The sequence below is a fragment of the Cupressus sempervirens genome, chromosome 2, assembly GCF_028749045.1.
Source record: "Cupressus sempervirens isolate cs-2001-9-10 chromosome 2, ASM2874904v1, whole genome shotgun sequence".
Lineage (NCBI taxonomy): Eukaryota > Viridiplantae > Streptophyta > Pinopsida > Cupressales > Cupressaceae > Cupressus > Cupressus sempervirens.
Window position 1 is genome coordinate 675,930,458 of NC_143119.1, and position 72,089 is coordinate 676,002,546.

General features: G+C 34.3%; 1 pseudogene; it reads right to left on the reverse strand.

The window, feature by feature from the left end:
* Positions 1–10,472: 10,472 nt before the first annotated feature.
* On the reverse strand, positions 10,473–54,736 carry LOC149575167 (uncharacterized; annotated as a pseudogene).
* Between the last annotated feature and the right edge of the window lie 17,353 nt (positions 54,737–72,089).

Consider the following 72,089-nt stretch of genomic DNA (forward strand, 5'->3'; position numbering starts at 1 on the left):
CCATCATCATCATCTTCATCACCATCATCATCATGACCATCATCGCCATGATCATGATCATCATCAACATCATCATCATCATTACCACCATTATCGTCAGCATGACCAAAATCATCACCATCTTCTTCATCTTCACCACTGGGTAACTGTTGTTCCTGATAATCATTTACTTCCTCTTCTGCTTCTTCAATTTCTTCTTCTTCGATCACATTATACTTTATTGGCCTTCCTCTTGGGTCATGTCTAACAACAAATGACCAACCTAGTTTCTGTGGAACACCAAAATAAAACACTTGCTTGCACTGGCTTGGAAGAACATAGGGCTCATCTTCGACTAGCTCAAATGACCTTGTATTAATCATAGTAAATCCACTATCATGTTCAATAACAGTCCTATCAGGATCATTTCGATTCAGTCGTAACCTAAACCATTTGACAACAAATAGAACTATTTTGAATGAATTAAAGTTTCACTCAAGTATATCATCCAAAATGCCATAGTATCAATTTTCAGATCATTGAGGATGTATGTCAGTTCTAGATGAAATATTGGTGACCGCAAAGACAACACTTATCTCGGAATCACATGTTTTCTTCATTTCATCTGACTTTTTTGTGCGGAATTTATAGCCATGGTAGTACATAGCTTTGTGGTGTTTGACCTACAATTATTCAAACACGTCAAGATTATTTGCATCGATCTATGAGTTGATATTAAACTTATGTGTGATGATTAGTAATCTTGTGCGTACCTTTGTATCTCTTAAGCCATATATTAGATCAAGTACCATTTGTGTAACATTGGGATCTCCATTACGATGAGCTTCTTTAACCAACGATACAACACCATCCCATGTTAATGAGTGACCATTTTCTTGAGATTTCTCAATCTATATCATCATCCAATCAAGATTGTTTGCAATATACAAGTGTAGTGCATCCCACTCACGACCAACTATAAAGAAGACAATTACACTAGTTAGAAACAACTTATATATATTGATGATGAATAATAATTATTAAACTACAAAAAAAAAAAATTACCTCTCACCCTCCTCAATCTACCTTTCCCCCTTAGGTACTCCCCTTCGAATTTGTCATTAGAGTTGGGATCCCAAATGCGATCTACATGGATATCTGCTGCAAACTTTGGGAGATATTTAGTAATGTACACCATGGTCTGGTATATCATATATCCCTCTATCATAGAACCCTCAGGATGTGCTCTTTGTCGAACCAAGCCCTTCATAAATTTCAAGTGCCTCTCAACCATCCACATTGATCTAGCTTGTACAGGTCCACACAATTCAATCTTCTCAACTTGATGTATGAGGTAGTGTTCTTGAGCATTGAAAAGGTTAGAGGTAAACACTTTTGCATTTCACACATAAGCTGTGGAATTTTTCTCTTCCAATATTTTATATCTTTTTTGTCAATTTCTTTAGATGATAACCACCTAAAAGAGATTCAACACAGAAAACCACATAAATGAGATTTCAAATAAAATTATACAATAGATTTAAGAGAAAGCTACAAATCTAAGAAAAAACACTTCTAACCTCGTGTATTTTCCAAGATCATATATAACTTGTTTAATACTATTGTCAAACTATTGTGGAAGGGATAGAGGTAGGATGAACTGAAATAATTAAAAATGATCATTTCAATATATTTTTAAATAATGCAATAGGTAGTACATTCAATCTTACAAATATACTATAAATGGATAACATGACTTACCTTGACGAAGGTATGCCAATCATGTGTTTTCAACCCAAGCCCAAAATCACCTTTCTTTGATAGAAGAGTGCTTATATTTATAGCAAGTCCTGTTGGAAATTTTGTTTTTTTTATGACTTTTTTTAATGCATCACTCTATTGCTCCGTTAATAACCAAGGAAGGGCGCTTGTATTTATGTTGTCTTGATTGCTATTTGATTCAATGAAAGCTTTTAGTGCATGATTGGATTCATCCATGTCGGTACAAATTTTGGCATTTTTTTCTCTATCACACCTTCCATCCAACATTTTCCATAGTTTCTCTGTTACATTCTTTCCAATATGCATAGCATCAAACAAATGCACAATTGGGAGATCCTTGTAGTACGGTAACCTACTAAATTGAGTAGGATAACTTTTCATTCCTCTAGGAAGTTGGTCATTGATGCCTTGAAAACCTTCACAAGCATCAATTACAACATTAGTAAATATAAGACAATATCAAAATAAAAAATTAAAACTTCGGATGAAAAATTGGATATTACCTTGACAATTTAGTCGATCATATTCCAACTTCCATAAATGAGGTGTCATTCTTTGTGGCCTTGATGATGTCTCTTCTTTCCCATTGAAAAGATGTTTTTTGGCAATTTGATACCTATGATTATTGTGGAGAAAGTGTCTAAACTCATCAAACACCTACTTTCTTAAAGTTCTCAAATGATGGGATTTCATCTTTGGACCACAAACTAGACATGCAAATTTTCCCTTTGTCTGAAGACCTACAAGATCATGTAGAAGTGGATCATGTACAATTATCATACGCAACTTAAACATTTGATAGTAATGTGTAAGAACTATAACAGACCAAAAATATGTGATATTAACAATATAACATACCACAAAAATGAGTTAACCCAGGGGCATCATGTATTGTCCATACAAGCATTGCATGGAATTGAAATTGTCGATGTCCTATCGGTCTAGAGATGTCATACATAGTGATTCCATTCCATAACTTCAACAACTCATCAATTAAGGGCTCAATATACATGTTCATATCTTTCACTTGGTATTTACCTAGCAATTAAATGAACATAAACATTACATTAATATTATGACCATTTTCATGCACTATTTATAAATTAATTTAGATAACTATAAAATGATACAAATACCTGGCACAATCATTGACAACATTATGTGCTCCCTCTTTATGGACATCCAAGGAGGAATGTTATTATTAATAACAAAAATAGGCCACACTAAGTAAATAGATCTCATATCTCCATATGGATTGACACTGTACGCTGCCAATGAAAGCTTCAAATTATGACATTCTTCTTTAAAGTGTGACCATGTTTCTTCTATCTCTTTAATGAAAAACCATCGATAGGCATTCACATAATGTCATCCTGACTTCTATTGCATGCATGGTAATCCATAAATTGTGCCAAGGTAGCACACCTGAATAATCGTTGAAGACGTGGAATAATGAGAATGTACCAAAGAACCTTATGAGGCACTTTTTTTGTTATTTGATCTGACTGATATCTACTACTATGACAATCAGGACATTTTGCTGCAAATTCATATTGTTTATGATATAGAATATGATCATTAGGACATGCATGTATTGTTTGATACTTCATTCCAATCTAATCCATAATGTTAGATAATTCTTAGTACGAACGAGGAAAAATGTTTGATGGTGGTGACAAAAACTCACTAATCAACCTACAACAACAAATATGCATTGTTAATATAATGAATAGTAATTGTATGCTAACATTAAAGATGACAAAAATGACATACCTTAGCATATGTAACATTACTACATTGGATATACCATTGATAACCTTTAAGTTCACCAACAACACTATAGACGAGAGTAGAGTTGTTTGGGAGCTTTCGTATAAGGGCTCGTGTGCCTTCTCAAGTAAAGGTATATCAAGACCATCTTCATCATCATTATCAGATTTGCTAGTACCATCATTGTGAGCCTCTTCATCACCTGCCCCAATACCATCTTCTTCAATCATGTCCTCTGGCACATTATCATCTTCTTCCATGAGAGTGTTATCCTCAGCTTGGATATTCACACCTCCATGTTCCTCCAGTAGGAAATTGACATTCAACAATGGACAAAAATTGTGTCCCCCTTCAACATGACCATGTTGCCTACAATGACTTTGGGCTGTTGTGATTAGAATTCTTCAAGTCTTTAAGCCTTTACACTTCTTGCAAGGACAATAAAATTTATTAGGTTTTCTTCGGAACTAAGCCAACAATGCAGCCATTATCTCATTTTGTTCAGCATTCATATTGTCAAGCGTGGTCTTTCTTCACAGGAAAATATATCTACAAATAAATTGGACATGTTGTGATTAATGTTTATATCTGCACATATGGTTTTTCTTGATTAATGTTTTCAAATGTAACTAAAATGATCCTATAATTTCTAGAAGGCTTAGATGTTTGAAAAATGTGCAGTACCACCCTTCTACCAAAAAAACACACCTAGTATACAATAATGGATAAGATCAAAAAAACAATAATACTGGTCCTTCTATTGATACGCCTTTTGAAGGTTGAATAAGGTCCTAATTTTGCTAACCCACTCTGTTTTATCTACTATACTTTCTACTTTCAGCATAATTGCACTATGTGCTAGAATAGAAAGCCATGAAACAAAGATCAGCAACCATTTGAGCATAGAAGGTGCCAATTTAATACACAAATATGTGCACTTGTAGTTTGAAACTTGAACCCCAAAAAGACACACACCTTTTAGTACTATTATGTATGAAACCTTGTTGTTGATTTTGAATGTAAGACTTATAGCTACAGCATCAGGACCATTTGCCTTTTTTAAGTTTTTAGAACTTGATTTAGCTAGAGTTGGAGAATTAGAAGTACCATCATTAATTCATTTATTCAAAGAAATTAATTCATTAAAATTTTTTTTGGTGCTTGCTAGATAATCAAGAAAACCAAATACTCCATATAAAATTACACAATGGATAAACAGACAGAAACAGTCAATCTCATTTTTTCGTTACTTGATTTAGAAGTTTAAAGGTTCCAATTAAAAAACAATTTTTGTATCCTTTTGGGAACTTTTGAAAAAGACCAAAAGCCTTTACAATCACAAGAGATCAACTTATAGTATACTTAAATGTTAGTAAAGATCTGCATTGTAAAGTTTCCTGGAAGTGACTGGCGCACATTACAATTACTATGCCACTTAGGCACCATGATATTGCCACATAGGCACTATGTTAAACTTAACCATTTCTATTGGTTGGAGAGGCTATGGTGAATTAAAGTATATTGTTGTGAAGGAAGAAGGTATGCTCATCAAAACCTTATTAGAGCAGCTAGAAATATAATAGTAAAGTTCACAATAAATCTTCATGTGAGAATCTTTTCCATGAAGAGTTAGGCTACTAATAACTTCATAGTCCACATGTTTAGTTGATGGTATAAATAGCTATGTGGTTCGTAATTCTAGCCATCTTAAGCTAGGCATTACTTTCTTATGTCAATCATATTGCCTGAATTGGGCATAGCAAGTCAGCAAGAACAAGGCACATCAAAATCCTTTAAGAGCACTCAAAAGTCTTGGCACTAATTGGTGGATACTCACTATAACAACTTGGTCATCCATAGGATCTTAGTCATCCATTATTATTTTAAGAAAGATATTGGCAAATATTGTAGTTTGATGTACACCAATATGAGGAATTAGAAGATAAGGAATCACATTAAGAAGTCAAATGATATGAAGGTATCATGTCGATACTAATGATAAATTATTTCAATCAAATAAAACATATTCATATGGAATTATTGACTAAGACCACTCTTAAAGAGGAGAGATCCACTTGTATAGTAGGCCTCCAGTGTTCATCATTTACCTTGACATCCTAGTAGGTGCTTCCAGGTCTACCAAGACACAAACAAATATATTTCCATGCATCCTCTTTTGAATAGGGCAGCCAAAACCATATGTCTATAAAGGGCTTTCACAAGCCCACATCTTTGATATATGGGATATTTAGGAATTCCATTTGACCTATAAGTTGGGCATGCTTAATACATAAAGAAGAATGCCTAATCACTTGAAGAAGAACAGATACATATATACTTGAAGGTGCTTTCCCATGATTAGCTTCTCTAAGAATGCTCCCACATGCATGGCTAGAAAATCTCCCCAAAGTGTTGGAAGCATTTAGTTGAATAGAGGCATGTTGTGTATTAACTGATTCAAAGGTCTTTAATTTCTTTTGATTTTCTCCATAAGCTGATATTCCTTGCAAGGATGGAATTGACTGCACAATATCTAAAAGGCAATGCTTTCGACTACTTATTTTTTGAGTTATGTCAGATGTGTTACCATGACAAGTTAAAGAATAATATGTTTGACCTATAAGATGTATACCTCATGCATTAGCTAGATGATATTCAGTTAAAAATAGAAGGCATACAATAGACACAATTGACATGCCCAACCCAACATGCTACCGTTTTCCATCTCAAAAGTATAGTGAATTAGAAATAGAAACTTGCATGCTGGGGGGATCATGTGAAAGCTAGTTGCAAAGCTTTTGAATACAGTTGATGTTTGACCACCAGTTGAAGTCTTAACAAGAGAAGACCTTAACTATTGAATGGAATTCCTATGCACTAATGATATTCTTGATGTATATGATGAACTAGTTTTCCAATGAGTAGAATGTGATGGGAACCCCTCCTTTGGAGAATCCATTACTTTTCTTAGATGAATATCCTCCATTGATGGATAACCTAAAGTGTCTCCCAGATGCAATGGAGACTTTGAAGAAGTGAGATCATAGTTAAAATAATACTTTGTAGCTGATGACAGTTTATTAAAAGATTGGATCCTTGCAGGGTTGAGTGTGGATGTATTGACTCCATAATTGTGTCCACTAGCTAAGGGGCTTGAGCCAGTCTGCCATACATTCTTATGATTTGGTTCAGACATCAACCTATTGTTAAAAGGTGAGCTTCCAATAGAATTTTTTCTAGTATTATTAATTAAGGACAACTAAGAGTTCCTATCCCATGTAGTTGATGGACCATACTTTCCTCCTTGTTGAATACCCTACACAACACTTAGATGATTTGATGGTGAAGATTCAACAATAAAATTATGTTTTGGTAAATATCAAGATAATGGCATTCCCTTGTCAAACTCAAATACGTCATCTACTAGAGATGAAAATCTGACTGCAAGCACCCTTGGCCCTGAAGATCAGAATCTATAAATGCATCAAGATTAGACACAGATTCTGACATTAAATTTGAAATTTTTGTTATCTCTTTCTCTAGAGATGATTTCCCATTATCTAAAAGGCTAATTTAGATATAAATAAGGGGGAAAGATTTCTTTTGAAGGCATGGAATACTGGATAATCATAAGATAACCATAGTAAATTTTGGCCTAAGATATAAGATAGTTATGATATGCATAAAGGGAGCATAGGAATTAAGGAAGGATTGATGGAAGAAGGGAGGGGAATATAGTAAGGAAGTACCTTCATTTGGTCAAAAATGATGAAGAGTTTGACCTTATTTGAAGGGTGGTAATTGTGAAAGGCTATGACCAATGCAAGGGGCACATGTGGTGAAGAGAAGTGACTCTTACATTGTAAGATATAAAGAAGAGGTTTCGTTTGAGGAGGGCATCCAAGGGAGATAAAGTTGGGGAATAACATATTAATTTAAAGTGGTGATTCAATTTTCATGACAAGTGTTGAACCTTCCATGAATAATATATAAAAGAAGAAATTTTTTTATGATCATTTACCATTCATCACTTCAAAATACATTAAATCAACACACAATCATCACTCCTCAATTTATGAATTACAATATTCATTTAGTCATCATTCACTAACTATCAAATTGTCAAATCAAAGGAAATCATTCTATCATTCATCAAACATTAGTTGGAAATCAAACAGACTTGCAATCAATTCTTCAATTAATTCAATCAATCTATATTAATCATTCAATTGTCTTGAGTGAATAAAGAAATATAAAAGACAAGAAGACCATATGATTTAGATTATTGGATATTATTATTTGGTCTTTAGCTATAAACTCATGTTTTGTTGAAATCTTAACTAGTGCTATGTTTATGCCTATTCTTGGCCTAATTTTGTTGATAAAATTTTAACTAGTGTATTGGAGAAAGAAGAGCTGATCAAATTTTAGAACTGTGAGAAACTTCCCCGGAGGGCTTGAAGGAGGTAGTTATATCTTTGAATGTATTTAAAAGTATTTTTTGACAAATGAATTTCTTTAGGAAGATCTTTGCTAAGTAATACGCTAATTTTGTTTTTCAGCTCCATGATTTGCAAATACAAAACATGTTCAAGAGTACGGCTCAGCAAGTCTTTGGTTGAAACAAAAAGAGTTGTTCCTTGTGTTAGGCCTTATTTTTTGTAATATATGACCTATTCTATGCCAAAAATTGGCATTCATTCTCAAAGTATGAGGAAAAGCTACTTTTTCCCTTAAAATGTAGACAGAGGATATAACTTCTAAAATTCAGGAAGTGTGAGATACTCATCCTCTAATCATCTGAGCAACATGAGTCGTGTATTTTTAGATACCTCTTGACGCTTCTTGGAAGCTCATTCCACATAATTTCCATGAGCTAGAGGGTTCTCTAAAGTCCAATTGAATATGAGAATTATTCTTAAAAGATACTATTTTTTCTTCAGACTTTGGAGCTTTAAGTGGTAGCTCAAAAATTGTCAAAAATTACTAATTCAGTTCCATGGACTAAGAAGGTGTTGAGTTCTAGATTGGGAAAGAAGACTAGGCACAAGGTCTACATGGAATACCTGATCAAATGGAAGGGAAAGCTAGATATTGAAGCTACATGGATACCAGTGACTGATTTCAAGAAGAAGGGAATAGATCTCAACTTGATTTCTCCCATAGTCCCATGAAGACTTCTTTTGTTGGAGAGAATGGTGTAGTAGCACTCTAGGACATGTCAAGGTCCTATTGAATTTTTTTTGTGTTTGGCTCTTTGATGGGCCATGGTATCTAATAATAGATAAATGAAATCTCAAAGTGATATCCAAGTGCATCTTGGCATGTTTTCTAAGTCAAAATTCAAAAGTTGTGGAAAAAGATGTAAAGTTGCATTCCCTAGGTAAAAAGTTGTCAATGGGTCCAATTGTCTCTAGGAGTATAGTATATGATCCAGGGCCTAGAATAGCTTGGAATAGAGTCTAGACTCATGTGAGATTAGGGAACCATTTGGTAAGGTTCTACACACCTAGGCTAAAAGGAACCAAACATTTCCAAAAGTTGTCAAGAAATTGAAAAGTTGTCAAGTTGCAAGTTTGACAACTTTATGTGAAACTTTTGTAACTTGGTTCAATATTTTACCAATTATTCACCCACTCCTAGAATTCAGTTTGGGGAAGGTTTAGGAAGGCTATTTAAACCCATCCAAACTAGTTTGTATGGTTGGATGTTGTGTTTTTCAACTAGAAGCAATTGAATGCTGACCAATTTTGATTATATAGCTATGCAATGGTGAACATCCACAATCATATTGATTGAAATTTGAGTTATTTTACATTTAGTAGTTATATTATGTGGTCTTGATATTTTGTACATAATTGTGTGTATTCTTGATTAGTTTTGTTGGGTTAATACTTATTATTTTGTACTCTGCTAGTCACTAGACAAACCCAAGCAGTTTCAAAAGAATGGAGTCTAGATTCATTTCTTGTGGTTAAAAATGCATGGAATTATGGGAAATGAAAGCAGACTCTATATACATTATGTCATTTTTTATTGGAATGGAGGAGTTGCAGTTTTCTATTGTTACCAGTCATCCCTAGGCGTGAGAATATGTTTTGTATTTCCAAACACCAACTTTAGTTATAGGCTCCATTCATTGCTTATCTTTTGGACAATTGATGATAAAATAGGGCTACACCACAAGGACATTGATGTAGTACATATCATATGCCAGATTGTATAGAGAAGCAAAATTCTATCCTCCATTACAATGGCATGCCACAAATCCTATTTATCTTAAGTGTGTCTCTATGGACTATTGATCAAACCTTCAGCGTGCTCATCTATTGATCAACTCTAGAAATAATTAACACATGCTCAAATATTTGATAATTGTAATTACTATGTTTATAAGCTATGCAACTATCAAGAAGAAAAAATATAATTAAAATTCTTAAATTTGATCAAAACACTGAGTTAAACATGCTGCAATGATCTCGTGGGAATACATAGGCATTCCAGTGCTATAAGGATAGATTAACATAATTCTGAAGCATGTTCTACTAAATGTGGTTTAATATTGGTTCACTTCAATTATAAAATTGTGGAGCTGAAATTAGAACTTTCTTAAAGGAAGACAAGGTTTTGTCTAGACTCTAAAATTTAACTTTTGACCAACAGACTGAGAGGACTTACCCATAATTTTGGCACTATGCTTCATCATCTGTTCAAGATTATATCTGTGTCTTCAATCTGTGAGCAAAGAGCAAGTTTGATCATTAATTTTAACTTTTTCATGGGGCTCTAATGTTTTCTATTTTACAGTTGACCAACTATTGAAGAATTCATCTACCTCTGATTTTGCTTTGCAAAAGAGACCACTTCTACAGCTTACCATTAGCCTGTTACAAGTCGAATCATCCCAGTCGTCACTCTTTAAAACATGTTGATGCCCCTTATCATCTGTCTTGTATAGCCTTAGAATAAATATTAGTTATGCTTATTACACTATCCAGATTCTCATTAAGACTTACAAATGGCATTTGAGTGCCTTCTTGCCTCTTTGATCTATTACTCATTGACTACATTACACAATGCAAAAGATATCCTTCTCTAGTGACATTTTTTGGATTATTGGTAGACCATTTCCCACCAAAGTGAACATTGTCCAATATCTCATATGTAACAGCATTGTGAATAAAAAATATTTTCATAAGTTTACCCAGCCACATCATAGCCTGATTTAGCATTCCAAGGCTACAAAAATGATTAAGCAATGTACTATAGGACACCGTATCTGGGACAAAACCCATTTTAAAAAGTTTTTCTAACAAAGTAACAACCAGACCAAGGGAATCCTTGTAGAGCCCATCCAAAATTGTATTGAAAGTGAATGTGTCTAGAGAAAATCCTATGGAAACAATGCTCTCAAGGAGATTAAAAGCTAGCTGAGTCATTTTTGTAATGCAAATACCATTTATCAAAGTATTGTAGGTAATAACATCAGGAGCACAACCACTACATGATATCATGTTCATGATCTCCAAAGCTTGCTTCATATCAGCTAGCTTACAGTGAGCATTAATTAAAATATTGTAGGTAAAAATATCAGGGGACAAGCCATTTCTTGGCATGAGGGTACAAAGCTGATTTGTTGTACTTATCATTTCTTGTTTACAAAATCCATTAATGAGAGTATTAAAAATAATGACATTAGACGCAAGTGCAATTTTTAATCATTTCCTTTTCTAGCCCAAAAGCTAAGAATAAGTTTCCTTCCTTGCAATGTCCATCAATCAATGAGCTATAAGTGAAATTGTCAGGAAAAATGTGTCGATTTACCATTTTCATAAGGAATCTATGTGCCTGCTTTATGTAGCTTATCTTGCAAATATCGTTCATAAAAGGAGTGTGAGCAATAACATTAGGTGCAATTTCTTTCTTGTCCATTTGTGCCCACAATTTAAAAGCTTGTTATACATTAACATTCTTGAGATGTTCATCAATCAATACACTGTGTATAGTTTTGTCACGAATCAAACCTTCTCCAAACATTTCCCTCAAAAGAAAATGTGCCTCCTGTATATTACCTTCCTTGCATAACCCCATTGTAAGAGTAGTATAAGTAATCACATGAGGCAAAAGACCACTCTTTACCATATTATCAAATATTTTGAATGCAACACTTGTACAGGCAACCCTGTAGTGTCCAGCAATAATGATATTATACATAAAGTTTTTTGGAGCCATACCTTTTAGAATTAGTTGGTTTAAGAGTTTGACTGCTTCTTCTAGCCTGCCAGCTCTACAATGACCTAAAATGAGCTGTAAATGCACATATCAGGAGGTATGTTCCTTTCAAGTATGTAATGTAATATTTGATTGCCTCAATTTTCTCGTCCAAACTTGAAATAACAAGCAATGAGTGTGTTGATCTCTAGAGCAACCTGGCTAGGTGGTCGATAGAGAAATGTGCTTGGACATTGTAGGAGTGGATTGAACTTCAAGAAATTAATTTGGATTGTGTTAGGGGAATGGATAAGAAGTATGCAATATCCTTGGTAGGAATTGATCAAACCATTTGAAGGGGTATTAAAAGCCTAATTCAAGACTGGTTTGTGTAGACCTAGAAACCCATAGAAACCATCACCTTTGGGTTTGATATATATGTTTCTTACCTTGTAGGATAGAAAGGTCTTCTAATAAGCCTATTCAACATAATTGCTTTCTATTGTGAGATTTTTAGGATTTTAATTAAATTGACATTTCACATTATTTTTCGGCATGCTATAATGTTGCACATTACACCTAGCAGAATGAAAACTTCTCTATTGTTTTCTTCATGTAAATAAAGCCAAGACAATTTGTGTATTGTTCATCAATATAGATTTTATCTTGTGAAACATCTGCATAACATCATGAATTTGATTTTTCTTTCTTGTAATTTCTTCCAAAGGCTACTAATAATAGAAACCATTAACCTTTTTTTCTCAATTGGCCCTTTGAGCATTTACAAGGTTGAAGACTCTATTATTGATGAAGTTTAATATTCTAATCACTTGTTCACCTTTTTTCATCCCTAAGAACCCTAACGTTGGCATGATACCCTTAAACTATCTAGCATAGTTGGCTCGATTACATGGTAATAGATTTGTAGGTTATTCTAGTAGCTGATTTTATTATTTTGAAGAAAACTTTTTCTAAGCTTCATCTAGATTGATCTAGTAAGATGCATACATGTGTATAGAATGAATGTTGTAAGTATGGATAAGTTTGTAATTATACATGGGGATAGTAGATGCAAATTAGATAGGGATACTCAACTTTGTTATAATAGATATTCTTTTTGAGAATTTTGGAATTTGAATTGTCCAGAGTTTAGAAATGATAGGGGTAATACCTTGGATTTCATCTAAGGGTTAGTATTGGAGGACCTTTTTGTGTCCATTGATTAGATCTTGATAGTTTTTTGTTCTATTTTTTGACTCATCAAATTTTTTTGCCTTGCTTTTGGATTACTGGTATTTATGAATATCTTAGGAGGTTGTTATAAGCACTAGTTTGAAAACTCAAGTTAGGGAACAAAGCAAATGAGAAATGTCTAGTCCAAAAAAAGGAAAACATTGTATAGGGTGCATATAAGTATATTCAAAACAAGGCAAGAAATGTCAATCTATAAAACAAAACTTCAACTCACCTTTGTAATGCTAGGAAGGAGACTCTTCAACATTTCCAACTATTATTTGATCCTTTCACGCTGCCTTCTTTCTAAAATCTCTTTCAATGGATCAACTTTGAAGCATTCACGAGCTCTCCTCTACTACAATCAACCACCAAAGAACCCAGGATGTCAAACCCTACTGGTGCTGACACTATTAAACCCTTTTTCCATGTACTCCTAGCCACAAATCACAGTGGTAGAAAATGGTTTAGTGCATGAGTCTTTTGGGTCGCATAACAATAAGATTAGGGCGACAAACATAACTTTTTTCAATTTTTGCTTAGTGTGAGCCCGTGTTGGTCAAAATTTTGACCAACACGGGCTCATCTTTAACAAAAGTCATCACAATTCAACCAAATTGACCCCAAATTATTAGATGGTTGAAAGTTTTGGTCAAAAATTTGAGTCAAATGTACTAGTGATTGATGTCAACATAGCAGTGATTTTGTTAAGACTAGAAGAATAATAGTCAATAATCTTAGTATGCATAGAAGTTGAGGAAATTTTAGATGATTTTTAGTAGAGGACATGTTCTTGAGGTTGTCTTGATGATGTGGTTAAGAGGACTAAGTTTGAGCCAATGGTGTACAGAAGTTATACTTGATTTACTGGAAGTAATGTAGAAACAAAGCATTGAAAAATAGAGTTCTAATGATCTATATATATCTTTCATCTGAGATGTAATGAAGAGATGCATAGTTAGATAGTGATAGAGGATAGTCATATGATGATGGCAATGTTTGTGCAAGATGTGGATTCACACGTGTGAAGTTTTCTATAGACTATGAGCCAATAGTGTTATTGTAATTTGAAATAATTAATTGTCTTATTTTAATTAATTAGGTAAGCCTCAAGGCAGACTCAAGGAATTATTATGAAGATACAGTACAAAGGAAACTTTTTTTCATTATTTTTAATGTATCTTGATTAGAGGATCAAGTGGAATGCAAAGTATTAGTGTGTAGTGCGAAAAGGAGTAGAATGCTTACTGAATGTTGTAAGCGATCCAAGGGATCATTGCATGCACAATATGAGATCTAGCTACAAGATCTAAAGGAGCATAATTTTGATTTATAGGATAGAGACAAAGGAAGGAAGTACATTTTAGTTCTATTATTCTACAAGGAGTAATATAGAGATCCTTGGGACAGTGGATTCTTTGATCTTAACCTTGAAGTTGTTTGGGTAGTGGGTCCAACTATCTTCCACAACTCCAAACAGGGTTGGCACAACTCCTAACAAGGTTGGAATCTCCTAATAGGGATTCAAAGTCTCCTAATAGGGACTCATATGTATTGAATGTTGTAATAGACTCCTAACAGGGTCTATCCTCTAACAAGGAATATGTATATTAGTACATCATCTTGTGGGTACCATCCCCATCAGGGTTTTCCCTCAGATCAAGGATTTCCCTAGTTAATATATCTATTTTTAATTATGTATGAGTATCTTGTTTTGTTTTTAGTTAATTTTACCCATTTGGTTAAGATAGTTTGAAGTTAGTGATTGGGATAATAGTTGGATAACTGATTCACACCCCCACCCCCAAGTTATATTAGTGGACTATATATTCTAACAAATAACAAGAGATGGACATTGGTACCAAGGCCAAAGGAAAAGAATGTGATGGGAATAAAAGAAACAAGGTGAATGAGAAAGGTGAAGTGACAAGGAACAAAGAAACATTAGTCTATAAGGGATATGCACAAGAGGAAGGAATTGACTATGGGGAGACATTAGCCAAGTTGCAAGGTTAGAAGGAGTAAGAACATTACTTGCATATGCTACTTATAAGGCTTCAAGATATATCAAATGGATGTAAAATTTACATTTATAAATGGAATCATAGAAGAAGAAGTCTACATTGAAGAACCTGGAGGATTTTTTGCCCCTAGCAAGAGGAACATGGTATATAAGTTGAGCAAAGCATTGTATGGTTTGAAATAAGCCCCTATAGAAAGGTATGAAATGTTGCATACTTATTTGGTGAAAATTAGTTCTACAAGAACTAATGACAATAACAATTTGTACTTGAAGAGTGAATTTGAGAGTAAGATATTGTTGGCTGAAATTTGTGTTGAAGATATCATATTTAAAGGACATGATGTGTTGTAAAAATAATTTTCTAATGAGATGAAGAAATAATTTGAGATGTCAATGTTTGGAGAGATTAAATTATTTTTTGGTTTACAAGTTTATTAGATGAAAGGAGGTATTTACATTACACAATCAAAGTATACCAAGGAGATATTGAATTTTTTTGGATTGGAAGATTCAAGACCAATTGAAACACCTATGGTTACTAGACATAAAATTTCAAAGAATGATGGTTCATTTGATGTAAATTAGGTGGCATTATATAGGTCAATTATTGGAAAACTAGAAAATTATTGATATAGGTTAATGATTGATAGTATGTTGTTCATAGTAGACCTGACATTGCATTAGTTGGTATTGTTGCAAGATTTTTTGCTAATCTTAAGGAGAATCACCTAATGGTTGTGAAAAGAATATTGAGATATCTGAAAGGAATAGAAGAATATGGCTTATGGTACAAAGAGAATGAAAAGTTTGAGTTGAGAGTGTACACAGATGTTGATTGAGATGGAAAAATTGATGACAAAAAGAGTAGAAGTGAAGGCATTTTCTATCTAGGCAAGAAGTTGATTTCAGAGACAAGTAAGAAGACAATTTGTATTTCTTAATCCACAATTGAGGTTGAGTATGTTGTTGCAGTAGTTAATTGTTCAAACATTGTATGCATCAAGTAATTGTTGAAAGGAATGAAGGAAGATATTATAGAACCCATGGTGATATATTTTAATAATTGATGAAGGGTTCTCCCCTTAATACCACAATGCACAACAGAAATAGAGAAACAAAAAAAATTTGAGCGAACAAAATATGCCCTTCTTATTATCACCGTAAATGCAACATTACAAAATTATAATATACAAACATGCATGGGTGTCTTCCTTACAACATTCTACAAGACAAAGTTGTGACTATCACCTAGAATTACCTTAGACAACCTTAGGCCTTCCTTATATAGGCACTTTTAACCACTCGATAAGTTTCTAGACACTAAGCCCTAACCCTTGAAGCTGACTAACCTTATATTATATCTTTTCATTAAACTTTATTACATAAGATCAACTCAAGACAATTTACAAAAGATATTTTTGGATGGGTCCACTTCTAGAGACCATAACTAGCAAATCGTTGACCCAATGGGGTATTATAAACCTGTTTTGAAATTGTTGGCTAGAAATAAACAATGGAATGATTGCACAAATGTTCATTAGTTGAGGTTTTTCCTTGTTTTAGAGCCATTTAGGCCTTCATCTATGGACCTAAAGTTTAGATAGCCAAAATCCATATCAAAAATCTGCAATGGTTGTACCAATACATATGATTTGACAATACAACTCAACTGGCAGGCTAGTATGTCTAATATGAACCTCCACATATGAGATTAGTACAATCTAAGAATATAATACCAACTTCCAAAAATTAGAAAGATTCCTCAAATAGAAACTTTGAATAGGAATAACCCTATTAAAAATGAAAAAGAAAAAACTAGAAAACTGAAAATAAAAATATTTTTGGCTGATGCAAGATTTCCCTTACACCCAGGATGCTCCTGCATCGAACACCCAAGGTAATTTAAGAAGTGACCCTATCACATCTTAGGTAGTCAGTGGAAAACCAAGATTTTTAACCTCATGTGCTATCCATGATGAATCATCTATTGTTCTCACTTTCCATTTGACCAAACACTCTTCATATGTTTTGTTTCTTGTGCTTCTTCCCTCATGATTGTCCAATATCTCCTCAATCTCTTGTGTAGTAAAGTAGATGTTAGAATACTCCATTGTGCTTCTACAACTTCATATACATCACCTCCCTCATTATATTTTATCAAATCTAAAATTTTAAACACTGGTGAAATGTTAAGTTCAACTAGAAACTCTACTTCATAAGCATTTCCAGAATCATTCCTTTTTACTATCTTGCATGGTCTAAACTTCTTCATTTTTAGCTTATTATATGTACCCACTACAAATCTCTCCTTTCTCAATTGAACCATGACATCATCTCCAATATGAAATTTCTTATACCTCCTTTTCACATCAGCTTTAACCTTATACTATGTATTCATCTTTGTAATGTGCTTCCTCACCTCCTCATGGATGTTCTTCAAATGTTCAGAAAAATATTCTAATTTAGCATTAATTATTTTCCATTTATCCAATAGCCTCAATTCATAAGAATTTCTAGGATTGCTTGCAAATTTTGACAAAATTATTGACAAAATTATTGGATGAAAATTTTGACTATGGTAAGATAAGATCCCAACCTTTTGGTTTATCTCCAACCAAGCATCAATTTTTTTTTCCCAAACTCTAGTTCACAACTTCTATTTGTCCATCAATTTGTGGATGATGGGATGAACTAAACTTTAAACCTATTTTCAATTTCTTCAAAAGTGTATGTCATAAATACATAACAAACTTGGTATCATGATTAGAAACTATTATCATTGGCAAATGATGTAGTCTCACCACTTCTCTCAAAAAAAACTTTGTCACATAAACAACATCACTAGTCTTCTTGCAGGGAATAAAATGTGTCATTTCAAAAAAATTGTCAACCACCACAAATATTGAATCGCACCCTTGTTGTGTCCTTCATAAGCCAATAACAAAATCCATACTGACATCTTCTTGTGGCTTCTTAGGTATAGGTAATGGTTGATATAACCCTATATTTTTCTTTACTCCTTTTTCCATCTAACATTCTATGTAACTTTGTAAAAACTTCTTCACATCTTGTTACAACTATGGCCAATAATAATTCTAAACAACCAAGGCAATGGTTTTACCCCTACAAAAGTGTCTAACCAATCCTCGACTATATTTCTCCTTGATGATATTCTCTCACATGGAACTTCTGGGAATGCACAACTGACTTCTCTTGAACAACATATCATCTTATATTATGAAATCCAACCACTTTGTCTTGTCAAGTATAACATGTATTGTACAAGCTTTCCAAGCTTCACCAAAATTAGGATCCTTTGGCTATAAATTCTTGAGTTCCTTGAACCCAACCACCTCAATCTACATTTATGTCAGTAAAAATTGTCTTCTACTAAGAGCATATGTGATTCTATTAGACTTCTCACTCTTATGTTTCAAAAAAAAGTATAACTCTACAAAAACTCAACCCACTTCAAATGCCTTTGATTCAAATTTTCTAGACTATTAAAATATTGCAAATATTGATGATCATTATACAAAACAAACTCCTTATGAAGAAGATCATGTCTTCACTTCTTCCATGCTTGAACTATACCATAAAATTCTTGATCATAAACATAATACTTTATCTTGGCATCGTTCAATTTTTTATTGAAATAAAAAACAAGTCTACCTTCTTGGCTCAAAATAGCTCCTATTAGAGTACCACTAGAATTACAATCTATGAAGTCATTGAACAAGTCCACAAGTATCATCGAGCACATATCTATTGAGTAGGATGGAAAAGATACCCAAGATTACTCCTGCATCAGCCTCATCAGGGGAACACTATGTCCCTAATTATCTTGTTAGGGGTGGATAATGACCTTGATTAGTTAGAGGCACACTATGCACCTAATGATTGGGTGCACAAACCCTTGGAGCTATCTTGGGGCTCCAAAATAGGTCGTAGGATCAAGAAATTGTGTCCAAATTACAAGAAAATCATGTTTCAATGCAAGGAGTAGATTCCAAGTGGATAGATGGATGAAAGGAAGTACCTAGGGGAAATAGATCCTACCTCAAGATTATGTGCAGGATCATGGTGTGCCAAACTATACCTATAAGTGGTAGTGTAAAATCACAAAATTAGGTTTATGTCAACTTGATTTGCAATTTTAAACTAGTTATGAAGTTTATATTAAAAGGTTATAAGAATGGAATCTATAGGAAATTGAATGTAGTCTATAAAATACTATGTCTTATCTAAAAATAATTTATTTTGATCAACCAAAAATCATATTTTAATGAAGTAGTACAAAAAATTAGGACAAAAATAAGAAGTAGGTGTATGTCTGACCACCTTAATCACAATCAAATAATAATATTTTGTTATAATATTCTAGATATAATAAGTATACTCATGTCTAGATTTGATGCATATTTTTGGGTATTTTTATTCCAAGAAAATAATTAATTATCAAATTTTATGCTATGACAATTTTTGAAAAATAAAAGGCTCATGTTTGACCACCTTAACTAATTCAAGACATTAGAAAACTTAAATTTTCTTGTTTTTAACTATAGTAGATGAAGCATAGAATGTGACACATCTTTCGAATTTCATAAATATTTTACAGTTTGAAAGTTATAGTCATTTTTCAACTAGTATGTCAATTAACACTTTATAACTAAATCCATTAGAAAATAAGTAAAAATTACTTACTAAACTCATAATTTGACAAATATTATATTGATGGAAAGCTGAAAACATTCTTTAGAAACCCTTTTTATTTCATCAAATTCAGGTGAAAAAAACTCGTCAACTGCATGCTTGAAGTTAGAAATAGGGTAAAAACACATTTTTGGGACCTTTTTTATGTTTACTATGAAGGTTTGGTATCCAAAGCACTATTAATCCTAAATTGGATACCTAATTTTTGTTATCATGAATGTTTATAATATTACATTAGGGGTGTATCCTAAGCATTGAAGAATATTGATATGTTGCATTCATGACTATATTTGTCATTGATGTCAACACAATAGTAATTCTACTAAGACTAGAAGGATAGTAGTCATTAAATCTTAGTATGCACAAGAGCTGAAGAAGTTTCAAATGATGTATAGTGGAAGAAATTTTCCTAAGGTTTTCCAAATGATGTCGTTCAAGGGACTAAATCTGATATGATGTTATATGAAAGTTACACCTATTTTACTAGAAGTAGTGCCAAAATAGAGCATTAAAAAATAGAGTTCTGATGATCTATCGCTAGCTTTCATCTAAGATGTAATGAAGGTGATGAATAGATAATAGTGATAGAGGAAAATCATATGGTGATGCCAACATGTGTGCAAGACATGGTTTCACACATGTAAAGTTTTGTATAGACTATAAGTCGATAGTGTTGTTGTAATTGTGAATTAATTAACTATATTATTTTAATTAATTGAGAAAGCCTCAAGTATAACTCAAGTAATTATTATGAAGATATGGTATAAATGAAAGTTGTTTTCCTTTTTTAAAAAGAGACTTGGATAGAGAGGATCAAGTGGAATCTGAATTATTAGTGCGTAGCTTGAGAAGGATTAGAATTCTTATTGAATGTGTGTAAGTGATCCAAGGGATCATTGGTGTGTAGTATTAGATCTGGTTACAAGATCTGAAGGAGAAGAAATCTAGTTGATAGGACCAAGATAGAGGAAGGAAATATATTTTAGTTTTATTATTCTATAAGGAATAATATAGAGATCATTTGGACAATGAATTCTTTGATCTTAACCTTGAAGTTTTTTGGGCAGTGGGTCCAGCTATCTTCCACAACTCCTAACAATGTTGGAATCTCCTAACAGGGATTCAAAGTCTCCTAACAAGGACTCATATGTATTGACTGTTGTAATAGAGTCCTAATAGAGTCTATCCTCTAACAAGGAATATTTTTATTACTACATTATCTTATGGGTACCATCCCCAATGGGGTTTTCCCTCTAATCAATGGTTTCCCTAGTTAACATATCTAGTGTTAATTGTGCATGAGTGTCTTGTTGTGGTTTTAGTTTATATCACTCACATGGTCAATTTTGTTTAAGGTTAGTTTTTGTGATGATAGTTGCATAACTAATTCACCCCCACCCCCCCCCCCCCCCCCCCACCCCGGCCCTGCCCCTTCTCAAATATATCACTGGACTATATATTCTAACAATTGGTATCAAAGCATCAGGTCCTTGAAGATAAAGCTTAACAACTTTGGGAGATCAATGGAAAATATGTTTAGGAAAGATAGTCTAAGATTCCACGGGGCCAACTATGATAGTTGGAAGGAAAAGATGAAGACTCATCTATTATGCATGGGTCAAGGATATTGGCTTTTGATGAAAGCTAACAAGGAAATTATTGAAGAATCAAAGCTAGAGGAATGCAGTGAGGGAGAAAGAGATCTATTCATGTGTAACATGAGAGCCAGAGAAGCCCTTCTATCAACTCTTCTAGAGAATGAATACAATCAAGTAAAGACATTTCAAACTTCTCATTAAATTTGGAAAGCATTAGAAGTTACTTTTGAAGGTGATGATCATGCAAAAGAATGAAATAACAAAGTTGGATTTGCACATTTGAAGATGCTAAGATGATGGAAGATGAGTCCATCAGAGATTATATAGGAAGAATATCAAAAATTGTTGTAGATATTTGATCTCTTGGTGGAACTAAACATGGTGATGATGTTATATGGAAGATCTTAAAAATTCTATCAGACAACTCAGATGATTCAGCTAGTAATGCACTACACCAAAGATTTCTTGGAAGATTAGAATCTGTAGAAGGAGAAATGGTATAGTCTAGGGAATTATCCAAAGTTGAGATAGGGTTTAGTGATATTCATATTCAACCTAATCTATCAAGAAGTATAAGTGCAAGAGGAGACTTTACCAGCATAGCAAATCTAAAGAAAATAAGAAGATTAAAGAAGGAATAGCCCTTCTAGTAAGAAGAGAAAAAGATGGTAAGAAAATATTTAAGTGTTGGACTTGTGATGAAAATGGTCATTTTTCATCTAAATGTCCTAAAAGAGAGGAAAAATTTAGAGGAAAATTTAAGACTAGAAGAGACAAGGATAGAAATTGCTTATATGCTAATGAGGATGAAGAATCTAATGAAAAGGATCAAAGTGAAAGTGATGATGAATCAAGATTTGTGGATATTAAAGAAGATAGCCTCGATAGAGAAATTAGAGAAGAAAAAGCTCTAGTTACCCAAGTTGGGAAGAAATCAGATTGGATAATTGATAGTGGATATTCACATCACATGACTGGTAATATGAACAAATTTGTTAAGTTCATAAATCATGATGAGGTATTGTTAGAGTTGGTAACAATGAATCTTGTCATATTACAGGGATTGGATCTATTACTCTTGATGGTAAAACTAACACTGACAATGTTTACTTTGTTGATGGTTTGAATCATAATTTGTTAAGTGTTGGATAGTTGGTAGACAAGGGATATTTGTTGCAGTTCATAGAGAAGAATTTCATTATCAAAGACAAAGATGGTAAGTTGGTTGGTATTGAAACTAGATCCTGAGGTAATGTATTTTTGTTGAATCCCACTAAAATAACATGTTTGGTTGCAAAGGTTGATAATAGTTGGTTATGGCATAGAAGGTTTTTTCATATAAACTTTGATAATATTGTGAAATTCAAGAGTAAATTTGTAGTGAGAGATTTGCCTAAGATTATTAAGCCTACTAATTTTGTCTACAAGGAATGTATTTTGGCCAAGCAAAGGAAAGTGTCTTTTCCTAACAAGAAACTCTCTAGTATAGAGAAAATGGAGATTGTTCAAATGGATCTAAGTGGTCCTGCAAGAACCAGAGGATTCTATGGTGAAAGGTACTTTATGATTTTTTTTGATGATTCCACTAGGATGATGTGGGTAGCATTTCTTAAAGAGAAGTTTGAAGCTTTTGAGAAATTTAAGATATTCAAGAATAGAGTTAAAAAAGAATATAATATTAAGATTAAGTGTTTAAGATTAGATAGAGGAGGAGAGTTCACTTCTAGAAAGTTCAACATGTTCAATAAAGAGAATAGAATCAAAAGATAGTTATCCTCACCTAGAACACCTAAATAGAATGGAATTGTTGAAAGAAGGAACAAGTTAGTAGCAAAAGTAGCAAAAGTGATGTTATTTGAGAATGATGTCTCAAACACATTTTGGTGAGAAGCAGTTAACATAGTAGTATATACTATAAATAGAGTACAAATTAGAAAAGGTATGAGCAAGAAACCTTATGAGTTATGGTTTGGTCTCTCACCATTAGCTAAGCATCTCAAAAAATTTGGAAATAAGTGTTACATAAAGAGAGATGATGATATTGGTATGTTTGATCCTAGAAGCAATGAAGCTATGTTTATTGATTACTCATTGAAAAGAAAACCATATAGAAGTTTCAACTATAGAACTAAGACAATAGTTGAGTTTACAAATACAATGATTATTAAAAAGTTTGGTACTAAAGAGAAAATGGTAGATTATAATTTTGATGAAGAAGAAGATAATTCTGGAATTGTTAGATAGAATGTTGAAGTTATTTTTGAGACTAACAATGATTTTTATAATGAATTATCTATTGAGCATAGAGAAGAATATAGATTTGAACCTAGGGAAGAGATCAGAGTTGAGATGTAAAATCCTACATCTAGTAAAGACATAACAAAGAATCACCCTCCAGAGTAGATAATTGGGAGCAAGGATAAAGGTGTGATGACAAGAAATAGAGTGAATAAGGAATTGTGTCTAATTTTTGAAGTGGAACCTAAGAGCATAGATGAAGCATGTAAGGATGATCACTGGATGCAAGCTATGAAAGAAGAACTAGATTAAATTGTGAAGAATGAAACATGGGAATTAGTTCCTAGACCTAAAGATAAGAATGTGATAGGAACCAAATGGGTAGTCAAAAATAAGATGAAGGAGCAAGGAGAAGTTCTAAGAAATAAGGCCAAACTTGTTTATAAAGGTTACTCATAGAATATGAAGAAACCTATGCACCCATGGCAAGCATGGAAGCAATAAGGATGTTCTTGGCTTATGTAGCAAACAAGAATTTCAAGATTTATCAGATGTATGTCAAGTCAGCTTTTCTTAATGGAGAACTTGAAGAAGAATTCTACATTCAAAAACCAAATGGATTCCCTCTCATAGAAAGTAAAGATTTTGTATGAAAACTAAAGAAAGCAATGTACAATATGAAGCAAGCACCTAGAACCTGGTATGCAATGTTGGACAGGTATTTATTAAAGCTTGTAATTATAAAAGGTATGGTAGATGGTAATTTATATTTGAGGAATACTAATGATGACCTATTTATCATTGTAATATTTGTGGATGACATAATATTTGGAGTAAATGATGAAGAAAGTGATAATTTTGCTAAAGAGATGAAAAATGAATTTGAAATGAGCATGATAGGAGAAATAAATTTTTTCCTAGGATTACAGATTGCATGATGGGATATTTATTTCGCAAACTAAGTATCTGAATGATTTTTCGAAAACATTTGGTTTGGAGAATTGCAAACCTATTGGTACAATTATGATAATTGGTCACAAGTTATCCAATAAGGATGAGACACCTATAGTTGAGCAAAAGAAGTACAAATTTATGATTGGAGGATTGCAATATCTAACTCACACTAGAATAGATATAGAAAATGTAGTAGGGATTGTGGTAAGATTCCAAGCTGATCCAAAAGAGTATCATTATGTAGTAGTAAAGAGGATATTCATATATTTGAAAGGTACATCTAATTATGGAATATGGTATGATAGATCAAGTGATTTCACCTTGTGCAAATAACTGATGCAGACTAGGTAGGCAGTATAGATGACATAAAAAGAACTAGTGGTAGATAATTCTTTCTTGGAGGAAGATTGCTTTCTTGGTTGGGCAAGAAATACGATTGTATATCTTAGAGTACATTTTAGGTAGAGTATGTTGTAGCAAAAAATAACTATAATCACGTTATGTGAATGAAAAAAATGTTGAAGGATATTGAAATTGAGTTTATAGAACCTATTATCATTTAGTATGATAACACAATTATATTAAGTATGTCTAAGAATTGAGTATTGCATTCTAAGACAAAGCACATATCCACAAAGTATCATGTTTTGAGAGAAAAGACAATAGAGAAAGAAATAAGGTTGGAGTATGTAAGCTCTAAAAATCATATTGTAGATATCTTTACAAAGAATTTTCCTAAAGATACTTTTGAGTACCTAAGAGGTATGCTATGGCTTATGCCCCTACCTACTTTGGAGTAGTTTATGCAAGGAGTGCATGAGTCTAGTGGTATAGAGCATGATGGTGAAATTGGATTGAATTTTGATGCTTCCTGTATAGGAGAGTATCTGATATGTACTGAGTCATGAAGGACTCTAGGTATTTGGTATTGAACATAGTCTTTGGACACTCAAGCTAGTTGATGATTTGAGCAGTTTAATAAGAAATTGATATGTAACAATTAGTATTTTTATTGGCACCTTTGACATTGATGTCAATGGGGGAGAGAATGTACATGAAAAACATATTGAGTGAATGTACATAAGAAGAGAAGCACCTATTGATATGGTAATGGGGGAGTGTTATCTCTATAGGGATATTTAAAAAGATTCATTTAAGTGTGTAGAAGGATGTGTAAGTGCATAGATGCAACCAGAGGTTATTGGAAGTTATTTAAACTATGAACAATTATTGTCAATCCTAAAAGAAGAAGAACAATACAACATTCTAGAAAGATCTTAGATTGATGAAGAGGATTTGAGAATAATATAGAAGTGTTATTATTGTGGAGTTTGATTAGTCTCCAAGTGGGAGATTGTTGTGATTTCCCTCCATATTATTTCTACACGGGTTTGGGGGCAGTTCCCCCAAGATGGGGTCAAGGGGTAGCACCCATGTGGGGTCTTGGGTTAGTGCCCAAGGTTCACTCCCTATTGTAGTATAGGGTGGGGTCAAGGGACAACACCCTTGTAGGGGTTTTTAGGGGTAGTTCCCCTGAAGCCAAAAATGCCCTTATATTGTAAAAGGCATCAACTTCTACTTTTCTATTATTCTAGCCCTAATTTTGTAAGTGTAAAAAGCTTGTATAAAAAGGCTTAGGGTTAGGGATTTCATGATGAATGGTGATATTATAGCTTCTTGTGATGGTATTGAACTATAAGGTATTACATATTGTAATCAAGTTGTAATCACTAGATAATAATAATATTAGACTTTTTTTGTGGACATAGCTTAGGGATTAGGTGAACCATGTTAAATCTTGGTGTCTTATGTTCTCTTTTATGCAATCTACTATTTTCTAGTATTGCTTATATTTACATGTAACTATTATTTCTATCTGAGGTTAATCCTATCAAGTGGTATCAGAGTCAGACTAGTGTCATTTTTTTTTCTAGCCAGATCTACATCATTTTTTTTAGTGATCCTTTACAGGAAGGTCTCATGATTGAGTGGGAGTCTCATGGTTGAGTGGGAGTGATGGTAGAAGAGGTTAAGCTAAGGGTTGACAAGTTTAATGGTTAGAACTTTTAGTTATGGAAAATACGAATGGAGGACTATTTTTATTAGAAGGATTTATGAAAGTTGTTGGAAGGAAAAAATCAAGAATCATGAATCTATGACAAATGACAACTAGGATCTTTTAGATAGAAAGGCACTTGGAAGAATTTGATTATGCATAGCACCATTGGTGACATTTAATATTAAAAAAGCAAAGACAATAGAAGATTTGATGCAAACCCTAGAGAAATTGTATGAAAAGCCCTACACTTAAAACAAGGGATTTCTCATGAAGCATTCATTTAATATGAAAATGATAGAAGGTGGATCTATTGAAAATCATTTAAATGAGTTTAATACTATTACTAGTTAGTTACCTTCTATGGGTATCAATTTTGATGAAGTAATTAGGGCTCTCTTGATTTTGTGTTCTTTACCTGAAAGTTGGAATGGCTGTGATTAATTTTGTTTCTGGATATAGTACCCTAAAATATGATGATGTGATCAGTGTTATTTTGAATGAGAAAACTCCAAGAAAAACATCAGGTGGATCTACATCAAGAAATGCTTTGAACACACAAAGTAGAGGGAGAATGACTAAGAGAATAAATCAAGAGGAAATTCAAAGGGGAAGAGGTCTCAATCTAGAGGACTAAGAGATTTTTGGTACTATGGGAAATTAGGGCATAAGAAAAAAGATTTCCCAACTCGAAAGAACAATGAAGAAGATAAACTAGAAGGGAACAAGGAGGAAAATGTGGTAAGTAACAATTCAAAAGAGGATGCTTTGCTTATGTCTTTACAAAGTGTTGATGATTCATGGGTTTTAGATTCTAGTGCTTCATTTCATGCTACACCTCCTAGAGATTATTTCATTGATTATGTCTAAGGGGATTTTGGGCTTGCTAATTCAGGGGATAATGAACCATGTCAGATTGTTAGAAATGGAAAAGTTAATATTAAGTTGTAGAATGGGAATCATTAGCTACTACATGAGGTAAGACATGTTCCAAGACTGAGTAGGAGTTTAATTTTAGTAGAGAAAGTTGGTGATGAGGGTTGTGTATTTACTTTTAATGATAAAAATTGGAAGGTTTCTAAAGGTTCCCTTGTAGTAGAAAAAGGTGTGAAAGTAGGCACCTTATACCATTGTATAGGTCATATTGTTCCTTTTACTTTGATTGTTTCAGATGTTGGTGAACCTAAATGTTATGATGAAGTTGTGGAGGTGGATACAAAGATTTAGTGGGAGCCTGCAATGAAAGAAGAAATGGACTCTTTGCTGAAAAATAAGACATGAGATTTATGCAAGTTTCCTGTAGGTAAAAAGACTTTATAGAATAAGTGAGTTTATAGGTTGAAAGAAGAAGATAGAGGTAAGAAAAATTTTAAATGTAAAAGGATTTGCACAGAAAAAAGGCCTCGATTTTGATGAGATATTCTCCCATGTTGTTAAAATGACTTCTATTTGAATGTTTTAAGTATTGTGGCTATTAAAGATTTTGATGAAGAGATATGTATGGCACATCCATGGGGATTTGAGGTCAAAGGTAAGGAGAACTTAGTGTGTAGATTGAAGAAAAGTTTATATGGCTTGAAGCAAGCACCTTGGCAATGATATCCGAAATTTGATAGTTTTATGCATGAGCATGGATATCTTGATGTTATGTTTGTAGTTGGGTCTAACATTGATCATATTAAGGGGCTAAAATGCTAGTTAGCACATGCATTTTCTATGAAGGATTTGTGGGCAACAAAAAAAATCCTTGGTATGAAGATTTGCAAAGATAGAAAGAATAGGAAATTGACATTATCTCAGGTTGATTATATTGGGAAGGTGTTGCAACATTTCTCTATGAAGAATGTTAAATCTTTTAGCACACCTTAACCTGGTCATTTGAAGTTGACTAAGGAGATGTGTCCTAAGACACAAGAAGAGAAAGATAAGATGTCCAAGATACCTTATGCTTTAGCTGTAGGAATCTTGATGTATGTTATGGTTTGTACTAGGCTAGATATTGCACATGTAGTGGGAGTTATTAGTAGGTATATGAGTCATCCAGGGCTTGAGAATTGGAATGCAGTTAAATGGATTCTCAGATATTTGAGAGGAACATCCAATAAGTGTTTACACTTTGGGGGCTCTACTATTGATTTACAAGGCTATGTTGACTCTGATTTGGTAGGGGATATTGATACCAGGTAGATTACTATAGGTTATGTATTTACTATTGGTGGGGCATCCATGAGCTAGGTTTCTAGGTTACAGAAGGTTAATGCTTTATCCACTACAGAGGTAGAGTATGTTGCTACTATAGAGGTAGCTAAGGAGATGATATGGCTTTAGTTCTTATTGAAAGAATTAGGACACCCTCAGAAGGCTAATTATTTGTTTATAGATAGCTAGAGTGCCACTCATCTTGCAAAGAATTCAGCTCTACATTCAAAAACAAAATACATGTACTCGTGGTACCATTTCATTCGGTCAGTTTTGGATGATGGATAGTTAAAGTTGGAGAAGATACATACAAATGAAAATCCAAAAGATATGTTTATAAAGGTAGTGACAAGGGAGAAGTTGAATTCCTCTTTAGCTTTAGTTGGTCTTCTTCACTAAAAAAAATAAAACCACAACAAATTCTAGGGTGGTTTGATATATTCTAGTGGGAGCTGCAAGTTTAGTAGTACTATGATCAATATCTAAGTGGCAAGTTATTATTGTGGAGTCTGATCAGTCTCCAAGTGGGAGATTATTGTGATGTAGAGCCTTATTAGACTCAAAGGTTTATTCAGTATAATTTCCCTCCATATTATTTCTACTGAGGTTTGGGGGCAATGCCCCTAAGATGGGGTAAAGGGACAACACCCCAGGTGTGCTCCCTATCATAGTATAGGGTATGTTGGTCAAAAGAATATTCTTGACAATTGAGTGTCAACACACTAAACCATTCTCACTATGTATGTCAAGCCACAGCTGGTGTTGAGCAAGTTTGAACATAGTATGTGCCAAGTGATCTAGGAAATGTTCATGTGCTAAGTAAATCAGAAATGTTCAAATGCCAAGCAATACAGTATTTAATAGATGCTAAGTGAACTAGGAAAGTAATAGACACTAAGCAATACAATGTTTAACAAGTGTTGAGAAAACCAAGAAAGTAATAGATGCTAAGCAATTTAGGAATTAGTTCATGCTGAGCATTAGTAATGTAATGAGTTCCAAGTAACTCAAGATCAGCATAAGAGTTTGTGCTTTCACAAACTAAGATGTAAACCATTTTTGGAGCCAACCTAGAGAAATTTTGAAGGAGAAAAAGGATAAGGAGGAATTATTTACATTCCCTATGAAATCAACATGTAGCTAATCAAAAAAATGGAGAAGGCATGCAGCTAATGAGAAAAATACATGGTATGAGGGGGAATTTGATATTCAATATGGATCGTAGATCCATACCTAACCCTAATTCTTCACATTCATTATAAGGAGGTCAAAAACCCATTACATGGGTGAATGAAAATAGTGAATGGGGAGATTATAGCAAAATTTTAGTATGAAGAAGGAATGACATAGAGGTACAAAGTAGAAATTTCATATTCAATTGATCAGAATAGCACAAGGAATAAGGAACACATACAGAGATCAGATCAAGCAAGGATCAGAACAAGAAGAGTAGATCTAGTACCTAAACCTAGCAATTTAAGATTGCATTCAATCAGGTCAAATGTTCTAATACTTTCTCACAACTATATTAGATGTTGAAATCCTATATTGATAGGTTAGCTTAACAACTAGGTAGAAGAACCTTTGGAGAAGGTGATTGAAAATCCTATGTATTAGGTGGGTTTAACAACCTATTTTAAATCCTTTAACAGGGTGACACTTCATGTAAGTGTTTGTAAATCCTCTAACCACATCACTATTGACATAGTGTAAAGCCTTTAATAGGGTAGGTATTTCATAGGGAAAACCATCAGAGGTGGTTGAACATTGATTGCTACAATGATTTTTATGGGTGTCATCCCCACCCTAGTTTTACCTTCTTATTCTTGGAAGGCTTCTGGATTATCAATTCTGGTGTTATGTGTTGATGCATGCTTTCATTTCATGTTTTATTATATGTTTACATGCATGTACATTTCTTTTAATTATGTGTTAATAAGGGTTTAAAAGGATAAAAATTGGTTATTTCTAATTCAAACCCCCCCCCTCTCTCAGAAGTACTCTTCCCATTTGAACATTCCAACAATTGGTAGTAGAGCACTGGTTCTCACAAGTAGAAGCCTAATAGCTTGGAGAAAAAGGTTAGAAGATGGAAGTCTTCTAACTTGGTAAGATCATTGACAATCAGTTCATTGATGTGCAGCTAGCTCTACACAAAGTAGAGGAAGCCAGGGAGGAATTGAGAAAATCCTTGAAAAGAAGGAAGGAGATAGCCATAGCTGAAAATGAAATACACTACAAGGAGATTGACACCAGACACATGTTTTCCAATGGAGATTCCAAGGAATTTGATGCAGCAATAGTAGAATTAATGGAGAAAAATAGAGCACAAGCTGAAGAAATCAGATTTCTCAAGCTTGAACAAGAATCACAAGCCATAATGCTTTGTGAAGTGATTGAAAAAAAGAAAAGAGCTATTGAAGATAAGGCCATGATAGAATATGACAAGAGAAATCTCACCAATAGGCTAGAAGAGAAGACAATTGAATTTGAAAAGATCTCAAACATGCAATTAGACACCTTAAGCTAGATGATGAATGTTCATCATGAGCTAAACATGAGGGACATTGAGATATCCACCTTGAATATGTAGAATGAACAATTGCAGAATGAATTGAAGAGAGAAAAGAAAATAGTAGAAAGTTACAACAAACCTAATGAGGCCATCAAGTACTTTGAGCAATTGTTGAAATCACCAAGGGCTAGTAATGATACTAGGGGACTTGGCTACATCAGCACTAAACCAAGAGAATCATCCAAGGCTACAAAAGAAAGAATAAACAAAGGTAAGAACACTAAACCTACTTGTCATTTATGTGGTAAAAAGGGACATACCTCTAATGTGTTCATAAACAAGAATAGTCATCAGCATGATATAGCTATAGATGCAAACTTTTATCACAAGTATAAAAAGCAAGGACATTCAACACAAGACTATAGAACTAAGACCATGAGGACACCAAGATTTGAGGGTCACTACTACATTTGCAAAAAGTATAGACATAGAGCATTTGAATGTAGATCAAAGCCTATGTGGACACCTAATCAGCCTGCAAGAGGAATCAATCATGCACACCACTACAATTGGGATTAGAATACTAGGTATAGTTGTCACTATTGTCAAGAGTATGGACACATTCCTAAAAATTGCATAAGGACACATTTCAAGGGAAGTTATAGTAGGTGGCTAAACAAAACTACATGTTTTGTTTGCTTGAAGATTGGTCATATTAGCAAAAACTGTCCTATAAAGTCAAAAGCACCTAAAGTTGAAGTCAACAAAGGAAAAGAGAAGTTTGATGTTGAAAAAATAATAGGATAAATAAATAAGACACTGAAGAAGAAAGGTGAATGGAGCACATCAAATGGGGAGATCACTTCACCCAAGAGGTCAAGTGATCACACCTCATCCAATTAAGCACAAGACAAATACATGGGGCTGATACATATAAAAGATGTATCATACACCAGCACAAGAAAACATAGAAGTACTACAAAGAAGAAATATACATGAGAAAAAATGTCAAGTTAAAAGTTAGAAGATGATGTCGAGCTACCTTTGGTTGTCGAGTGAAACTCCAGTTTATGTCGAGTTGAACAATCTAATGGATACCGAGTAAGGGATGTTAGTGGCTACTGAGTAGATGAATTTCAATGGAAGTTAAACTGATAAAATCCTTGGAAGATGAGTGTACAGCTATCATCACAAATGCAATAAATGCTAGGTTTTTGAACCTAATAAAGTTGTAAATCATTCATTTTTGTATTATTCAAACACAAAGTGAAGTTGAGTAGAGCAAAGAGGCAATTCTACAGCAATCAAATAGCAATTTGCAGTGATTCCAATAGCAATTCAACTCCAGTTCATTGATTCATAGGTATTTCATTCAAGTGTCAAGCTACACAAAGTTTGAAAGCTTATTTAATTTTAAACCCTAGTTTGGTAAACGATGGCATTTGGGTAAAAAACCACTAAAGAGAAGCAAATTCATGAAATTCAACTTATCAGTAATGAAGTCAAACTGCCAACGTTTAGACCAATTCCTAAAGTTTCTTATAAGAATGATCCCATTGGTGCCCTATCCATAATACCTAATAAAGTTTTTTATGGTTCAAGACATTCAAAAGTGTTATAACTATAAAGTTGGAGCCATAGGAGATTTGGATATTTTTAACGCATTTGATAAACTATGTGATAATGTAAAACTTAAAAATGAATTCTCCATAGTTGAGAAGAAGGGTCTGACCAAAACCCTAGTTTTCCCTATTGTTTTCAAAATGGAATGGATATGCATAGTGTTGAGAAAAATCCACGATGGAGCTTTTTGGTTAGAGACAAGGCCAATGAAGTTTACAAAGAAAGTTGTCCATAGGGTTACTAATATTCCAACCCAAGATTGGCCAAAGACCCTAAGAACTAACAAAAAGGAGGCCATAGAGAAGAATACAAGTGCAAAATGGAATAATAGGGGAATGACAATAGACACCATTACAAAACCCCTACTAGATTTTGTTGTAAGAGTCATATCCCACAAATTCGACCAGTCAAGTAGACTAAATAGGGTACCATTTATTTCAGTAGATATTGCCTATAAATTGGTGAAGAAAGATCATACATATGATCTTGCAAAGCTCATGTTACAGTAGATCAATGAGAATCTAGGAGCTATAAGGAAGTCTAAGGGAGCTCAATGCAAATTTGGCTCAGTTTTGGTTTGTATCTTTTTCTATATTATGAAAGAATTCCCTTCAGTACGCAAGGTGAAATGGGATCAAAATAAGACCATTATTGAGAAAATCAATGGACTCATTGAGAAGATGGATGAGAATTTTGACACCCAAATGACTAGCTATTTTGAGGACTTCAAGAAGTCCATGAAACAAAGGATGAGGATACCAGTCTCACTGGTTGAGCAGCATGTAAAGGATATTTGTTTTCTAGTGGATATTGATTACACTTATATACAAGCAATCATCCCTAGATTGAGATGGCTTAGGCCACTAGGCTATGAACTTGATGTTGATCAAGCCTCAGTAGCAATAATAGAAATACTTGTAGAGGATATTGAAAAGGATGCAAAACATTTTGGTACTTATAACATTTTCAAATCAAGGGTGGTGATAGATCTTAAAATAGCCATAGTAGTGAAAAAGAAGGACAAATTGATCAAGAAGAGATTTGGAGTTGAAGAAGCAGGCACAGCAGAGGAAGAGGAAGCAAATGAAGAAGAGGATGAAAATGAAAATGAAGAAGATGAGCCTCTACAACTAACATGGGTCTAGGTGAGGATAAAGAGGAAGGTGTTGAGGAAGAACCTATCGTAACCAAGGTCACAAAAAGAAAGGCTAAAACTCCACCTACTCCTCAACCCAAAGAAAAGAAAATGGAAAAACCTACACCAAAGAAGCCTACTACCAAAGCCACCACTAGAGCTACAACACAAAAGGCCAAAGAAGAGGAAGAGAAGAAGAAGAAAACTACCAAGGAGACTGATGAGGAGCCAAGAAAGAGAAGAAAATATGTAGCTCAACCTGACTCAGATGAAGAAAAGACAGAAATAGATGATAATAGTCAATTCAAAGTGGTAAGTTGTCCACCTAAGACTGTCATAGATAAATTGTGTACAAATATTAGAAATGATGACTTGAAAGATTTAAATAATTTAGATTTCAATAAGCTCACTAAGGAAGAGAAAAATAAAATAGAGGAATCTATGTATGCTATGATGGATGAGTACAAGCACACACCTCTAGAGCTAGATAGCTCAATGCCCAAGAACTTGTACAAAATCATTGAAGATAAATGGAATTTTTGTCTTAAAATGGAAAAGGAAATAAGGGAATCTACTTTAGCTAGATTGTTGCCTGATTTGACTAAGGTTCAAATATCTAATACAGTCAAGAGGCACAATAGTAGATTTACTCCTAAGTATAAAGCATTTTGTATTTTGCAAAATAAAATTGAAGATGTACTTAGCAAATCCACAAGATTATGGAAAATAATATACAAGAAAATTGATGATGTATTTAATGAAGAATAAAAGGTAGAAGCAAGTGCCAAGAAAAAGGAAATGAAAGCAATAGGGAAGAAGGAGAAAGATAAGAAGGAAGAGGATAAAAAGGAAGAAGAGAAGAAAGTGGAAGAAGAAAATAAAAATGAAGAGGAAAATAAAAAGGACAAAGAGGAAGAAAAGGGTATAGATGAGCAGCAAGAACAAAGTGTGCAAGACACACAACTATCACCTCCTAACCCTCCTCATGCAACCATCACACCTTTAGAGATTATCAAGATTAAGGATTTTATTGACACTTTTGGTCAAAATATCAATCCATTAACTGCAGAGTTTCTAACAAAGATCCTTAACCAATCAACACAAGTAGCTAGATTATGTTCAAGCCCAATACTGTTCAGTGTTGATGAATTGAAAAAGGTAGTAGTAAAATCAAAGGAAGTCAAAGTGAAAACACAAGAACCACCTTTGACCACTCAAACTACTAGACTCTTATTGCTTCCACCTCCATCTCCATCAAGAACAATCACAGATGCACTTCAAGTGTTGAGTGCAGTAGTACGGGAAGACAAAGAAAAATTAGAATAGCTAGCAAGCACAACCCCATACATTGATAATGAAAAGGAGATACAAGCTAAAGAGAAGGAAGAGATAAGAGATGAGGAGGAATTTTCAATACAAACTTTGGTTGAATTACCAAAAATAGGTACTCCCACTAAAACTCTTCAAAATTTGAGCACTGAAATGCTAGCATTACAAGTTAGAACACCAAGCTTGAGCTCAACAAAAGTAGCTAGGAAACTTCAATATGGAATTCTTGAGCTTGATGAGGAAATCACAATACCTTACTATGAATCCAACACCCTCACTAAAGAAAAGATTAATGAAATATAGAGTGAATTGGATAGAAGAAGAAGACAACAGGTATTGAGAAAAGAATATAAATATAGGCAAGCACTAAATGAGATAAAGGACATCTTTATGGATGCCTTCAACTTGTAGACATCTGATGATTCAAGGCCAATAGTAGAGCAACTATCTGACATAGTTGATCAGGTAACAAATGAAGACCATTATACAAATGCAAAATTAATGGAATGGTCAGAAAGGAAGTTCCAAGGAAAGGTAAATGAGAAAATATCTAGTGATATAGCACTATCTCAAGTTGAGTTAGCTAAGAAATTGGATAGAGTAAATATTGTACTTGGGAATATATTATCCCTGTACAACAAGTTGTGTGATTTTTCCAATTTCACATAAGAGACTAGCTAGAGAATAATGAGCTTGGAGAAAAATCTAAAGATTTCTAGTATGCAACTCCCATCTAATCCAGCTAAGAGTAAGAAGCATTTTGCTCGAATGCTTCACACACAAAGAGAATTAGCTCTCTTAATAGCAAAGGAGGCAAATACAAAAGCTAAGTTGATGCAAATCCAATCCTCTATAACCCCTCACTTGGAGGTACTCCATAAGGAGAAAATGTATGCAAAAATAGTTCTCAAGAAAGATTCAAATATTTCTACCTCTAATGGACTTGTATATCTAGGAGCAGAGATTGCCATCCAGTATAAGTCATTGGACATTGCACTAGAAAATTGGGATGCAACTTTGAAAATAATCTTGGAGGTAAATAGAACATTTTTGGCTAAGATTAGTATTACTCCATAGAACCCTTTGACATCAATGTCAAAAATAGGGAGATAAAGCAAGGGAGAGATATATGTATAAGGGGAGATATGTATAAATGCAGATACTATGAAAGAATGCCAAATTTTGAATCATTTTTTATTGCATTCTTTCATTTTTGAAAATTGAGTGGAAAGACTATAAATAGTAAAAAGGGGGGAGCTAAGTAATAAGGAGAAAGGGGGAGATGCAAAATTTTGAACTTCACACAAATTAGATACAGCATATAAGCTCAGAATGTAGACATAAATGCTTAGTTACATGTTTTTGACAATCATGTCAAAGGAGGAGATTGTTGGTCAAAAGAATAGTCTTGAAAATTGAGTGTCAACACACTTAACCATTTTCACTATGTATTTTGAGCCACAATTGGTGCTGAGCAAGTTTGACTTTAGTATGTGCCAAGTGATCCAAGAAATTTTCATGTGTCGAGTAAATAAAAAATGTTCAGATGCTAAGTAATATAGTATTTAACAGGTGTCGAGTGAACCAAGAAAGTAATAGACACTGAGCAATACAGTGTTTAACAAGTGTTGAGAAAACCAAGAAAGTAATAGATGCCAAGAAATCTAGGAATTATTTCATGTCGAGCATCAGTAATGTAATGAGTGTCGAGTAACTCAAGATCAGCAGAAGAGTTTGTGCTTTCACAAACTAAGATGTAAACTATTTTTGGAGCTGACCTAGAGAAATTTTGAAGGTGAAAAAGGATAAGGATGAATCATTTACATTCCTTATGAAATCAATATGCAGCCAACCATAAAAATGGAGAAGGCATGCAGCTAATGAGAAAAATCCATGGTATGAGTCAGAATTTGAGATTCAATATGGATCATAGATCCATACCTAACCCTAAGTCTTTGCATTATTTATAAGGAGGCCAAAAACCTATTGCATGTGTGAATGAAAATAGTGAATGGGGAGATTATAGAAAAATTTTAGTATGAAGAAGGAATGACTTAGAGGTATAGAGCAGCAATTCCATATCTAGTTGATCAGAACAGCACAAGGGATAAAGAACGCATACAAAGATCAAATCAAGCAAGGATCAGAATGGGAAGAGTAGATCTAGTACATGAACCCAGAAATTTGAGATTGTATTCAATTAGGTCAAATGTTCTAATACTTTCTCACAACTATATTAGATGCTAAAATCCTATATTGATAGGTTAGCTTAATAGCTAGGTAGAAGAACCTTTGGAGAAGGCAATTGAAAATCCTATGTATTAGGTGGGTTTAAGAACCTATTGTAAATCCTTTAATAGGGTGACACTTCATGTAAGTGTTTATAAATCTTCTAACCAGGTCACTATTGATATAGTGTAAAGCCTTTAACAAGGTAGGCCTTTCATAGGGTAGACCATCAAAAGTGGTTGAACATTGATTGCTACAGTGATTTTTGTGGGTGTCATCCCCACCCTAGTTTTACCTTCTTATTCTTGGAGGGTTTCTGGGTTATCAATTTTGGTGTTATGTGTTGATCCATGATTTCATTTCATGTTTGCTTATATGTTTACATACATGTACATTGCTTTCAGTTATGTGTTAATAAGGGTTTAAAAGGATAAAAATTGGTTACTTTTGATTCACGCCCCCCCCCCCCCCCCCCTTAGAAGTACTCTTCCCATTTGAACATTCCAATAGGATGGGGTTGAAGGAAAATGCCCCCATGGGGGTTTTTGATGGTAGCACCCCCAAAGCCAAAAATGCCCTTATATTGTAAAATGCCTCGACTACTATTTTTATATTATTCTACCCCTAGTTTTTTAAGTGGAAAAAGCTTGTATAAAAAGGCTTAGGGTTAGGTATTTCATCATGAATGGTGATATCGTAGCTTCTTGTGGTAGTATTGAGCTATAAAGGATTACAGATTATAATCAGGTTGTAATCACTAGATAATAATAATATTGGACTTGTTGTTGGTGGACATAGCCTAGGGATTGGGTGAACCACATTAAATCTTGGTGCCTTGTGTTCTCTTTTATGTGATCTAATATTTTTTGGTATTGGTTATATTTGTATGTAACTATTATTTCTATCTAAGGATAATCCTAACAAGAAGTAGAGTACAATTTGGTATTCTTGGAACTTAGATTTTTTTATCTATGTTACCATCAATACCAAAAGGGGATATTTTTGTCATAAATTCTAATGATACTACATTGGGGGAGTATCTTGAGCATTGAATAATATTGATATGTTGCATTCATGATTGTATTTGTTATTAATGTCAACATAGTAGTAATTGTGTTACGACTAGAAGAATAGCAGTCAGTAATCTTAGTACGTACAAAAGTTGAGGAAGTTTCAAATGATGCATAGTTAAGGACATGTTCCTAAGGTTGTCTAGATGACATGGTTCAAATGACTAAGTCTAATTCAATGTTGTATGGAAGTTACACCTATTTTACTAGAAGCAATGTAGAAATAGAGCATTGGAAAACATAGTTTTGATGGTTTATCATTATCTTTCATCTTAGATGTAATGAAAGTGATGCAAAAATAAAAGTGATAGAGGATTATTGTATGGTGATGCTAGCATGTGCACAAGACATGGTTTCACACATGTAAAGTTTTGTATAGACTATAAGCTGATGCTGTTGTTGTAATTGTGAATTAATTCATTATCTTATTTTATTGAACTAAGAAAGCCTCAAGGCTAACTCAAGGAATTATTATGAAGATATTGTATAAAGAAAATTTGTTTTCCTTGTTTGAAAAGAGACTTGGATAGAGAGGATCAAGAGGAATGAAAAGTATTAGTATGTAGTTCAAGAAGGAGCATAATGCTTATTGAATGTATGTAAGAAATCCAAGAGATCATTAGATGCGTAGTACGAGATCTGGTTACAAGATTTGGAGGAGTAGAAGTCTAGTTGATAGGATAGAGATGGAGGAAGGAAATACATTTTAGTTCTATTATTCTACAAGGAATAACACAAAGATCATTTGGACAATGGGTTCTTTGATCTTAACCTTGAAGCTATTTGAGCAATGGGTCTAGCTATCTTCCACAACTCCTAATAAGGTTTAAATCTCCTAATAGGAATTTAGAGTCTCCTAATAGGGACTCATATGTACTAAATGTTGTAACAGACTCCTATAAGGGTCTATCCTCTAACAAGGAATATTTATATTAGTACATCATCTTGTGGCTACCATCCCCACTAGGGTTTTCCCTCTGATAAACGATTTCACTAGTTAACATATTTGGTGTTAATTGTGCATGAGTATCTTGTTGTTGTTTCAGTTTATATTACTCACATGGTTAAGTTTGTTTAAAGTTAATTTTTGTGATGATAGTTCTATATCTAATTCACTCCCCCCCCCTCTTAGTTATATCAGTGGACTATATATTCAAACATTTTCCTCATAAAAAATAATTAAATTTTTTAAATTTTTTTGGTAATATTACATATGATCTCTTTTGAGGACCCTTAATTTGTATTTCTTATAAGGTCATAGGACCCTTAAGCATACATATATTAGTTTTAAAAGATTAAAAAGAGTCATAGGATACCCTATCATCCCTTTTGAGCCATTCAAACATATTATCTATGTCCTTAGGGGTTCTTTGGATCGAATGGATCAAAAGGGGTCATAGAGTACCCTATGACCCCTTTTGACCCATTCAAACACATTATCTATGTCCTTGGGGGTTTTAGGATTCTTAAACATACATAATGTGATCAAATGGGTTAAAAGTGATCATAGGTTACCCTATGACCCATTTGAACACATTATCTATATCATTATAAGTCTTAGGACCCCAAAGAAGACATAATATGATTGAATAGGTCAAAAGGGGTCATAAGGTAAGCTTTAACCCCTTATGATCCATTTGAGAAGATTTTCTATGTTGTTAGGGGTACTAAAATTCCTAAGTACACATAATGTGATCAAAAGGGTCAAAAGGGGTCATTTGGTACACTATTACCCCTTTGATCCATTAGAAGACATTATCTATGTACTTAACAATCTAAAGGAGTTATGGGGTACCCATGACCCCTTTCAACCCATTCAAACATATGCGATATTTCCATAGGGGTCCTAGGAATCCTAAGGACATATATGATCATCGAATGAGTTGAAAGGGGTCATAGATTATCCTATAACCCCTTTCAACCCATTCAAACATATTACATATGTCATGAGTGGTACTAGAACCCCTAGGGACATACGTTGGCATAATTGAATGGGTCAAAATGGGTCATAGGTTACCCTGTGATCCCTTGACCCATTCAAACGTATGTGATATGCGTGTAGGGGTCCTAAGAACCCTAGGGACATATGTTTTCATTGTGTGGGTTAAAAGGGGTCATAGGTTTCTTTATGACCCCTTTCAACACATTTAAACATATAATGAGATATGTCCTTAGGGATCCTAGGACCCTTAGGGACATATGTTGTCATCAATGGGTTGAAAGGGATTATAGGTTTCCAAGTTACTCCTTTGGACCTATTTGAACATGTCAGATATGTCCCTAGGGGTCCTAGGACCCCTAGGGACATATGTTGTCATCAAATAGGTTGAAAGGGGTTATAGGTTTCCCTATAACCCACTAGTACAAAAATAGCAATATATGACTAAATAAACTACTAATAATTTATAGATATATGACCAATTTTGATGACATGACCATTGGTAGTTTATTGTCGATCATTAATTTGCAACCAAATTTATGACTAAACTATTTTAATCATTAGTTTGGTCATTTTTATCATTGATTTGGTTGTTGATTGTTGTTAAATAGTAATTAATTTGGTGGTATATTTGGTAATTTATTTGGTAGTTTATTTGATTTTTGATTGTTATTAAATAGTAGTTTATTTGATAGTTGGTTTGATAGTATATTTGGTAGTTAATTTGGTAGTACATTTAGTAGTTGGTTTGCTAGCTTATTTGGTAGTATATTTAATAATATATTTGGTAGTTTATTTGGTAATTTATTTGGTAGTTCATTTAATCATATTAGGGCACAATGGAATTGAACCACCATCCTCCTACTTGTAAAGCAGACGCTCTTCCATTGAGCTAGTATCCTTTAAAGAATAATAATGTTTTTAAATAAATAATATAAAGATCAAGAGAATGTTTTCATTGTAAAATTCATTAGATGTATCTTGTTCCCATCATTATAATAAATTTGTGAAAAAAAAGACCTTTATTTGTGGAAACAAGGGAGAAAAATAAGTCTTTTTTTTTGGATGACATTCTACTACTATAACAAGTTCTTAATTGTTATATAATTGAGAGGAATTGATTTATGTGAAGCTTCATCCCATATATAAAATAAATGTACCAACCTCTAGGAGAGAGAAAAATATTTATGACTATTTAACAATAAGTACCTTAAACAACTAGTGCTTACATCTGGTCTTAAGACTTTTCTTCAAAATAGGTTCCTATAAAACCAATGCCAACTTATTTCATTATCTTATGTTAGAATCCATTTCATTATGTTCTAATACCTTTCCAATCATATTTAACATGTCTACTATAAGCAATTGCTTGTACCAAGTGAGAATGCCACTTCAAATCAATATCATAGGTTGAAACACCAAAATAGGTAATAGAATTCTCCCTATTTTTCTTAATCGAGTATAAAAATACCTTATATCTTTCTTTAGCTCCTTTTAGGAAGTGATCATTAGACTATGTTCTTGAGAGACTTGTAGAGAAACAAATCTATTAAGTAAAAATGAGAAAGTTGTTGGTTTAATGTTAGTTGTTGAAGCCATAGTTACTATAGTAGTTATTAGATTGAAAAAAATGAGTTTCATGAAGCTTACCAATATCTACTAATAACTCACACACCACATTGTGGATTCAATGTTTCTTTGAGATATGTGGTCAAAAAGTTTGAATCCTCTATTTGTGCATCACATTTATTTGACCATTTCTATCAAAGGGGTTGTAAACTAGGCTTTTTGTTTATAATACCACTTTGATTGAAAAAAATTGTACAAAAGGTCATGTTCCCTAACCTTTTTCACTCTTACATACTTGTATACCATACCATTTTGAGATCAAATTATGTCAAATGGTCTGCATGCAGTGTAGGATTATATATTTTATAAATTTCCCACATTTCATTCATGAATTATGTCAAATCAAGGTTGTACATCTAAATTCCATTTTGTCGATATTGAAAAAACTTGCAATCATAGTGATTCAGATATTTAAGTTAAATTTTTAAAATTTTGTTGTTCTCAAATTAAAAAAAATAGTTTTAATATGAAGCTCTTATATATCTATTTATATATAGAAAATAAGACAACATGCTCACACATTATTGATAAAAAGAGGATGTAGAGAGTTAACAAAAAATATATATAATTTTTATCTCTAAAATATTAGTTGTATAGCTTCAGTATTAATAAAAAAGGTTGGGTGTTCTCAACTACAATTTATGGTAAATTTTGATCTTATATTTAATTATGAAGATGACGGGTGTTTTCTGGGTGTTCTTGAATAATATGGCATTTTCTTGCCAGAAAATTGTATTAACAAGGGTCCATGATCTTTTTTTTCTTTTCAACTAAAACAAATTCTATATATTTTTATGGAAATTGATTCTTATGAACAATTGAAAAACATACCTATAGTTGTTCTTCATGTTTTCCATAATGTGGTAATCTAGAGCTTTTAGCTTACCTACATTTCCTTGCAATTGTAAATTTGATATTTCATGATGACAATTCTACTCTTCTAGAAATTAACAAGACTATAATGTTACTCTTTTTGAATAATTTTTAACCCATAGGCACTCATAATAATAATAATTTGAACTCTTATTAGTTATGGTGACTCTTCTTTATATTATTTATGTTATTTTTTACTAATGTGCCAATGACTCTTACCTAACAATCATGATTTTCAACTAAAATAGATAGCAATCCAAATAAAAGATAATTGTATAGCCAATGAGATCAGAAAATCTTATTTTGATAGAGATCAATTGAGTTTTAGTTCTTACATCATATAGAAGATTCATGCCATACAATGTCAAAGCTCATGCAGTATGATGAAGATTTATATCATACAACTGTCTCACATAAAGAAATCCAACCCAATAAAACTATGCAAAAGAAGTGATGCTACAGATTTTGAAGCAAATAGGAATGACTCTAATTTTTAAAAATGTTGCTAGAATTGAGGAATGATTTTGTATGAACATGGATGGATAAGGTACATAGAGGTGATTGTGATTGTAGTTTACATAATCATGGGCAAAAATAGAAAAACATGTAAAAAATTATTTTAAAAACTAATTTCTCAAATGTTAGTTATTTACCCCATTCAACTACTATACATTAGAAAAAATAGGGTTTCTAATGATCTTATTTTAATTTGAAATATATTTATGGCTTCCTAGTCAACAAGAAAAACATATTATAACAAAAAAATAGTTCCCCTACAAAATTTGTGCAAGGGTTATAGAACCAAAATATCAGAGTTTTCTCTAGGAATCATTTTTTTTTAAATTATGTGTATTTCTTGTATTATGGTATATCGGTGGGGGGCACCATTTCCATTGCAATTAATCTTGCTAATATATCTTCTAAGGACTATAAATGTATGACCTATCTAAGGTTTTAAACTTGACAAAGCATGCACATCAAAGTGGAGATTGAATAGGAATAATCTTCTCAAGGCATTTCATCACCATATGGCCTCAATTTTTTGTACATTGTGGGAAATTTATATCATACCACCAAATAATTTTATGCTCTATAAGGGTTTTCTTTATCATTCAAACCATTTACCATTCCCAAACATAGGCAAAATAATCTCTTGTTATGGCACGATCCATTTTTTTAGCCTTGTGAAGTGTGAGATGTATGTTATCCATATTACTTGACAATATTGTTACTTTACATGGCTCAATCCATCCCATGTTGCTACTAGAGGTGAAAAAAATTCATGTGAGCCTAAGTTAGAAGTTTCTACATAGAAATCTTTAGTTAAGGACAGAGAAAGAAGCAAGGTTTAAAACCACAGCAAATTCTAAAAAGAAAAAAAATAGAAGTAATAAAATAAGAAGAAAATGAGAAAAATTAGATTTCCACAATTCATATAAACAATTTTTTTTTCAAGATTTGATTGTGAACATTTATTTACCATTAATGTTCTAGATCAAACTATATGATCCATCATCTTCCTTGGCTCTCTTGTATCCTAGTGATGGATCATGTAGTGTGATCTGAATGTTGATGGTAAATAAATGTTACACAGTCAAACTTAGAAAATATAATTCAAGAAGAAAATGATTAAATTCATTTGCAATACAATTAATCCCATTAGTTCTAGTACAAATTACTTTTGTCACTATCAAGATTGTTACTTACTATCAAGGTCATGCTCACACTTGTTGCTCTATATGCAACAAAAATGTCCAAATTTCAAAACGAAAATGAAAATTAGAGGATCTTGAAGCCTCAAATCTATTTAGGAATAAAAACTAATGTGACTCATGTAAAATCAAGCTGTTGATCATCACATTAAACTTGTAGATGATAGTTTTGAAGCTAAGCAAAAAACATGACCACAAATTGCTCATTTCTCCAATTTTAAAGATCGTAAGAGAGATCAAAAGAATTCAAAGGTAGATTACAATGATCTTATAATATGTTAGAGGTACAAAATATACAAATCCCATGTCTCTGAAAGAACTCCACAATGGATGAGTAACAAAACAAAACAAAAAATTGTTCAAACATTGTGTGAAATTTGGAAAAGAAATATGAGGATGACAAGGGAAAAGTTGAAAAAATATTTTGTGTAATTTTCCTCAAAATGCTAAATTTATGAAAGTATGATATGCATATCAGAAAAATTGCTGAAAAAGCCTCTAGATTTAAATGCTCTCCTATAAAAAAAAGAACTGGTTGAGCTTTAAGAATTGTGTTCTTGTAAATTCAAATTACAATGTATGGAGTTTATGGTGTCAACATAAGGATATGGAACTCCATATTTTGGAGGTAGGTTAGAAGAATTATCCTACTAGAAAAAACCCACTAGAGAAGACCCCTAAGAAAGGGGGCCATTGTATCTAGTTCATATTATAGATAATATGTTATTCCTCCCATGCATATAGAGAAAAACACTACTTCAACATTTTTGACATTCAAAAGGAGATATCAATTCACTTAAATTTACTAAAATGAATAAACAACTCAAGGGATGATGTAAAGATCAATGTCACTTCATTTTCTTAAAATAAATTGAATACATTAGAGGAATTTATTTAAAAGGGGACTTATGAAGCACTATGCAATAAATCAATTTAATACATTAGAGGGGATGCATTTAAATTAAATTCAAAAAAATTAGGAAAGTCAACCTATTTAATTAAATAAGTAGAGGAACATGTAAAAATATAATTACTTAATAAATAAATAATTATAGTATCAAGGGAGTTATTATATGAATTAATATAGCGTTTAGGACAATTTTAAGTGTCTACATTTTCCCACTTTGATGTGATGTCAGTATGATATTAGATTAAAGAAAAGAAAATATACGTTACCCCAGAGAGGATAGGAATCCTATAATTTGCATTGTAGTGATGACAAGGGAGGAGGGTACCCCCTTGCAAAAATGGAGCAAAAAATAAATTTTGGGCAATTTTCATGAAAAGGATTTTAGAAGAAAAGAAATGGTAGGAAAAAGACATAGATGAACATTTTGCATGACTTGAGGACAAATAGGGGTTGACATGGTCAAGGTAAGGGTACAAGCTCAATAGGGGGCCTTGGAGGGCTTATATAAGTCTCCAAGGGGCATAAGGAAGAGTCATGTACACACCTAGAGAGCATAAAACTAGAGTAGGAGATGGATTTGATTGAGAGACTACAACTTGGAGAGCACGTCTAAGAGCACTAGAGGTCAGCCAACATGAGTCCACTAGTAATTCAACCATCCCTACTTGTTAATTTTTTTATTACACATTTCATATTAGCATTTATTGTGCATTAAATAGGGAGAAAATGGGGTTAGGGTAGAGATGATAGTTCTCCACTCTGTCATCTTCATAGATGACAACACAAGGTAAAAAAGCACCACAAAGATGATAGGACTCTTCTTGTCATCTTCAAATGCAACAAGGTTCATCTTGTCATCTGTGTAGATGCTAAAGTGGGAAAAAAAGTTGGGAGCTAGGGTCAGAGATTATGATCTTCATTTTTTCATCTTTGAAGATGACATTTAGAAGCTGCCAACAAGAAAACTAGCATCTACATAGCTACCGGAGATGCCAAGTTGGCATCTTCATAGTTTGTCAATTGTGCCAATCCACATCTATGTGGATTGGCATCTTCTTTGATATGGATGAATCAACAAAATTGAGTGACAAGGATGATCAGGGGGTGAACAAGGTATGATGCCATGCTTATATAAGAAAAAAGAGTAGGAAATAAATGATATACTATCTATGCTACAAATGGTGACAGTGACATTTTGTTCATGAGAGCACTACCTAGTGATGATGGTAGTAGGAGAGACACTCAAAAAGGTAGAGTGGGGTCATGTGAGACTATGCAAGTTAGAGCACATCCATGAGTGGCCGGATATGAGGATGCACTTAGCATAGCTTTTGGCACTAATAGAGTGGTGGCATACACCAACCTCAAGCTTCCATGTGCTAATTGGAGAGGTGATAGTGACTCTTATTGATGTGTGGCAGTTTCTCCAAATGTTAACCCATAGGAGATATCTAGCCTTACTGATATGGAGGATGGTGCCACACCATGCTGGGCATGGATTTTTGATCACCTAGACATGAGTTTTGAGCAGTCTTTTATAGGATGATTCTCTAGTCTTCTACTAGAGTCAAACTATCTTAACCAAGTTATATCATGATCTACACATGTGTGCCTATAAGACACAATAGACAATAGATCTAGGATTGACATTACTAATGTTGTGGTCATGGGAGCACATAGGTGTGATGCACCCTATTACAAGGAGAGAGACTCGATAGTATGGGGAGCCTTATGCATGTTGGTATAGGCCATCGATCTAGTACACCTTGATCAAGTTAGTTAGATTTTGGAGGAGATGTCTAGATGAGATTATCATGTTTGACTGGACACCATATAATGGTGGTGAGTGGTGGGGGACTACATTACCAGTAGCGGGAGAGGATGATAGCAAGCATTAGATCTACCTTCCATATACATAGATAAACTATTAGGTGATCAATCAGGCCGTTCATATTATTATACAATACATGCCCTCTAGGGTGCAATGACAATTTGGAGAGGTTCAGGATACTAGACTTGATAGATTTCTATATCTAGTGGTATCTTGAGAGTATGGGAGATTATGGGGTCATGGGACCACTATAAGATTGGATAGGATGTCATGTCATGGTGTATAGCTAGTACCATGGGTGCATGGATAGGATCAAGGAGCTGCAGGGATGACATCTACATACACATAGTGGTGGATGGCCCATCATCTAGTGTGACTCATAGTACTAGGAGCACCACCAGCAGTAGAGCAAGAACAAGGTGAGGGAGATGGGATAGGAGATGGGGGATATGTAGTGGTAGTGCCACCACTAGGGCAAGGGGCATAGCAAGGTCCTCAAGGGTGCAAATTTTATCAAAGGAGAGGACCAGGACCAATAAGTCCACCATTAGTGTAGGGGTCATAGGTACATGCACTATAAGCACCATAGGGGCCACCTCAGTTTGATGATGCAAATACAGTTAGGGTTAGGTGGGATAACCTTTCGATAGAGGTTTCCTATCTATAGGGGGATGTACAGGCCAAGTGAGCAAGGGTAGATAGTTCCTAGGAGACCTTGGTAGCACTGTAGGCTAGGATAGATGTAGGAGAGTTCAGTGATTTTACCATGCACACTAAGATAGATGAGCTGAATGAGATAGACACTCTACAATAGGAGATGGCCACCCTATAGGTAGAGAGGGAGACTTAGCAGAGGTGGGTAGATGAGTACTATAGCTAGTGAGATATTTCCCAATAGGTGGTATAGGTTGGGGGGATGGTGATGATGATGTAGGAGGCCCTAACTACACACTAACATGAGGCACAAGCAATGCGAGAGGCAACCTAATACAAGTCATTGTATCATGATGTCATGCCAATTGATTAGCATCAACTAGATTTCTAGGAGGTAACTAGCTCATGGACCACAAGGGGCCAATAGAGGTTAGAGCCATCAATTGGATAGGAAAGGCCTCCATGAGGAGGAGGTACAGGAAGGGTAAGGCCCTCATAGCTAGTTACATGATTTAGAGCCTTTATTTTTGACACAGTGATGTAGATGCAGTGAGTTTTTGAGGATGCATTATGCATGATGATACTACAAGATTCTTTAGTTATACGGACTGTACATAGACACTTATTATGTTTGATATATATGACATGATTTGATGAGCCTCTATTTAGATGTTTGTATTGACATTGTGATGTAGGATGTGTGTGATGTTATGTTTCCTATGATGCATATATGATGACTAAAGTGTGGATGATTAGGTCCTATGGCGATATAAGAGGTGTATGCATTTTGTTATTTTACATGTATGGATTTACTATATACTTTGTGAGATGTATCATGATATATATGTCACTAAATGCAATGGATATAATGTATGTACTTAATGGATAAATGTAATGAACAATGGGATCTAATAATGAATGAAATGCCTAATGCAATGAATGTACTAATATGACAAGGAATGTACCCTAAATGAAAATGTTAGTAACAGAAAAAGATACTAATTATGAATGCAAAGTGAAATGATGAAAACTTAAAGTGTAAATATGAAATATAAAAATGTAATATGAATGAACCTAATGAATGGACATGTGTCAAACATTTTACTCATAGGAATCAAGTAGCTTAGCATAGGAGGGGGGAAACAAATAGAACCCTTGTCTCAAGTAGTGTGTAATGAAATCCTCTACTATATGAATCCTAACTACATGATGCCAAGGGATTTAGTTGTGTTTATATGGGAGAGCACAGTTTGATTTTGCAAAAGGAGTTATGCACCATATGCTATAGAAGCATAGATGACAAGATTTTGTTGCATGGACTAGACTCTCAATACAATAGATACTTTAGGATGATAGATGTAGTTTGCATAGTAATGATGGAACAAATGTCATATACACATTTGGAGAGGTGTAGGCAAACCCAAAGTTTTTTTATGGATCATTGGTGGAAAGTCTACTAACCCATTGCCCCTAGTGAGTAATGCATAACCATAACTTGAAACTAACATACATGCACTAAAGCGTAAAAAATAGATCATATCGCAAATGACACATATAGTCAGTTGGAGCCATTTAGATGATACCAAAATATGGAAGATCAAGGCACACCATAAAAGGCTACTACTAACACATAAAATGAAATCAACCAAAAGAGACAACATGACCAAGTAGTCAATTAGTCTATAGTTCCTGCCAAGAACATTAAGTCCCAAAAGTGAAAGTTGCTGTGCTATGTGTAAGAAGGATTTATTCTATGAAAATGTGTTTGTCTGATGCTATTGCAAATGTTTATTGGAAAGGGCTATGAAAAGAAAAGATTTCTCAAATTGATAAGTCTTAAAGGTGATTTTGTTTAGGTTTTGTTGCAGTCACTGTTGTGGGAAAAAGCTCAATGTAATGGGATTAGGACAAATACTTGACAGCAACATGCCTCAGAGACTAGAGGTTTTTTGAAAGATGGAAGTGAATGGATGCCTCACACACAATAGATCTTTTATTCGATGCATGAAAAGCATGAGTCAGCTAGGACTTCTACACAAAGATGGGATGAAATGGGGGAATGCAATGAAGTGAGATGAGCGTTATAGATAATAGACCAACAAAAAAAATTTAGGAACTTTTTTCTCTATTTAGTCTTTTCTTTAGGAACATTTTACAAATGTTTTTGGAGTTTTCTAATTTTTTGATTTTTTTGGAGTTTTATGGAACTATAACAACACTGTAGAGGAACTATAGAACTAAAGCATAGAATTTCTTGAGGTGTTGGATATTTACGGGCTTAGGGAGTAGATCTCCCTTTGAAGTGGCAATCTGATATGCCCTAGAACCATATTTGGCTATGATGATAAATAGGCCAAGCCAATTAGCTTCAAATTTTCCTTTCTTTTCATAGTTCTGGAGGTTCATCATGTTATGCTACAAAACTAAGTCACCCACCTCCAATTCCTGAGGTTTGAATTTTTTGTGAAACTAGAGTTGAAGAAAATTTTGATACACATGGAGATAGTTTATGGCATTGAGGCATCTTTCATCAAGGAGTTATAGCTCTTGCAAGCAACCAACTCAATATTATTCTTTGGACATTAGATTCTTGAGAGAGATTCTAAGGGAAGGGAGCTCAATTTTGATGGGTAAAATAGCTTCAAAACCATAAACAAGGGAAAATGGAGTGGCTCCTATGGGGGTACAAAAGGAGGTGTGGTAGGCCCAAAGGGTGGGAGCAATTTGGAGGTGCTAGTCATGGCCAGCTATAATAATAGTTTTCTTTAGGATTTTCAAAATGGTTTTATTGGTGGCTTCAACTTGGCCATTGCCTTGTGGGAAGTATTTGGTGGAAAAATATTAGGGGATTTTGAATTTCCTACATAATGTGGCAACTTCCTAATTTTTGAAAGGAGTTCCATTATCAGTCATGATGTCCTGAAGGATACTGAAATGATAGATAATGTAGTTCAAGATGAACTTCAAAACCTATTTCTTGGTGGTGTAGGATAAAGGAATAGCCTCAACCCACTTTGTGAAGTACTTGGTGGTGGCAATAATATAGTTGTGGTCATTTGTAGAATTTGAATATATTTGACCAACAAGATCAAATCCTGAGCAGGAAAAGGGCCATGGTGTGATGGTTGGTTTGAGTGGGAGCGTATATCAAATCTGTATGTTGCTAACAAGGAACACATCATTTTACAAAATCATAGGCATCCACTTCCATAGTAGGCCAATAGTAACCCATTTTGAGGAGCTTTGGCCATTGGAATGGGCACCACAAATTCCTTGGTGAACCTCTTCTAACATCATTTGGGCTTCATTTGAATTGAGACATCACAAGAGGGTCCATTAAAGTATTTTTAGAAATGTGTATCACCTAGGATAGTATATCGGCAGTGTGATGGATGAATATTTTGCTTTAGTTTGTGGAAAGGAATATGGGGATCATTTGTGATGAAGGTAGGGAAAAAAATTTAAAGTCCCATGGATACTCAAGACCAAAAATCTCACACACTAGCTTTGATTCAGGTTTCTCATAAGTAAGAATAAAAATATTCTTAACAAGAAACTCACACTTAGGACTATACTTAAGCATGGCAATCATGGAGGCAATGGTGGCCATAACATCTTCTACTTTGTGATTAGCCCTTGGTATCTACTGAAAGACTATCTTAGTGAAGTGTTGTTTAAGATCCTCAACTATCAGATGATATGGAAACAACTTTTCATCCTTTGTTTCATATTCATTTGTGACTTTCCTAATGACCAATTGAGAGTCTCCAAAGACAAGTAGGCTTTTAATATTCCATCTGATAGCTTGATAGAGCCCTATTACTAATCCTTCATATTCAACTATGTTGTCTGTGCAAGGGAATGAAATTTTATAAGACTTAGGTATAAGGTCTCCTTGTAGTGTAACAAACAAAATTCTTGCCCCTGATCCCTTTTGTATGATGGAACCATCAAAGTATAGTTTCCATTGTGTAGTAGGGGTAACAGTCATAATTGTGTCATCTATAAAATCAACTATAATAGGATGGTCTCCTTGAAGAGGAGCTTCAACAAGTTGGTATGCAATTGCTTGTCCCTTAATGGCCTTGTGATCTTTATAGAAAATGTCAAATTCACTTAAAATCAAGACCCATTTTGCAGCTCGACCAATGAGCGAAGCTTTTGATAGAAAATACTTGAGGGGATCTATCTTTGCAATGAGATGTGTAGTGTGATTAAGCATATAATGGTGTATTTTCTATGTGCAAAAAACTTCTACCAAACAAGCTCACTTAATAGTAGTGTAGTTCAACTCATAGCCAACTAATGTTCAACTAAGATAGTATATGGCTTGCTCATTACCTTTGTCATCTAGTTGTGCTAAAAGAGAACCCAAGGCAACAAAAGTGGTAGAAATGTATATAACCAATGGTCATCCTATAATTAGAGGGACTAGAACTAGTGGATTAGCCAAGTATACTTTAACTTTCTAAAATGCTTTCTAGCATAGGCAATCCCATTGAAACTTAGTATCTTTCCAAAGCAAATGTTGGAGTGGATGAACCTTATCTGCTAATTGGGGCACAAACCATCTGATGGACTGTAACTACCCTTGAAAACTAAGGATTTGTTTCAATTTAGTAGGTGGAGGCATTTCCATGATGGCTTTCACTTTGGTGGTATCTACCTCAATACCTCTTCTTGACACTATATATCCTAACAACTTTCTTGATTGAACCCCAAAAACACACTTCTTGGGATTAAGATAAACTTTGTATTTCTGCAGCATTTCAAAGAAGGTGGTAAGGACAACAATGTGGGAATCACATGTCTTATATTTTCCTAGAATGTCATCAACATAGTCCTCCATTATGACACGTAGAAGATCATGAAAAATTATGGTCATTGTGCATTGATAGGTGGTGCCAGCATTTTTCAAGCCAAAAGGCATGACTTGGTAATAAAAGGTTCCCCATGGGGTAGTAAATGTCATTTTATGTTGATCTTCTTCTGATATTTTGATCTAATTGTAACCAGAGAAATTTTCTATTAAAGACAACATTTCATATCTATCAATCAAATCCACTATGATGTCTATGTTAGGAAGTGGGAAATCATCCTTAGGACATGCGAGATTCAAATCTCAAAAATTTGAACAAATGCAAATGCCCCAAATTCTTTTCCTACAGGAATAATAATGGAAACCCACTCAAGATAATTAGTAGGTCAAATGAATTTTGCCTCTAGCATTTTCTGTAGTTCTACTTTGACCAAAAGTGCTACCTTAGGATGCATCTTGCGTAACTTTTTCTTCATAGGTTTACTCTTTGGATCTATTGCTAAGTGATCCACAAGTAAATTTGTGTCTAGGCTAGGCATGTCTTTGAATGTCCATGAAAATTTGATTTTTTCTTTTCATAGGAACTCAATTATCCCTTTTTTTTCTTTAGGACTTAGGGTAGCAATAATGTAGGTGATTTTTTGATTATCTACTATTCCCAAATTAACTAGAATTGTGTCCTCATTCAATATGGATGACTTTTTTTATGGTAAAGATCTAAATGGTAAGTTATTCTCTCCCTCTTCTAGTGCCTCTATGAGGTTTTCACTAGAAGATGTGTCCTTCATTTTGTCTTTTTCTTATCCAAAAGTGCTCCAAAAGAGTTTTCACTAGAGGATGTTTCCTCTATTTTTTAATTTTTATTTTCTTTTTCACTTTTATGACTAAGAGAGTTGACTTGGATACCAAATTAGGCTTCCTCATTGTATTGGATCTCATGTTCATAATCTTGGAGATTCTTAAGGACAAATAGCATCATCACTACTTTGTCAGAGTTATAGATATTAAGAGTTAGTGGTGTGTCTTGAAGATCCCAATCTATCATGTTAGGGTTAGTGAAGGGTAGGTTGGTGGATGAAAGGTTGGCTATGGTAATGACACGGACATAGTTATCTAGGTCATCCTCAATGTATTGGAAGGGTACTTCGAAGAATTCCTCCTCTTTAGTCTCAAAATTAGGTTAAACTATACAATAGTTGTCAGCAAAGGACACCTTTGGTTTAAAGGAGCCCAAACCATGTCATTTAGGATATCTATTAGCCTCAAGGGGTTGTTTGATTCCATCTTCTTTAGGTCCAAGACTAGTACCATGATATCCCATGTTTTCAATGATGGGAGGAGCCTTGAAAAACTTATCTTTAGGGAATTCCACATTATATGTTTCCATAAAAATATAGCCAATCTAAGATATTAGACTCCATGTGTTCATTGCTAAGTGAACCCCAATGTTCAAAGGTTGTTTTATTAACATGCATAGTATCCTTATTTGTAGAAGGTGGTATTTGGGAAGGTTTTCCAAAGGATCAGGGGGAGAGTGCTAGTTGTCCAACTCACAAAGCATTTTCAAACTTATACGTTTGCATTCCTTGGTTAGAAAAAGTAACCTTATTCACTGTAGTATTGACCTTAATATCTTCAACCTTCTCTTTTCCTTTACAGGAACTAGAATCAATATTGGATAACTCTAGTATCATTGTGGAAGGTGATTCCATTATAGTGAGAGATCTAGGTATAACCTTAGCAAATTCATTGACTAGACAATAATTTATTGGGGCACCTTCTAGTCTCTTACAAAAAGAAAAAGGCAAAGGATCACCCAGAATTGTAACCTCTCTTCCTTGGTGGGGGAATTTCAAGCATTGATGATATGTAGATGGTACCACTTTGAGTGTATGTCTCCAGGGTTGACCAAGAAAGATGTTATATAGCAAGTCCAAATCTAGGACATGACACTTAGTATTTATCATCGTTAGCCCAATTTTTAGCAAGATGATAACTCCTTTTGATTCTCTTTCTCTTTCATCATATACTTTAATTTATATCCTTTTATTGATATCTAGGAGATCTTCTAGAAGCCCCAAGAAATGGATCATCTTCAATGTATAGAGGTCCAAACCAGATCCATTATCTATAAGGACTCATTTTGTTTTATGTCGTATAAGGAATTCAATGTAGAGCAACAAATTGTGGTGTCAATTGGGACCTTGGAAATCTTTGTCTATGAAGATAAGGTGTTGTTGGGTGGAAAGATTTTCAATCATGGCAATGAATTCGGATACATTAATGTCTTTAGGAAAACAAGTCTCTAAAAGAGCATTCTCTAGAATTTCCTTATGGATAGGTGAGGTGGTGAGAAGCTCTAGAATGGATATATGTGTAGGAGTCTGCCCTAACTAGGATAATATGTCATAGAGAGAAGTGGGTCTTTGTGAAGTGGATGGTGCAGTAGGCGCATGTGGAATTGATGGATTAGTGGGATTGGGAGTGGTAGTTTGCAAAGTAATTCTTCCTTGTCGAGTGGTTGCATCATAATCAGTTGCTTTTAGGACAAGGGTATTTACATGAGTTTTTACTTCTTTAATGCAGCCACATATGGAGTCAAAATAAAATATATGGTAAATTCGCTCTGCTAGGGTTTTCTTGCTACATGTGAACTTTCAATTTTTTTTGTGTATGACCCTTCCCCTGCACTCCCCTTCTGTCGGCATTCTTCATACCACATTTACTGCAAGAGCTTTAGGTTAGGATATAATGGCTCTGGCTAGTGGTGAACCAGATGTTTCTGGCATTCATGCTGCTACTTCAAACTGCCATGGCACTGCCACCAAACAAATGCCTGCGCAAGTTTGTCCTGAAGGTTTTCCATGAGGTAATCCTGATATTATCCTTCCTTTGCAAGAATTTGATGCTGCATGTGACTAGTTAGAGCAACATACCATGATAGGGTATTTTATTGGTAGGACTCCTGAAGCTATGCTTAGAGAATGGGTCAAAAAATGTTGGACTCCTCATGGAGTTTGCCTTGATGTTGTACAAAACCTTACCAAAGGTTTCTTTTTATTTCACTTTGCTAACCCATCGCACGCAGTCACGGTCTTTAACAATGGCCCTTGTTCTGTGCATTCCTCTCTACTTGTTTTTCAGAAATGGTCCCGAGACTTCACTGTCTCGGATGATAAAAAGCTTAGGGTTCCTATATGAGTCAAATTCCTAGGTCTACCCTTGCCTTTCTTTCTTTTCATTGAGTCTATTGCTCAAGCCCTTGGCAAAGTTGTTACCAAGGAGCCTAAGAAATTTTTTAATGCTCACCCTCAACAGCGTGTTTGCATTGAAGTTGATCTTTCCAAAGATCTCAAGGATTCTGTGGAAATCTAGATTCAAACTCAAACCTAACACCTGTTATAGGTTCTAGTCTGTAGAACACAAGATTAGGGATTGCCCTTTGGCTACACCTAGGGTCAAACCCCAGCCTAAAGCGGTGTCTGTCAAATAAGCCAAAGGAAAAAAAGAAGAATGGGTTACTGTTGGGCACAAGGGCAAGCCTACCTTGAATCCCTTGGCCCCTAAGCCATCCTATGCAGTGGTTACCATGATTCCTCCTACTTCCATAGAAGTGTCAGCACCTACTAGTGTGGAGATGCCAACAGCTTCCATTGCTCTTATTCTGGGGGTTTTGAAGGTTTCAAACCCTGCTGGTGCACAGGGGATCAAGGTGGCCACCAGGGCCTCACCCTTGGCTAGGGCTCATACTCCTCTTGCAATTTCTTCCATAGTACCACCAGCAACAAGGCATTCTCACAGTCCTCCTAGACATGCAAAGATATTAGGGGTAAAACGGCAGGCTGTAAGTCTAGAGGATTTCTCGTCTAACTTCCACCTAGTTTCTACCTTTTTGCAGAATAGCTACTCCTCTCTGGAGGACGAGGATGATATGGAAGAGTTCTCATGAACTTCCTCTCATGGAATGTTTAAGGTCTTATAGACCTCCCTAGAAATTTCTATGTCCAGGATACCCATCATAGACTTGGGAATTTAGATTTTCTTTGCCTACAAGAAGTTAAGATTTCTGGTTTCATGCTTTCTACTGCATGCCACATCATTTGGTAGGATAGTGTTATGTTTTCTTCTTAGCATGAAGCTAGCTGAGGTGGTGTAGTTACTCTCTTTTCACCTCGCCTTCATTCTGTTATTATCTCATACGGTTCTAACCCCACACACCATATTATTTGGCTTTTGCTTTCCATTAACAATCATTCTTTTGGAGTCATTAATGTTTATGCCTCCAATGATGCTGTGGAAAGGGCAAAAATGTGGGCTTGGCTTGCTAAAAACTTGCCACCAGCTACTTGGGTCCTGTGTAGGGACTTCAATATGGTTGAAGTGGCCTCTGAAAAAGATGGCATTCTACCTTTCTGTTGGATAGCTGGGGAAAGAGAAGCCTAGTTTTACATGCAAAATAAAATAGGCCTTTTTATCCCAATACAAATTGCCACCATGGTCATGGGGCCTAGCACACTTGGTCCAATTTTTGAGCCAGTCTTGATCGCATTTTGAAACTACTTGATTGTACTATGATCTCAATGCAATATTTTTTCTCCTTCTCTGAAGATCATGATTTACCTGTCATTCCCCTGACAGGTGTGATGTTTTCAGACCACTATCCCATTTATTTTGGCATTTCTTGGCAAATAGCTATCCCCAAGGTGGCCAAGTCTCAATTCTTCCTCAACATGTCTATTTTGTTGCATGCTTCCACCATCTCCCACATCCAACATGTCTAGAATTTGGAGCCACATCCGCATTCCCATCGAGGTTGGATTCAATGGTGGAATGATGCCATTACCAGAATTGCTCATTTTTTTCATATCTACGAGTGTCAGCTGGCAATCTTTAGAAAATGGTCTTATGAAGCCAAAACTCTTTCCCTCCAAAAAGCCTCTGAAGCTCTCACCTTTAACCCTTTTGATGTGGATTTACAAATCTAGCTTGCCAAGCTTCGCCATGATAAGCAAATTGCTGATAACTATGCTGCTTGAGGAGCCCAAATCAAAGCCTGTCTCCACTAGTTGGAGGTTGGCAACAAAGCCTCAAAGGAGTTCTTCCAGGCTCTCTGAGCCCATCATACCAATGTTGGGATTAAAAAGATAAAATAGGGAACTGATGTTCTTTCTAGTCTACCTGACATCCTCCAAGCATTTGTTCTTCACTATGAGAACATCTTTGCTTCGTAGGAAATTCGGTTGCTCAGGAGGAGGCTCTCAAAAAGTGTACCACTGTTACTCCAAACCTCCTCAGGAGAGCAATTTGGTTTCTTGAGGAGCCCAAATCAAAGCCTGTCTCCACTGGTTGGAGGTTGGCGACAAAGCCTCGAAGGAGTTCTTCCAAGCTCTCTGACCCCTTCATACCAATGTTGGGATTAAAAAGATAAAATAGGGAACTAGTGTTCTTTCTAGTCTACCTGACATCCTCCAAGAATTTGTTCTTCACTATGAGAATGTCTTTGCTTCACAGGGCAATTCGGTTGCTTAGGAGGAGGCTCTCAAAAAGTGTATCACTGTTACTCCAAACCGCCTCGCAGTTGAGAAATGCACTTTTTGTGAGCAACTTCTTTCCCTCTGAGACCTTACAGAGGAAATTTACTCCATGGCGGATGAAAAATCCCCTAGGTGTGATGGATTTCCCTATGAATTTTACAAACATCTTTGGGAGCAAATTGGTCCTGATCTACACCAAGTCTATTTTGAAGCATATCATTCTAAAAGCTTAGGAGCGATCATAAATAAAGACAATATTAAATTCATACCTAAAGCTAGTGATCTTGAGGACATATGCAACTGGAGGCCCATCACCCTCCTGAATGTGTCTTACAAGATCATTGCCAAGGCACTCTCTCTCAAAATTTTCCATATGCTACCTTTAATTGTGTGGCCTAAACAAACTGGCTTCATCAAATCTAGATATATTCTTGACAACATCATTGATGTCTGGGAAGGTATGGAATGGGCTCGTAAGTCCAAGCAACAGGCTATATTTTTAAAGATAGATTTTGCTAAAGCCTATGATTGTATTGAATGGCCTTTCATTTTGGCTATGCTTCAGGCTCTAGGTTTTAGTCACAATTTCCTTCAGTCCATGGAGATGCTCTTTGGTGATGCTAATGCTTGCATCACCATCAATAATTCACAATCTGAAGCTTTTGGACTTTTTTGATCCATCAAGCAAGGTTGTCCGCTAGCTCCAGCACTTTATGTCCTTGCTACTGAAGGTTTTGGTTATTTACTTGCTCACTCTATGTCTTCAAGACTGGTCCATGGCATTTCCTTGCCTAATTCTTCCTCCCAGTTAGTCAATGGTCATTTTGCTGATGATTCTTTTCTTACTCTTCTTGAAGATGAAGAAAACATCAAAAATGCTTTAAATTGTTTGGACACTTTTTGTCAAGCCTTTGGCTCTGCCATTCAATGGCATAAAATGCTCTGTTACTGCCAGTCTTTCTTGCCAGCTCCACCTTGGCTCAGCCAATTTCAATGGAAATAGGTTACTCATGGAGAAATCTTTCACTTTCTTGGCATTCCCTTTGCTTTCCAGGATTCCCCTATGGAACTTTGGAATGTTGGGCTTTCAAAGATTAGCAAAAAGCTTGATTATTGGATCACTAAGCCGCTTTCTCTTGCTGGTAAATTCCAGATTTGTTCTAGCACCCATGTGTACTTTTCTTCCTGTTGGGCTCCCTCCAAAGCTTCCTATCTCAAACTAGAACATTTGCTCCAGGATTTTCTTTGGGCCTCTGGTTATGACCATCATGGTTTTCATAGAGTTGCTTGGGATTTCTATTGTCTCCCAAGGGAATCTGGGGGTCTCAGCCTGCTTTCCACTTGGAAGCAGGGCCTTGCCCTCTATGCTAAACGGATTATTAGAGATATTTCTAGAGATGAAGCTTGGAAGATACTAGTAAGGCATTGCATTTCTTTCAGCTTCCCTATTAACAGACTGGCATGGAAGGGGATTGGTTTTTAGACCCTTCTCACTATGTGTGAACTAGTGGTCATACAAGGCTCTTTTTTTATAAAGAGCATCTAGAAATCCTAGGAAGTTGTTAAACCTTGGCTTCATTGGGCTGGTGATGAGTTTCACAATGGGCTATCCTTAAATCAACAGAACATTTGGTGGTCTCCCCTATTTTCCATCCAGGGTACTCCTCTTGCCAAGACTCAAGGTGCTAGTGTTCTATGTTTCTTTAAACATGGCATCCACAATACCAAGGATATTTTTTGAAGAGTCACCATGAATTTTAGGTCATGGGAGGATATGAAAGTTTAGTACCACCTTGTTAGTTCCTGATCACCAGACTTATGACCTTCTATTGTCTTCCATCCCTTTGCACTTAGTTCATAAAGTGGGGATTCAATCTGTTCGTCCTTAGTGGCATGATTGGAAGTGGTATCCTACCACTCCATTTACCAATTATAAGCCCAATATGGGGTACAGATGGCTTTTGCCCCACCTTCCAATAGTGGACACACTTAATCAACGGTGGCATTTGAAATCTTTGCTTTCTCAATGGAGAAAATGTTTCGACACCATTTGGAGTGCCATTACAAAACCTAAGATTGCCCACTTTTCTTGGTGCCTTGCCTTCCAAGGTCTTCCCCTGGGGCCTTGGGTCAAGCACATTAGGGTTCCTGATCCCAAAATCCCCTTTTGTGGTCAACCTAAGTCCTTTTTGCATTTTTTGGTTTTGCAAGCGTACTCAGAATTATTGGCACTGGATTCATGGTTTTTTCAAGCCTTTCAGGCCCGAACCTTTTTCATGGCACATGATCCTGCTAGGTGATTCCCCTAGAATTCCTCAAAATTTCTCCCAGATTTGGCATACCTTCAAGATGGAAATTTTGTTTTCTCTATGGAAAGATAGGAATGCAGTTTTATTCACTCATAGTTTTTTGGATGTTAACATTGCAATGTACACTAAGGCATGCATTCATAACAATGTCATTATGTAGATACAGGTGCAAGCTAATAAAGTTTCCCTGGAAGTTGTGCACTTACAGGAATTATTAAATCATTGGGGCAATTCTCCATGCACCATTACCAGAGTGCCTTCAAATGCCTCGACCGATGCCTCTTCATCTCGTAGTCGCCCTTCTCGACGCTAATCCTCTAGCCGCCTTTCACACATGTTGCGCTCCCAGGGTCCCCGCCACCGCTCTCCTAGCTGTGGGCATGGCAGTTGGAGGCATCACTCTGCTTCCCCACCATGTGGTGGTTTTGGTTGGTCCCCAACTCCTCCCCATGGGTGGGCTTCTGGCCAGTCCTCAGCTCCTCCCCCTGGACAGGCGCACTCTAGCAAGTTTCCTCAGCTGGCCTTGGAAATTTCTCCTTTGTGGCCAGACAAGAAGGATGCAGAGACTACGACTACCCCAGATCCTGTTGATGCTACTGATGCCTGGACTATTCCCAGTCTGCCCCATAATCCCACTGAAGCGTGGGGATTTCCTGATAAAGATGATCCTCCCTCTACTAGTACTACCTTGGCAGCCTGAGGTTGTTAAAAGTTTTTTTTGATGAATAGTTAATAGTTTATGGCTGAGGCCATGTTGTTTTTTCCAGCTTCGGCTGTGTGAACTCATTCACGGGGTGATCTTGTATCCCATAGCCCTTTTTTGTGAATTGTAATCTTAGTAAATTTTATTAATTGAAAAGGACTATTCATCAAAAAAAATCAAATATATCATTTATTGCTATCTTACCACACAAGGAGTTGAAACTCGATATGTCATTAGTAGAATAGTCATATTGGAGTGCATTTTATGTGGAAGCTCAATTTACATTATTTGTATTATTGTTTCCATTGGTTTTATTGTCATTGTTGTCATTAGGGAATGGCTTTTGAAATATCTTCAATTTGGCATTTTTAGAGGGTGATCCTCCTTCAACCTCAATTTCCCCATCATCAACAAGATTTTGAATGAAGACTTTGAGTTTCATACACCTATTTGTGTCATGTCCTTTGATGCAGTGGTATTTGCAATATTCATTTGCCCTATACCATTTTGATTTGGGTTGATTTTCATCAAAGGGCCATGTGTTGGGAAAAATCATTAAATGATGATCCACTAACTTTTGAAATATGGCATCCAAGGGTTCACAAAAGCTAGTGAACTTTCATTTTGATCATAATCATGATTGTAGTTGTTATTTTTGTTATTACAAGGAAAAAAATGTGTTTGATTGTGAGAGTGTTGGTTGTTCTTATTGTTGTTTTGATTTTAATTTTTATTGTCATGGTTTGAATTGTTGTTGTTTTGGTTATGATAGTTGTTTTTGTTGTTGTTGTTTCCACCTTGAAGGTTTTGTACACTTTTGACATCAATGACACCATCATGAGTAACACTTTTGTTTTTGGACCAAAATTTGGGTTTTCTATTTTTGTTCATGTCATTATTTGAGGATGAAGAGCTATAATGTTTAATGTAACCCTTTTCTAAGAGTCCATTTTCAATGTTCTTTCCTTTCTTGAATAATATGGTAAAGTTTGTAGGACTAGCCATCTTCATTTGGAAAGACATCTCTGGCATCAAATTCTTGATAAATATGTCTACTAGGGGGGGATCTTCATTTTTGTATGGCATGTGATTAGCAAGATGCCTCCACCATTGTAGAAAGTTGGAAAATGTTTCATTGTTTCATGTTGCACAAGTCACTCAATGAGGCACGATGTTCAATGTTGTAAGAATATTGTGCTACAAATTTCCTAGTCAATTCAAGAAAGATGTGATGTAACCTCTAGGAAAGTTCATTAGACACTCAAGTGTGGGGCCCCTAAGACTTCATGTGAAGAGTCTCTTAAGATAGTCCTCACTATAGGCCACTTCTTGACATAAGACAAAAAATTCCTTGAGATGTGTAACAAGACATGTTTCTCTCATGTATTTTTCAAATTTAGGAATCTCAAAGTTCGATGGAAATGGTATCATTTTAATAGATCTATCAAATGGGAAGAGACAAATTTCCTTAAAATAGAAATCCTTTGCCCCTTTGGTATTCATGTTATGGACCAAATTTCAAAGTTCATGCAACTGCTGGGCTAGATCTTGGTTTGATTGTATTTGTGATTGTTGGGAATTGATAAACACACCTCCAAAGTTGTATGGATTGCCAAATGTATTATGAGGTGGTGGAGGTGGTGGTGTGCCACTTTGGCCAATATATTGATATGAAATCATTGGAATTGGCATAGATGTTTTCATCATACTTGTTGGCATTTGTAAATAAGAGGAATTTATCAATTGTGTCAAGATCACCATCTATTGTATAGGTACTTGCACAATGATTAAGCATCTTGTAGTTGGACCTATCAAGGTTGACTATGGAATACTAGCATGTGTAGTAGTGTTAGGAATAGCACTAATGATTTCTTGAATGTGGGTTGTGTTGAAGCACTTGATGTAGGTATGGAACTAGTTCTTAACATAGGTTCTTTTTGTCATGCCCAAAATATCGGGGCAAAAACACACCAAATTTTTTTAATTTTTTTTTAAAATAATACAATAATAATAGATTCCACTTTTAAAAGTTGATCACACTACTAAGTTCGAAATGTTTAATTGAACATGTTAATACATAGACAAAATGAGAACCCGATACTTGATCTCCTAAAGATGTCCTATTCTTTCCATTAAAGTTTAATCATTGAGGAAGGAAGATTGCTAAATCTGAGCATTCGTTATTACATTGATTTCGACATATGTTTCACTATTACTTTAATTTTAAGGCAATACATTATAATTAAACTGAATGAATCCAATTATCCTAAACTTGCAATACTAAACAACTATCTAGATAAATCTTCAACACTTAAAATTTAATCTAATATTCTAACTTAATTTTACACCCCTTACTAATCCAAAACAATTTAAGATAGATTAACACTAACATTTGATTTAAGAATGATATCGTCACTTAACATGATAAATCTAGACTAAATTTTAAGATGGATAAAAAGACGTACTAACTAACTTTCTTAGACAACATAAAAATTTTCTAAATAATAAAATCATCTAACATTCACATACTAACCTTATTAAATTTATCATAAGCAACACATCCTAAATCTAACATCAGCTTGCTAAACAATACTATTTGAGTCTAACATTTTATTGCATACTGATGAGAACAACGTTATTATTAGCTATACTAACTATACTTAATTTAAAACTAAATCTCTATTTTAACATCACCACCTATGTGTAACTTAATTCTTTAAAGAAATTAATAAAATTTCTAATTAAGTGAACTAGCCAATAACAACTTAAATAATAAGCAACCCAAAAAAAAAAAATATTAATAGCACCTTGATCAGCACTAATTTATCCTCCACTAGATCACAATTTCTAACTAATTAAACGTAATACTTTAAAAAATTCCATTCAAACTACTTACTAACCAATTCTACTTTGACATGAAACCATTAACCATAAGTTAACTAGATAATAGATAGTACAAAAAAATTTAATAATATCTAACAATATTTAAATTCAATTGTACCAACATCTAATTTAACACCATACTAACTACCTTCATCTAATACTATGATAAATTCATTTAATCAAAACAAATCTTAATTTTACTAAATTTAAAACTTATCTCCACTAACATAACTCTTATCATGCTAACTAATTTTAAATCTACAACATTTTAATAAAATTTAATTCATAACTTTCATTACTATTTAACACTTTTAATTAAAAAAACTTATACATTAAACATAAACTTAACTAACTATATTGATTAAAACTAAAGTCTAAAATTACCAATTAATAACATTATTTTATTAAACTTATATATATATATATATATATATATATATATATATATATATATATATATATATATATATATATATAAACAAAACCACACTAAACTAAAACTAATTTAATTAAAACTAAATTTTAAATAACAATCTAATATTAAAAAAAAACATAATAATGAATTACTAATCATAAAACTTTAACTAAATTAAAAATCCTTATACAAGAAAAGAACTTAACTAAAACACACACTCCACCCAACCTATACTAACTACCTACCCCCTACACTTCCCTAGTCTAACCTTGGCCACTTGCCACAACTCCTACTCCCTAGGCCAAGTCAAGGCTGACATGGCCATACCATGCCTATACACACATGACAAGGCTGAACTCAGCCCAAAGAAAAAGCCTCAAGCAAGATGCACACTTAGCAAGGGGGAAACAAATAAAGTTAACCCATAAACAAACCTACTCACAAAATTTGCCCCCAATCTCAATGACATGATAGCCCTTTCCTTGGGGCATGCAAATTTCCTTAAGTCAGCCCACCATGCTATAATTTCACCTAGAAAATAAGAAAGCTTGATAGGAGTTTTTAAGGCCTTGTCAAGTCATGGAATGCCTAGGTTAGTCTAGGTAATGATGTGTTGACCATATATATATATATATATATATATATATATATATAATTTTTTTGTTTTTCTTGTGCTAAAAACATAACTCCACTTTACTCCAACTTTCCAACTGATGCCTGCTCCCTAGGTGGTGATGATTTAAAGTAAGGTGGGTAGCTTTAGGATTTAGGGAGATATAAAGGGAGTTATGGTGTAAAGTAAAGTAGTTGGTATTTTTAGGATATCTTTTTTTATATAAATATATATGTATATATATTTATTTTTTTAAAAATTAAATTAAATTCATAATACAAATTCACAGAGAATATTCTCTTTCACAACATGCAAATTAATTTCTTTGTCCATACAAAATCCAGAGAGCTTTTTTAGCTCCTAGGAGAGTATATTTTTTTTTAAGGGGTGTAAATTTATATAAATGTATATACCTATTTTTATCAAATTGAATTTACCAAATGGCCTAGTTTAAAAAGGGAAGTTGAACAACTTGGTTTATCCACCATGTAAGAATTATTGTATCCCCTTATACATATGAAATTGATTGAAATTTCAACATAATATAATTTCTACCATGACATATTTAAACTTGAAATTTTCATAATTGATCATCACCATTCAATTTTATTTTTCCCATGCACATGCACAATTGAAATAACATAAGGTATCATGCAAGAAGGTTTTTTTTTTTCAATCTTTTCTCTTCTATTAATCAACCTAGTTCAAGGCTCTGTCGGGAAAGAACCAGTAAGAAAACCTGACATCATTGCCAATTACATCAAAATTTAAATACATTTTTACATAATGATACAATTCAATTTAATTCTCTTTTAGGTCTTTTACAAGAGATTCTTTTCCAATATTTTCAATGCATCAAGGGAAACCATGGGAGAGACAAGAACCAACACGGAGGTAAAACAACATAATATGATGAACAATTCAAGCATGCATTCCCCACCCAATTTTGCACAATAGGTTCAACATTGAACCAAAATAGAGGGGAGGTGGATTTTCTCAATAGCAGACGTCAATCACCATACCATGACATAGCCCTTTCGGGGCTAAAATTCAAGAACTTTTGTTCTTCTACAAATACCCTTTCAGGGCCAATATAACAAGGGTATTCATTCCTTCCCTTGTTCAAGAATTCAATTCTTCATACAAGGTATGGGATGACAAGTAGGGGCCCATACACCCTACCCTCTTTCCCTCCTCTCACCATGAGAGGAGACTCTAAACTATTGAGGTCCAACTAAGGCCCTTCCCCCATACATAGCCACTTTTTCACTATCCAAGGGTGAGTGATGCCAAAACAATCCCCATAAAATCCCCCCAAAAACAAAACATCAAGGGAAGCATAAGAATAACATCAAGAAACATGTTAAGATCCCTCCAAATCAACCCCAACACACAAGCAAGCAATAAAAAGAACAACACAATGCCTTATCAATGATTCAAGCATGAACAACATGAAGAAACAATTCAAAAGAGTGAAAAACTCCTACCTTCAAAAAAAGTTATGGCAAAATGGTAAGTTGAGAAGAGCTTTTCCTTTTCTTCCTTCAATCTTCAAACTTTCTCCAAAACTAGAGATTGGGTAACCCCCCAAAACTTCCCAAAGGTGCCTATAAATATGATCTTAACTCAACTAGACATTAGGTAACCTCAAGGTGGAGTTTAAATCACCAACTCATGAAGGAGGCAATCAATTTTCGCACTCAAGCAAAAATGGACTTTTTGAGTGACCATAAAAGTCAACAAAAAGGGCTAAGAGGGTGGAAAATACTCCCAACCCATACCCTTACCCCTAGGGTACTTAGATTTAATATTTTTAGACTTTTAGGATTATTTAGAGACCTAACAAAAGGTAGGAATATTTTAGGACTTTTAAGAACTCTAAAAATGAAATTTAAACACTAATCTAGATTAGGGGTAAATAATTTCAATTACTCACTGATTAGCAAAGAGGTCACTAACCTAATCTGACCCAGATATTTATGTTACTTGGTTAACCCTAACTATCAGTTTGGAATGCATAAACAATTCACAAGTGTCAAGTGACACTATAAAAACACTGTTACGAACATTAACATTTAAGGATTACAAATGATACATTCATTCGATCCACGACACAATTAACTACGAACAACAGGGTTTGTATCTTGTATCAGATTCAACCCTGGTTTCCACAATTGGCCCATAGGGTTCAGTTATGTTTCTCCATTAGATTTTTTGACTAAAATATCCTGCACACTTATTGCACACATTAGTAGCTTAAGAAAATCACGTGCATATATTCAAAACCTATCTAGATAGTCACATAAATCTTTCAAAAAAATCAAATATTTAATTCATTTCTACCCACATTTAATCATCTGAATCACATAATCCCTATAACATAACTTATTCATTATTTCATATTAAAGTACCAAAATAATCATCGTTAGGCATGCATATACCTAATCATCATAACAACACTGATTAAAGGATATTGAACTATCTAAAGCATAAAACTTAATCATCAGGATACCAAAATCAACACCTTTAACATTAGGTGATAGTGCCTCATAGCATCATTAGTGAAATTTCAATGTTTAAATAGTTGAGTAAATGTAGAAGTTTTCAAATCACTGAGTATTTAAAACATGGATGTGTCAACTCTCTTAATTTCATTAGGACCTTCACAACACAAAACATCACTATGGGTCCATTCAAATCTCCTAGAACAAATTTAACAAGAAACTTCATATTTAAAAATTACATATGAGGAGGGTCCTTACATCCTCCCCCACTAGCCTTTGACTTACTCCTGGAAGTCGCACAACTAAAATGTTCATCTTATGCTAGACCTTATCTAGATTGTTCCAATATTTACTCTTATAAAAATAATGATTAATAATTTTCATACATACTTAGGGGAGATAACATATTTGCTTGATTACCATTACTAAAAGCGAAGTTTAATCCAAAATTCTGACATAGTTACATTTCTAGGGTTAATTATTCCTTAAAACATATTTTCCATATATAATCAACATACTAAACTCTTATAAAATATTTATAAAGTCTCTAATGATAATAAGAAGTAAGGTATTCCATATTCCACACACCTGCTCATTGGTGTAACAGTTGCACGAGGCTCTCTCAACGAGGTTTCCAAATTAAGCAACTTGTCTCTTATTTATGGTTAAATAGTTTCCTTTTAGGGCTTCCACAATGCATCAATTTTTGGAAGGATACTCAATGAGTCCATCACTACACATGCACCTTTCCATCTAGAAATCCTTTCGGTTAACTTGTAACCTTAACCAAATTTTATGTTGGGTTACAATTCATTGCTCATAACAGTCAATGGATAACATTAATCCTATTCTCAAGGTCTCGAAAGAGGGTGGGGCATGAATACTCTCACTAATAACCCCAAACCAAAATGTTAAACATCTATTTAATCATTAGGAATCCCTTTTTGGTAGGCCCATCATATGTCACTTCGCCAAAAAAATTTAAAAGAAAGTGCCTCAAAATTTAAATTCAACATCAAAGATGAAACATCCAACGCAAAAGTCCAAAATCAAAGAAATAAAGAGTGGCCACTTATAGAAAAGTTTTAATTAAGAAATAAAGACATAACCAAGAGGCAAAATAGAATCATCAATAATACAGTTGGCTAAACAGCCCCACATTACACTGATGGCAACAAGGAAAAACATCAAGAGTACAAAAATCTAAAATTAGACCAATAAGGAAATAAATCCAATTGCTTACAAAATTCACATTACTAACATAATGCAGTCGTACCAAGGTATCTGCAGGAAAGGGGAAATCTTAGGTCTTCCAATATACATTGCAAAGGGGAAATCTTAGGTCTTCCAATATACATTGCAGGGATCTTGGGTTAATTTAGATGGTGGTCTAATGATCATGTTGCTCATACTCTAATTGATCCCACCTACTAACTACATGCTTATCTCCATCAACATTGACCTATAATTAGGGTTTGTTGTACTAAGGGGATACTCACATAAGCCCCCTTCAATCCTCTTTTTGTTACATCATTTTCCTTTTGAAGAATCTAAACATGCAGGGGATCTCAATATCATTAGAGTTATACTCTGAGTTGTAATTACAAAACCAAATCTCCTATCCTCCATTTACTATAATAGCATATTAGGGCATCTATCCATGAACTTTTCCTAAATCAATTTCACCATCTCTACTCTACTAAATTTCATGCTATCAATCTCACCAAAATGACATGAGTCTCCTTACATACATATATACATATCACTATTTGTTTCATTCCAATGCTACACAAGTTCTAATTACCATCCAAAAATATATTGAATGCTATCATTCTTTAACAGTAATCCATATTTCACATGTTCCTAGTCATAAGTGACTTATGAATACTTCCTTAGGATGTAGGTTTGCAACAACTTAGGTATAAAACCATCATCAAAATGTCATCAATGCTTATTTATCCAATGCCAATGTGTACTTATTGTCTCTTACAACCATCTCCTTGCTATTGATAAAGGTCAACATCACTATTCTTTAACATGCCTCGTGGCTTATAATCCTCTTATAACCCACTTCTGATACCTGAACCCTTTAGTTCATACTAGGTTGATGATCTCATCATGACTTTACTTTCTCTGAATTTTAGGGTTATAATTGATCCAATAGTTTTAATACTAGAGTCTACGAGAATTTACTTATAGATAAAATTTAGTATTACTCATGCTTACTCATTAAGCCTACTAATCATGACTAGTCTTACATAACCCTAACTCAAAAGTTTGCATCTTTTATCTTGTTGGTTCAATGCTATATGTTACATACTTATCACCATTTAATTCCATACTTAGCACCATATTGACTTAGATTCTTTCCCTTATTTGGGTTCTATCCCTCAGAGTAGGTTGAGATACTCTCTTCCTTTGTGTTTTCCTAGCTATCTTGTTTGTTGAATAGCTTCTCACATTATTAATTGTATCATTCGAGCTTTCAAAATGTTACTTGCAGTTTCTGAATTAGTTCTTGTCACTATGTAGATAACTCAATCTTCTCTCACTAGAAACAAAAATCTCAAGTTCACTCCAGGTAAAGAAGACCAATTTTAAAGTTTACCATTGTATAAGATTCGGTCATAATGGTTCTGTTCAGCTTGCTCTTTCTTGATGTCTTTGATAGCATATCAGAATTGTTTATCACTGTGAGCTAGGTTTTTCCTTTCCTTGTAGGAAAATGGTTTGGATAATTTTACCTTCTTAGGTTTGACTTTGTTCGTCATCACAAGAATAAAACAAATCTAGTTACAAGACCAAGCATGAAAATTTTGCAAAAAAATTGTGACTAAAATACCCAATGAATTTCAAATGCTAGACCAAGTAAAAGAACTCATGAAAATAACTGTAGGTCAAGAGGACCCACTTACAACAATTTCACTCATTGAATATTTAGCTCACTATTTCACTCATTTTTGGACTTGTTTGATAATTGATATTGATTTTGGATGTTTAAACAATCAAGCACACTGAACACACCAACAATCCTAATAAGGCTACCACTAGGATATACAAAGATTATCTAGAGGGACTCCTTGATATACACAAGGTATGTGAGGCCCAAATTTGTAGATGAAAGGAAATACTGCCACATAGCTAGGAGGAGACGATAACTCAAATCTCCTCCTTCACTTCCCAAAGGTATAAAGTTATTTGGGGTTTAACCAAGAGTGAAAAAAAAATTCTTCCAAGATAGGTGTCTTTCAATTCACCTTTTGATATTTATACTCTACCAGAATGCTAGAGTTGAGGTCATCCCAAGGGGTGATGAAATCCCCAAGTAAGCCTCCTAAAAAATATAAACAAGACCACTTATTTCTTGTGCACTCAAGATCACCCGAAGGTGTGAGAGGAGAGAATAGATAAGTGGCCTCAGGGTTTAAAAGCCACTTGTTCTTTTTCAATGAAGCTTAGATTTTCTATCTACTTTGAAGACACTCATATTTAAGCATGCATTGTTTTTTCCAACTTGATAGCATTGTCAACATAATAAAAAGAGAGAATTCATCAACATAGAGTAAATTGATCATCTTCAACATAAGAAAAATGCTAGAAATAAAAGAATTCCCTTAAGTCATTCAAGATTGAGTGTATTCATTTTAAGCACCAAGTCCAAATGTTTCAGAGCAATCTTCTTTGTCCTTTAGTCATTCAAGATTGTATGAGAGTATTTTAAGCCCAAAATTGAAAATATTTCATCACATTCTTCTTTAACCTTAAGCATTCAAGAGTGTATTCACTACTTAACCATTCATTCCAATGAAAGCATGTCAATTTATTTAAGGAACTCAAGATTTTATTTGGTTACTCTACACATGCATTCCAATGAAAATTTTGTTCATTCATTAAGGCATTCAAGAGTGTTTTTGAACATCATTCATTCCAATGAAATGTGTGTAAATTTTCTTAAATCATTCATGCATGGGTGTAATGTTACCTTAATGCATTCAAGAGTGTATTTGGCCCTTTGATATTAGTCACAACATGCATTCCAAGGACAAATGATTAGTTCATGCAAGTTCATTCACCATTTTAAATCCTACAAGTGATTAAAATCAC